A 56,557-nucleotide genomic window follows, 5' to 3' on the forward strand; every position below is an offset into this window, starting at 1 on the left:
ATAACTGGGATGGGGAGGCAAAGGCCACCGGAGATTCCTGCTTGCGCCCCAAGTATAGAGAGCTGGGTCGATCAAAAGAGACCCCCCTTATCTCAGAAACCACCACCTCCCCCGATCAAAGTAAGCCCTCTGTCCTCTGCTCACGACAGATGCAGACGTCATCTCTTTGTCAATGTCTTTCAACCTTCGTGTTGTGTTTACACGGAACGAGGGCCAGGCTGGCTGGCTCTGCAGCCGTGTGCAAGGCAGTGAATGCTGCCTGGCATATATAAAAGGTGCGGCAGCAGGGCATCTACAGGAGCCAACCACGAGGAGACCAGTGCCCAGCATACAGGTAGGAGGACACAGGGGGAACAATCCCACCATCTGAGAGCAGCTGAGCAAAATACCTGAAGGAATAAGGTAAGGCAAAAGTGGTTACAATCTGGCACGTGAACTTTGGGTTCTAAGCAGACAAAGCACACCTTTCTCTTCAACCAATTCCTGTTTTTAAATTGAAATGAGGGATAATCATGCAGGTGGACTTACAGCCTGGAAGGAGCATCATCCATACTCAGCCAAGTCTGACAGCGGAGATCCTTGCTTGCTGCGGCTGCACAGCTAACATGTCCCTTTAATGCCTTGTTGCAGAATCCTCGCTTCATCATGTGCATCAAAGCTGTCCTCCTAGCACTGCTGCTGGCCACCTTTTCAGGTTAGGCTCCTAATAATAATAATAATAATAATAATAATAATAATAATAATACAGGTGCATTTAGAGAGTGGGGAGGTTCTGGGTTGTGTTAGGGACAGCTCAGTGACCTCTGAGCATGTGTTTGTGGGCTACAGACTTAACACAGTGCTTGCAATGCTCTGCTTCTAGTCCTAAGTCCCAATCAGAGCTGCCAGCAGGGTGACAAATCGATTCAGCTTCTGGACACCTGGGCACAGAGGGTCCCCCCCCCCTGCAGACCCCTTTAGCAGCGACATTAAAGAGCAGGAACGACCCTGAGCTGCAGAGGTGACCTCCCTGGTTGCCTGCACTGTTGTGCAACATTCTCAGTATGAGAATCCACCAATGTGAGAGAACTCTGTTGGTTGGAAGTGAGTTGGCTTTCCATAGACTTTCTTCTTTTTGTCCTTTTTGCTTCATCTGCACAGCTTCTCCAGCCAGTCTTCAGCGGAGCCACATCTGGGATTACTTCAGCCAACTGACTCACGACAAGGGCAGCACGGAGCAAGCCCAGCACCTGAAAGAAGGGCAAGGGGTCAAGTGAGTCTGATTCACTCTAAACTTATCAGTACGATTATGTACTTTTTCATTTCAGACATTTATCGTCCACCTTTTCCTCTAAGTAGGTTCTCCCTTTTCCTATTTTTTTTTATCCTCACAACAACCCTGTGAGTGGGGATTTGAACCCTGGTTTCCCAGGTCCTAGAGGCTGACACTCTAACCATTACACCACACTGGCTCTCACAGAACAAAGGACACAACTGGTGGGTTTTCCTATCCACCCCTCCATTCCCTGATTTTATGGGGAAGGGGTGGGAACCATTATGGGGAGAGATCATCTGATGCATTGGCAGAAGAAAGCAAGTGCAGTCAACAGGATTAGCCCCTGATCAGGCCTAAGGAAACTGTGCTGGGGACATTGCTTGAAATGGGGTCCTGCTTGTGGGTTTTCCAATGGGGCCTCTTGCCTGTCACTGTGAGAGCAGGATTCTAGACTAGATAGGCTTCCATTGGCCTGACCCAGCAGCCAGGATCTTCTAAAGTTTTTATTTTGAAAGATTATATCTTGCCTTTCCATCGTAACATCCTTTCAAGTGACAGAAGGAACTGCGCATCTGCAGCCCACAGCTAGAAATGGTTCTGGGGTAAGAGGGAGGTGAGAGGGTTCACCAGCCCTTAATATTAACTAGCAAGGGGAAGGAGTCTTCCCTATTGACCACCGGTAGAGGCTTCCACTGTTGTTTGGGCCCCCAGTGCATCAACATACAGGGCATGACGATGATGATTGATTGATTAAAGATAAAGGTAAAGGGACCCCTGACCATTAGGTCCAGTCGTGGCCGACTCTGGGGTTGCGGTGCACATCTCGCTTTATTGGCCAAGGAAGCCGGCGTACAGCTTCCGGGTCATGTGGCCAGCATGACTAAGCCGCTTCTGGCGAACCAGAGCAGCGCACGGAAACGCAGTTTACCTTCCTGCCGGAGTGGTACCTATTTATCTACTTGCACTTTGACGTGCTTTCAAATTGCTAGGTTGGCAGGAGCAGGGACCGAGGAACGGGAGCTCACCCCGTCACGGGGATTCGAACTGCCGACCTTCTGATCGGCAAGTCCTAGGCTCTGTGGTTTAACCCACAGTACCACCTGTGTCCCGATTGATTGATTAATCGCCTTCTAAACCACCATCTCAAGATAATTAAAAACAGCTTAAAACACAAAAACAACAAATACGTTTAAAACAAGACGAAAACCTGCTTGCTAATACATAGCAACGTATTTATTTAATCATTAATTTGACTGCTTGCCTGGATTCCGAGCAGCATAGAAGTAAAGGAGAGTCCACCATCCCTTCATTCCATCCTTTCTCAGTGAAGTTGAAGCTGCCTATCATATAACGGCTAGGAAGGATGCAGGAATAGGTAATGGGTACTAGGAGTCCTGGGTGTGGGAAGGTATCCTGCAGCCTCAATACGTGGAGATGCTGGAGACAGCATCATTGCTGATGTGGTTGGCCTAGGAGCCAACTCCTAGGGACTGTGGGGGCTTTGCCCCCCACAATAAAATATTTAAGGGGGCTGGGTCACCACAAAGTTGATGGGTATTTCCATTCAATTGTGCAGGGCGGGGCTTACCTGGACCCCCAAAATATTTTATTCACATTGGCACCCCTGGTGCATCTGCAAAGGAGGACATATTTGGAACAGAGGCGGCTAGACAGTGACTTGGCGAGAGGGGATTTAAATGCAGTGTGGGTGGGTGGGGTTATTGTTTTTTTATGTATTTTGTCTTTTAATCCTGTATTTTTATGTTTTGAACTGCCCTGGCATCTGTGGGTGAAGGGTGGTATACAAATTTAATAAATAAATGAAATGAAATAATCAGTGTTGTGTGGAACATATACAGTGGTACCTCGGTTCTCGAACGTCTCCATTGATGAACGTTTTGGAACTCAAACGCCGAAAACCCAGAAGTAAATGCTTCCATTTTCAAATGCACCTTGGAAGTTGAACGGCTTCCACTGTGTGTTTCTCAATTTCCTCAATGAAATTTGCAGACCACCTTTTTAGAACATTTTGGAACCTGAACAGTCTTCTGGAACAGATTACTTTCGAGAACCGAGGTACCACTGTACTTGCATTCCTGTTTGTCTGTTTAATGAGATACAATAATTGGGACTGGTACGATCCCAATACAGTGGTACCTCGGGTTAAGAACCTAATTTGTTCTGGAGGTCCGTTCCTAACCTGAAACTATTCTTAACCTGAGGTACCACTTTAGCTAATGGGGCCTCCCATTGCTGCTGTGTGATTTCTGTTCTCATCCTGAAGCAGAGTTCTTAACCCAAGGTACTATTTCTGGGCTAGCGGAGTCTGTAACCTGAAGTGTCTGTAACCCGAGGTACCACTGTAATGGGCTCTCAGACTCAAGACTGTGTTTTCAGGTCTGTGTCCCCTCTGCAAATGTGTGCATTCTCTCTTTTGTTCAGAAACATGAAGGAAAGTCTCCAAGATGGCACCAACTACGTGGGACACGTCCTTGAGAAGTTGTCCCCAGTACACAGGGGATTCCAACCCCAGTTCTACCAAGATGCAGATGGACTTCGGCAGATCATCCAGAGGGAGGTTGAAAGCCTCCGGAGGAAACTTTCTCCTTATATGGATGAGGCACACCAAAAAATCAGCCAGAACTTAGAAGGTCTCCGTCTCCGCCTGACTCCCCTCACAGAGCAGCTGATGGAACAGGTCTCACAATGTGCAAGAGAATTGCACCAGCATTTCAGGCCCAACCTAAGCGCAGGGGCTCCATTGGTGGAAACTCCAGGTGCGGTCCAGAAGTTTACAGCCTCTTATACTGAAAAGGCAGCTACCTTTATTGACCAGGTGAAGGAGATTTTCCTCCCATATGCTGACAGGTTGGCAACTGAGATCCACCATACCATGGAAGAACTCCACAAAAGCACAACACCTCACACTGCGGTTATGAGCCAGCGACTCGAATCAAGTTTAAGATATTAACTGATGCGAAAGAAAGAGGGGGCTTTGCCCTGCCAGACTTAAGGTTGTACTACGAAGCCGCAGCTTTCTGCTGGCTAAAAGACTGGCTACTTCTAGAGGACACTGATGTGTTAGATTTAGAAGGTTTTAACAATGCATTTGGCTGGCATGCATACTTATGGTATGACAAAGTTAAGATCAATAAGGCCTTTAAGAACCATATTGTCAGGAAAGCAGTGTTTAATGTCTGGACAAAATACAAAGACCTATTGGAAAATAAAACTCCAAGATGGCTATCACCTCTGGAGGCTAAGGCCCGAAAAAGACCCAATATGGAGGCCAAATGGCCGAAATATTGGGAAATAATAGAGAAAGAGGGCAACAATTGGAAATTGCAGAGTTTGGAAAAAATGAAAGACAAAGTGCGAGACTGGTTACATTACGCTCAGATTCAAGAAATTTTTAAAAAGGATAAAAAGTTAGGATTCCAGGTGGAGAAATCGAAGTTGGAAACAGAATTGTTAGAACCTAAGACTAAAGTACTCTCAAGAATGTATAACTTGCTGTTGAAATGGAATACACAAGATGAAATGGTTAAGTCGGCCATGATAAAGTGGGCACAGGATATTGGGCATAATATTATGTTTGAGGATTGGGAAAGGTTGTGGACCACGGGGATGAACTTCACGGCATGTAATGCTCTGAAGGAAAATGTAATGAAAATGATATATAGGTGGTACATGACCCCAGTTAAACTAGCCAAAATATGCCATGTGCCAGACAACAAATGTTGGAAATGTAAGGAAAATGAAGGAACATTCTTTCACCTCTGGTGGACTTGTCCCAGGGTGAAGGTCTTCTGGGAAATGATATATAATGAGCTGAAAAAGGTATTTAAGTATACCTTCCTTAAGAAACCAGAGGCCTTCCTCCTGGGCATTGTCGGCCAGATGGTGCCAAAGAAGGACCGAACATTCTTTTTGTACGCAACAGCAGCAGCAAGGATACTGATCGCCAAGAAGTGGAAAACTCAAGATCTACCCACTCTGGAAGAATGGCAGATGCAGCTGATGGACTATATGCAACTGGCTGAGATGACTGGCAGAATTCGAGACCTGGGAGAAGAGAGGGTTGAAGAAGATTGGAGGAAATTTAAGACTTATTTACAAAAATATTGTGATTTGGTGGAAAGTTAAGTAGGATGTTTGATCATAAATAATTGGCCACCACAAAATCGGATTGAAATGGGATGTAAAGTGAGATTAAGAGAAATTAATTTACAGAGGATTATATTTAAATAAGTGGTTATAAAATTTGCAAATTAGATGATAAATTGCTGGGAAAAATTTATGATGATGAAAATGGCAGCGGGAGATGTGAGGAAGTCCAAAGAAGTCATGAAACTCTGTTGAGATAAAAGAAAGGTTGTTTATCTTTGTACTTTATTTTGCAAAAACCCCTAATAAAAATTTATTAAAAAAAAATATGAGCCAGCGACTCAGTCAGTATCTACAAGAATTCTCCGGCAAGCTCACCCGCAACGTGAAGGTTCTCCATCTCCAAATTGAAAGGAACCTAGAGCAACTCAAGGTGCAGCTGAGCTTTCACCCCAACACCTGGGTTGCACATCCTTCCCACAGAAGCCAAGAAAACCACCAGCTGTCTGTGGACCTGGAAAATATGGCTCAGGAGGTTCAGGAGAGAATTGAGGAGTTCAGGAGGGGTACAATCCTTCAGATAGACAACTTCACAAGGACCATGGACAGGGAGATGGAAGAAATGAAGTCCAAGCTGTCTCCCACACCCTCATACTTGGAAGAGTTCCAGGAAAACTCCACGCCACTGGAAGACTTGCATGCCAGGCTAGAGTCCCTGTGGAAGGATATTTTCCAGAGTCTCAATGAGCCGAGCAGCAGCTTATACTAAAGTTTTGTGCCCAGGCAAATTAGGCAGTGGAGGCCTCTTTGAAATAACCTACCGTATTTTTCGCTCTATAAGACGCACCAGACCACAAGACGCACCTAGTTTTTGGAGGAGGAAAACAAGAAAAAAATATTCTGAATCTCAGAAGCCAGAACAGCAAGAGGGATCACTGCACAGTGAAAGCAGCAATCCCTCTTGCTGTTCTGGCTTCGGGGATAGCTGCACAGCCTACATTCGCTCCATAAGACGCACACACATTTCCCCTTACTTTTTAGGAGGGAAAAAGTGAGTCTTATAGAGCAAAAAATACGGTACTTTTGGGGTGGGGGAGATCAAAGCCTTCTGAGCAGTAGTGGTTTCCCTAGACTGCAACATCAGACTTTTGGGCACGTCGCTCCTCCTGTGGCTCTTTTATTCTCCTTTTCAAAATTACAGGACCTTAGAATTATTGGATACAGCTAAGCTCAATACATCATCTCTTGCGGCAAACAGTATTTTCTCCCCTCTCCTTTTCTCTATTATTTGGTAGGGAGTAAACATTTAAATAGGAGGCTACAGCCCTGAGAGCAGTGGTGTGGAACCTTCACCTTGCAGGCATAATCACACACATCCCAATTAGGTCCATGGTGTTTTTGTGTCCAAACCATGTCCACCTGTCTATCACCTGACAGCTTATGATGCCAGCAGCAGTTCTGTCTTTCCAGACGCTGGTTGCAATTCAGTACTTTTTTTCACCTTGGTACTTTGCGGTGACAAAATAAAAAGGACAATTGTGCCGAATTGCAACTTGAAAAGGAATCATTGGATGCCAGGGGGCTGAGGGTGGGGCTTACTCACCTGTTGAGTTTGCTGAAGGTTATGCTAGGACAGGGTGGTCCAAAGTGTGGACCTTGGTAACATTTGACACCCACCCAGCCTTCCCAAAGCCAGGTAAGCAAGGTGCTGGGCTTTGGGAAGGAGATGTGAGGGTTCTGCCAGGGTCTTAAAGCCCTCCTTCCTCCTTCCCAAAGCCTAGTGAATGCTTCCCCAGCTTTGGGAAGGTGAGAGGGCTCTAGGACCCTGCCAGAGCCCTTGTGACTCCTTACCAAAGTCCCAAAGTGCATCTCTTAGCCAGCTTTGGGAAGGCAGCATGGGGGGGGCAAGGGGGGGATATAAAATTTTGGCCTTCCTCTCTCCTGTGTGGCAAGACAGTGTGTGACCCATGGGTTGTGTTTCAAAGCACACACGTGCCCCACTTGGTATGAAAAATTGGACCGCCCTCTGTTAGAATGACTAAGACCTGCCTCCCATCCTAATTTTACTCATGTTTTAAGAGTGTTAAGAGGCTGCTTCTGATATGGAGTACCTCCTTGGATCTCCTCTTAGTGGAACATTTTATCCCCCCCCCCCCGCCAATGTTGATAATTAAAAATCCTGCCACTGTTTTCTATTTGATGTAGTGTACTTTTATTCTAGGTATATATATACTGTAGTAATGCTGTAAATATATATTTTGTAATAATATGCATTCATGTTGTTCACCTCTTTCGGGGCCTCTGGCTAAAAAAAAAAGTGGTACAGTGTGCACCCTACCATCCCATGTTTTATTCATGAGAGGCCAGACTCTTGTGTTCACTGTGCCTCCTCAGTGTAAATTTTACTCACTTCTGCATTCACTCTAAATGGGTAGAGAAATTGCCACATCAAGAGAAGCACTGAAAACTGAAACCTCCAAAGGCTTATGTTCATCGTGTGAGCACATGGTGGTGACTTTGCCCAAACACTTTAGCCATGTTTAAAACAAGGTCCAACCAGCTCCCGTGACACCCAACTTTTAGCTACTGTGCTCAGTAGGAGACAGAAAGACTGAAAGAGAACAATGAATGAAACTGCTACCATTTGCCACTTCTGGTGCTCCATTTATGTAAATACATAATTTCTCCTGCACTGTTCCTTCTCTTAGATGTTAGCAGAATCACTATGCCTATGGAATAGGTAATACAGAAATGGCTGTGGAATCCTCAGCTCCAGTTTGTAGATCCAATTTATGACTGTGGTCTAATGCAAAATTTCAGTGACCAAGTTGCATATTTTAGCATATAACGCCAAACTTGGCCCAAGTGCACTGGCTCCAATCAGTTTCTGTCCAATGTGAAGTGCTGGTTTTGACATATAAAACCTTAAGTGGCTCAGGACCGCAATACATCCAGGACCACCTCTTCTCATATGCACACTGCATCCATCATCTGAAGCCCTTCTTCATATGTCCCCTCCATGAGAGGTCCACAGAGCAGCAACACGAGAATGGGCCTTTTCTGTGGTGGCTCCCTATTTGTGGAATGTTCTCTCTATGGAGGCTCGCCTGGTGCCTTCATTATATATCTTTAATAATAACAATAATACATTACCGCAGTAATAAGAAGATGATCTGAATCCCCCTTTGGATCTTGAAGTATGGGTTCCCCCAACAAAATTTAAAAATTTGGCTTTGTAATTTGGAATTTATGCAATGTGATTTAATTTGATGTGATTGGCCAGTTAATAAAAATTATTTTAAAAAATAACAATAATAATAATAATTTATTTGTATCCCACCCTCCCCAGCTGGGATCAGTGTGGCTAACATAATAAAAACAACACAATATGCATAAAAACAGCAACAATTTATTAAAATACATCTTAAAATTAATTCAGACAAATTAAAATCTGGGCAGGTGGCAATTATCAGGTTGGAATTGAGAGTGCCAGGACAACTGTTTCCACTGATCATACAAGGACCTGTGAGCGGGTTGAGGGCCTCCTTTGGGCTTGTTTTATACAAAGGAAAGTAAGTCAAACTGCATGTTGCCCAAAGGCCTGGCAAAAACATTCCTTTTCTCCAAGGCGTTTGGCTAATTAAATAATCTGGCCTTTTAAATAGCGTAGGGGGAGTGTTATTGTTTCTTGTTTCCTTATTATATGCATTTTTGTGATCCTTGGATGAAAGGTGGTATAGAAATTTATTTTTTTTTAAATGAAAACATGGACTAAAATTGCAAAACAACTGAACTTCTAGGTTTCAATTGCCTTCCAATAGTTGCAAAACTAAGCACAAAATATTTACCAAGCTCTGCTTTGGTTGCGACAAAGTAGTTTTGCACCACTTATTTACCAATCTCCCTCCACCCCCACTGACTGTGTATAAATGTGTGTGTGTCTGATCGGTATGAATCTGTGAACAAAGCATTGCCGATACATTTTCTGCATCAAACTTGGCTTCCTTGTCCTGCATTGTAAATGGCTTTTTGACTGTCTGTAATAAAGTAACATTTCCACTGGTCCTGCCTCTTGTTTTGTCTGAATCTGCAGTGGTCTACCACAGTGCAAAGGGAGGGCTGAAAACTCTGGTCCAGGCATTAAACTTTAAGCAGAGACCGACCCCATCCATGTGCACACACACACACCTCCAACTGGAAGAGCTTGGTTCCAGGATCAGGCCAAGGTGGACCTGTCTAGCCAAGCACTCAGGTTCCCACCCACACTGGACATGAACAACCCTTTAGGATGCCTGCAAGCAGCTCCTCCTCAGCAACTGGTATCCAGAGATAGACTTCTCCTGGCTCTGGAGGTTCTATTGAGGCTTCTCATTTCCCAGGGGCTTGCAGCCTGGCCAGGCTGACCTTGGCAAGGACCTGTCTCCCCACCCGGCCAAGTGGTTCTTTTGCCACTGGATTGGGAGGGGAACGCTTCCCTTTCTGAGGTCTAACTGCCAGCAACAGGATCTAGCAGCCTGGCTTTCCAGTATGTCCACATGGACAGAAATTCCATCCCAGGGTTTCTCCCCCTGTTGAACTTCTGCCCGCCTGCTGGCCCCCTTATTTCTCCCCCTGTTGAACTTCTGCCTCCCCACTGGCCCTCTTATTTCTCCCCCTGTTGAACTTCTGCCTCCCCGCTGGCCCTCTTATTTCTCCCCCTGTTGAACTTCTGCCTCCCCGCTGGCCCTCTTATTTCTCCCCCTGTTGAACTTCTGCCTCTCCGCTGGCCCTCTTATTTCTCCCCCTGTTGAACTTCTGCCTCCCCGCTGGCCCTCTTATTTCTCCCCCTGTTGAACTTCTGCCTCTCCGCTGGCCCTCTTATTTCTCCCCGTTGAACTTCTGCCTCTCCGCTGGCCCTCTTATTTCTCCCCCTGTTGAACTTCTGCCTCCCCGCTGGCCCTCTTATTTCTCCCCCTGTTGAACTTCTGCCTCCCCGCTGGCCCTCTTATTTCTCCCCCTGTTGAACTTCTGCCTCCCCGCTGGCCCTCTTATTTCTCCCCTGTTGAACTTCTGCCTGCCCGCTGGCCCTCTTATTGAGTCCGCCGAGGCCTAGGAAGAGCCAGCGAGACCCGCGTGGGAGTACCGCGCACTGATTCGGTCACACGACGCCTGTGACGTCACCCGAAGCCGGTGCCCTCTTTTCGGGCGGTGTGGGTGAGAATGCGCATGCGTTGAGTGGAAGTTCCGGGTTGCCGGAAGCGTGCGTGGGTCTCGCTGCTGCTGCTGCTAAGGGAAACATGTCGGCCATCGGGACCCTGGACCCTGTCCGGGGCGGCGGGGAAGCGACCCCGGCGCTGTTCCGCCCGTTTAGCGCCGAGGACGAGGAGCAGCTGCCGACCGAGATCGAGTCCCTCTGCATGGCCTGTCACTCCAACGTGAGCCTCCCCAAGATGCTAGTCCTCACTCTGCTGGTCTCTCTCTTCTCTCTCTCTCCGCCCCCGACTGTGGGCCCTCACCGTCCTCCGGGGGTGGCGGGACACGTCCTCCCCACCGGGCAGCTTCTCAAGAGGGGGACGAGAGGGTTCTCGCGGGGGGTTGCTAAGACGCAGGTTTTCCTTCTAAATGGCAGCAGCCTCCGCCGCCTCCATCGCTTCCTTTCCTATTTTTCCTCTTCTAGGACTTGCCCCTGGAGAGAAACCCCTTTCTTGTGCTGGGCGACCCCTCTCAGGCCTTGCTCTCTTGCTTTTTCCTCTCTCCCTCCCTCCCTGCCCCCGATTGGCTGCCCTCTGAGTAAGGACGTCCTCCCCCCCGACCCCCTCCCATGGTGCCATATAGTTTCTAAACATCATTATTAAATTTAGGGTGGGGAGGGGGTGATAGGTGATTGTTCTTTGTTCGGTTTGGAGTAAGCCCATTGGAAATAGTGCCCCTAAGTGAGTCATGCCCATTGACTTCAGTGGGTCTACTCTGAGTCGGACTATCGTATACAACTCTCATTCATCGTTGGGGTTATAGGAGCAGGTACTGTTTGTTTGGGATAAGGCCTGTCTGTTACAGAGCTTTGGTGCAGAGGGGGAAGTTGTGCTGTCTTTGTGTAAAGGGGAAAGGTGCAAAGGGTGACTGTGCAGCAGCCCAGATGTTTGGGATGCTGAGCCCTTGCAGTTTGCCTTTATTCTTCCTTTTCCTTACCTAGGGGGTGACTCGGTTGTTGCTGACTAGGATTCCCTTCTTCAAAGAGATCATTGTCAGTTCCTTCGCCTGCAATAGATGCGGCTCGACCAACTCAGAGATCCAGTCGGCTGGCCGGATCCAGGATCAAGGTGTATGCTATACGCTCACTGTGCGGAGCAAGCAGGTGAGTGGGTTTGTCTGCTTCCCATTCCCCTGTGGTAGCTTAAGGACCTTGATTTTGCTTTAGAAGCAAATTTGGCAGCTTTGAAGATTGGTTTTGGCACAATCCCTGCCCGTTTGGATCCACTGCGTCACAGAACTGATTCGCTGTAAAGCTGATTTGGTTTGAGAAACCACAATTGGCAGAGAAGTAAACTTTCAATCAATTAAGCTTACTTTCTTACGATACAAAGGCAGCACAGTGTGTGGCTGTAGGTGGGCTGGGCTGCTGATGTCACGTTGCAGAAATCAGACTAAAGAAATCCAGATTTGAGGTCCCTCGGTGTGATCTTATGTTATATAAAAATTTAATAGCCACTTTTCCAAGACTCAAGGCAGTGTAGAAACCGTAACCCAGATTACATATAGAAAACCACTCAATCAGTGCTATAAACTTACTCTACCATTCCAAAAGAGATGCCTTTTACACCCCTCCTCCAGTGCAGAGTTCAAAAACGCCTGTGACCCCCCAGGTTGCATAAAAACATAACATAGGCATCTAGCAGGGTTTGGGAGTTGGATCCAGCCAGCAGCCAGATCCTTACACACTCCCCACCCCCACCCCCATGGGCCAATTTTGTCACCAGAAGTCATTGTGTCAGGTGACCTGTTTTCCTTTGCCCACACAGTTTTCAGTCAAACCATGCGTGCAAAGTAAATGGGTGTGTGTGCTCTGGATCGGAACTTGGGTCCAGTTTGTCCTTTAGAATTAACTGGTACCTGGATGGGGGGCAACCTTTGAATGTGTGACATCCACGGCGGGGTTTCATACAAACATGTAGGGCCAGTGGTCGGTCTCTAAACGTTCTTCCAAAGTGGAATCCTGAAACTGGAAGGGAAAATAGCTTCCTTGCTCTTTGGAAGAGATGCTTTGCTGACATCTGTTTGCAAATAGCTGAAAGAGGCATTTGGGTTTTCATGCCATTTCCTGTGAGGTAACTAACTGCCACCTGTCTCCGTTGCACATTTAAAGATTGGCTTTGGTCACCCTTTTATCTCTGGTTACCAGGAATAAATGGTAACATGGGCACAAGCTTCTAGGAAGAGGCAGAAGGAATGGGGTGGGCTGGAGCCGACTCTTCCCCCACCCCTGCTCTGGTTTGGGTTAGTTGGGGAGGTGTTATCACTCAGCTTGTGTTTCCCTTTAGTTCATGTGTGCTTTGGGCATGTCCTTGTCCTCACCCAACCAGGTGGGCTGCCGGGTTTCTAGACTGGTATAACCTCTCCTGTAAATCATTCTCCCCAGGATATGAATAGGGAAGTGGTGAAGACTGACTGTGCCACAGCTAGAGTACCCGAGCTAGACTTTGAAATCCCTGCTTTTTCTCAGAAGGGAGGTGGGTATATGGTCGTTTCACTATGTCTTGGGGCAGCTGGTCTTTGGGATGCAAGGAGCTACTAGCACATTCCTGACGACCTGTTCCGGAGGAGGAGCTGCTGTTTGAGGGCGTGAAAAGGAACATTTTCCATTGTGGGGCTTTTAAAGGATGTGTGGAAGAGGCATTTGTTGTACTGGCTTGAACAAGAGGGCTAGAAAGCCCCTTGGTCAAGCTGCCTGCCCAGTCAGCCTATAGAATCCAGATCTCCACTAAGTAGCTTCTTGCTTTCTGAGAGTCTGCTCTCGTGTTCCTCCTGATCTGATTAACATGAGAATTAACTGTTGGGCTGCTGGATCAGGCCAGACACCCTGTTTTCAGAGCAGCCAAACTGATGTCTCTGGGAAGCCCATAAGCAGGACTTGAGTGCAACGGCAACTGGCATGCAGAGGCTTGCTGCCTCTGAGAGCGGAGAGAGCACATAGCCACCACGGCAGGTAGCCACGGAGAGTCCTCCGTTAATTTGTCTACCCCTCTTCTAAAGCCATCCCATTTGGTGGCTGCTGACTGCTTTCCAAAGTAGTGGTGCTCCTTGGTTAAATCATGGAGATGCCAGCTCACCCTGTGTTCTGTGCACCTGCAGTGGTTGCCAGTGTGCCAGTTCCATCTGCTCTATTTTCTAAGGGCAGCTGGTGGGGGGAGGGCAGTGGAATTGATGGGGGTACAAGGCAGAGAAGGAATTGTGTTGCCAGGCTGCCTTTTGAAAAGCAGAAGTTGGGGCCTCTCTTCCCTGTTCTACCCAGTCTTTGGCTCACTGCAGAGGGGCTGCTGCTGGCAGGGTGGACTGATATCAGTCCACGAGAGCCAGCAAAGGAGCCAACCTCGTTATTTCTAGTAATAACAGTCACTTTTGCGTGCCAGTGTGGAAGAATATAACTGGTGGGGTCTGAACTGCTGGGTAATGATGTGTCTGCCCTTTCTCTCTACCTCCCTCTCACTAGCTCTTACCACCATTGAAGGGTTAATTGAGAGAGCCATAGAAGGATTGAAGCAGGACCAGTCATTCCGTAGGGTAAGCTGCTTGCAAGGGCTCCGCAGGGGGTGGGGGAGCATTTCTTGTCTGTATGGGCTGAGCTGTCATTTCATGGGGCTTTTCGGTCAGCTGGCAGGGGGAAAGATGCACGTGTTGGGGACATCAGCTGCTGAATGATTTCTTGCTTATTGAACAAGATACCTGGCATTGGCAGGTGCTATGGCAGTGCTCATCGCATGGCCAGTATATTAAATGAATTTTGGGCTTCTTTAGGTTTAGAAGTCACCTTTCGGGAAGCAGAACTTGAGAACTGCCTAGAAGCACTGAACGCCCTTTTGGTTTGGACAGCTCTATCGCAGTCCTGTGAGCTAGTAAAGCTGGTCCTCAATATTTCTAGCAGTGTTGTTAAAGGCCCCAGAAGTCCAGAATATGGGTGGCTAACACCTTACCTGGCCCCCCTTTTGGTAAACAAAGACTCACTTGTTAAATATGTCTGGCAATAACATGCAGCAAGTGATGCTGGACAAATAACAGAGAGCTTGGTCCTAAAGCAGAGGATATAAGGCAGCTTTCTCTGTGCTTGTTTGTTTGATATTCTTTGCTGTAAAGCAGGGAAGGGGAACGTTTGGTTCTCCGGTTGTTGTTGGACTTCAACTCTCATCCTCCCTGATCATTGGCTCTGCTGACTGCAAGGGGTGATGGGAGTTGTGGCCTGTGGTGTTGGATTTTAAGTCTGTGGTGTTGGACTCCCAAGTTCTTTTTCCAAGCTGGTCTGGATAATAGAGGCTATAAGCAACTGCTTCTGCTTTCTGGACTCAGGAAACCCACCCAGACGTTGCAGAGAAGATCGAGGAATTCATCTGTAAGCTGAAGCGCTTGAAAGATGTGGATTCAGCCTTCACTTTTGTAAGTACCACCAGGTCAGGGCTGTCTTTAGTTGTGGTGGGGAACTCTGGCCTATCCTGGCAAGCACCCAACTGTTCCCTGCAGAAGCAAGCAGGCTATTAATGGTTCTTCCCTTCCACTTCCTTTCTCTCTTGCCAGATCCTAGATGACCCCTCTGGCAACAGCTTTGTGGAAAACCCTCATGCCCCACAGAGGGACGAAGCCCTGGTGGTGACCCACTACAGGAGAACCGCTCAGCAGGCTGCTCTGCTTGGAATTGAGGTAGCATGAGTTAGAGGGTGTCTGGCCTTAGTGGATTCATGAAGGCTCCGTAACTTAGTATTTAGGCAATGGCGTTCTAGTTCATGTGCCACTGTTGTCGATCACTTGACCTTTGAGCCGTGCTGCAGGTCCTAAGAGTGTGCAACAGACAAATTCTAACATCTCTCTTCTTTCTTAGGCTGAGGAATCCAAGGAGGACTTGACTGACTCTGTGGATGACCTACGGAATGAAGTGAGTAAACTGCCCTTGAGGTTTAAGCAGAGTCTTCTGGAACACTCAGTGGCCTGCTTAGGCCTGGCTTGCGCCCTCTGGAGGGTTCCTGTTCTCAGCAGGGGTCACTCTACAGAAAGGGACTTAGAATCATATGACTGTAGAGTTGGAAAGGACCACAAGGGTCACCTCGTCCAACCCCTTGCAATGCAGGAATCTGAGATCAAGAGTCTCATGCTCTACTGACTGAGCTAACCACTGTGCCCCTCTCCTGTATTCCAGGTGCTGCAGTTTGGCACCAACTGCCCTGAATGTAATGCTCCGGCCAGTACAAACATGAAGCTGGTGCGTATCCTTTTGAGTCTGTGAACGAGGAACATGTCACATTCCAGTCCGGTCATGTGGGGCCAATAAAGTGTGTGCGTGCAGATGCATCGGTCTTGGCCAAAGAGTGCGGTTCAACCAAACATACCTTAATTCCTTTTTTTAGTGGTGGAGGAACTGTGTCAAGGGTGGTTTGGAGTGCTGTTCTAGGGCTGGGATTCTGACAATGAGGAGATCTGACAAAGCAAAGAAGTGGGTCTTGTATCTGTATCAGTAAAACAGGAATGTGAGTTTTGCTGTTTGTTGGTTTCCTTGACTTCTCCTTCTCCAGAGATCCCTCATTTCAAAGAAGTCATTATCATGGCTACGAACTGTGATGCTTGTGGGCACAGAACAAATGAGGTGAGAGGCTTTTAGTCTGGCAGGGTTGATGTTTCCTCGGATGAACTCTGTCCAGTTTACAGTTTTCCTACTTGTCCACAGGTTAAATCTGGAGGAGCCATAGAGCCTTTGGGGACCAAGATAACCCTTCATGTGACTGACCCATCAGACATGACGAGGGACATCCTCAAGGTGTGGTGCTGTTTTCTCCGTCATTGTTCATTTCTTGCAAATTTCTGCCCCCAGAAACTAAGTGAAATGTCCTCCTTCTTCCGCAGTCCGAAACCTGCAGAGTGGAGATTCCAGAGCTTGAATTTGAGCTAGGAATGGGAGCCCTGGGTGGGAAATTCACGACTCTGGAAGGATTGCTAAAGGATATCCAGACTCTGGTGAGTTTTGTAATAAAATAAATGTATATCCCACCTTTGAAGGTAAAGCCGTCACAAAATGACTTGCACTTAATGAAAAAAGATATTGGAAGGAAACTGTTAAATTAAGGGGGGGGGGGACACCTTAAACCAATAGGAACTCAAAACAAATTTGAGTTGGCTTGTTGGCTACACTTCAGCTGGAGAAATGACCTTCCTCTAGATAGGTGTGGATCTTGCCAGCAGGTGCCAACAGGTATTGGTCTCTGGAGGGACAGGAGACAGGAATAATGTTACAGAATGGGAAGACTGAATCTGCTGGATGTGAGCAGAGTCATTGGCTGGCTTAGGGAGGGGGACCTGCTTTTGAATAGGGACTAAATTCTGAGTTGTGTCTTACAGGTGGCGAAGAACCCATTCACTCTGGGGGACAGCTCAACATCAGACAGAGCAGAAAAACTCTGTGCATTTGGCAGGAAGCTACAACAGGTTTGGTGCCTCTTTATGCTTTTAACTCAGCAATCTATCGTATTCTGGTTTTTTGTACATTTTTTTTTACAGTAGTTCGTAAATTTAAATTTTGCTGGATTTTATGGTGTTATTGATATATGCCTACTGATTTTTAGTAAAAGGGATGTGGGTGGTGCTGTAGTCTAAACCACTGAGCCTCTTGAGCTTGCCAATCAGAAGGTTGGTGGTTCAAATCACTGTGGCGGGGTGAGCTCCTGTTTCTCTGTCCCAGCTCCTGCCAACCTAGCAGTTTGAAAGCACGCCAGTGCAAGTAGGTATATAGGTTTCCGTCAGTGTCCTGTGCGCCAGAAGCAGTTTAGTCATGCTGGCTACATGACCCAGAAAGCTGTCTGTGGACAAACACCGGCTCCCTCAGCCTAAAAGCAAGATGAGCACCACAACCCAATAGTTGCCTTTGACTGAACTTATCCGTCCAGGGGTCCTTTACCTTTTTTACCTACTAAAAACCATATTTGTGAGCTGTTTACTGTGTGAGTTATATTCTTTAGTTTCATTGGATGTCCAGAAGTTCTGTCGTTACGAGAGAAGGATTTTTTTTCTCTGTCCACTGTCTTCATTCCATGAGTAATTTTATACATTTCTATAATGTCTGCTCTTATTCACCTTAAATTCTGTAACCTTTCCCCATAGGGGAGTTTCTCCACCTCTTTTTGATGATTTTGGTTGCCCTTTTTTTTACTCTTTTCCAACTCTACAATACAGTCGTATCTTGCTTCTCGAACTCCTTGATACTTGTACGTTTTGAGTCCCGAATGCCAAAAACCTGGAAGTAAGTGTTGCGGTTTGTGAACGTTTTTCGGAAGCTGAACGTCCGAAGCTCCTGCAGCCAATCGGAAACCGTGCCTTGGTTTTTGAATGGTTTCCGGAGTCAAATGGACTTCCAGAACCGATTACGTTCGAGAAGCAAAGTACGACTGTTGTCTTTTTTTGAGGTGGAGAACTGTGCACAGTATTCCAAATGTGATCGCGCCATAAATTTGTATAATGGCAGTTTTATTTTCAGTTCCTTTCCTAATGATTCCAAGCATGGAATTTGCCCCTTTCACAGCTACTGCATACTGGGTTGACACCTTCATTGAGCTACCCACTATATTCTCTGAGGTCTCTCTCTGAGACTGCTAATATCGAGTGGTATATAAGCTAAATAAATGATGAGAAGGACATTTGGGCTCTTTGGCTTGATGCTCCTCCTGTACTTGGGCTAATTTTCTGGCTGCGACGAGAGGCTGTGAAGCCTTCTCTGATGGGAATGCCTTTTCTGTTTCTCTCCAGGTAGTGGATGGGCAGTTGAGGATACATTTTGTCCTGGATGACCCTGCAGGGAACAGTTACCTCCAGGTACAGTGGACTTGGGACAGAAGAAACAAGGGATTGTTTAGCAGATATTTCTGTAGCAAGTTCTGTCCACGTTGGTTCCTGAGAACAGGAAAGTTCTGAGAATGGCCCATTTGAAAAAGACAGGCTGTGGTGTATGCATGTGCCTGGCTGCTGAGTTTCAAAGGGCTTGGGGAGAAAGAGCACAAAATGATGGTGACGACGAGAGGCCTAAGATATTGACACTGCTGAGAACAGACTAAGATGGCACCAACCCAGGTGTTATGTGACCCAGCTCAGCACCCGGGACAGCAAGGGAAGAAAGGGCAGAGTCATTTGACAGAGCTGGAGACCTCCGGACAGTGGAGGATGGTAATGCCGGAGGAGTGGAGGTTACAACAGGGATGTTTATAGGACCACAGGGGAGTCTGTACCTTCCTTACCCATGTCAGGAACAGAACGCAGGATGAGGAACAGAGCAAGTGCCTAAATTTGGGGCTTGAGGGGCCTCGGTAGTGCATTGGGGGCTTGATGCTGGAGAATCCTTTGCTAACACACTCAGTGTTGACAATGGCTTGAGCCAGGTTGTAATCTTTTTGGCTTAGCATCTTGGATTTTGAGGATAAGTGGGGAGTTTTGAGATTGGGAAAAACATCGGATATCCAGGTGCCTCCAAACATATTGCCGAAGAATCCAAGTATGCTTGTGCTCAAGCCCAGCTTTGCATGCCTTGAAAAGTATGAGAGAGAGAGAGAGAGAGAGAGAGAGAGAGAGAGAGAGAGAGAGAGAGATGTATACAAGTCAGGGATGGGGCACCTGGTGTTCTCCAGAAGAATGTTGCACTCAATTCTCAACATCCCAGACCACCTGCTGCGCTGGCTGATAGCTCTCATCCATATGCATGTTCCATGTCACTGATCTCAATGTACACCTGCTCTAGATTTTGCCCTTGCGCAAGCCATGTGATCCATTTCCTAAAATGAGCTAAACAGGGAGCAGGCCGTGGTGCCCTTCTACCCCTTGTGGGCTGTGCAGGAAGGGTTTCTGTGTCGTATACCTGCATAACACAACCGCCTCTTGCTGCCCGCAGAATGTTTATGCTCCTGAGGAAGACCCGGAGATGCGAGTGGAGCACTACGAGCGGCAGTTTGAGCAGAACGAAGAGCTGGGCCTCAACGACATGAAAACAGAGGGCTACGAAGCAGACGGCTCTTCCCAGCGGTAGCAGCGCCACACAGAGGCCAGGACAGTGTTGTGCAGAAAAAGACGAACAGTTCCGCCTGCCTGGCGAAGGAAGGGTCGGCTTGTGACTCTCTGGATTGAATTTGACCCACAGAAAGCTTGTTAGCAGGGCTTCTCATAAAAAGCAAAAGCATTGCTTCTGGTTTGAGGCTCATTTTGTTATGGCCTGGGATTCTGTTGGTGCAAACGGCACAGGCCATCCTCTGCTTGATTTACTCCCGCAACTGGCTCATCAAAGTTAGATGCCCAGGTATATCATTGCCCAGGATCTTCAGCACTTGGTTCTGTATTGAGTGCTGCCTCCTGCATGAATAGTGTCTGGCATTTTCAGTAAGGGAGGCAACATTGTCAGTCTTCTCTTCTCCCTTGTTCCCTTGTGGATGTTTGGTTTTTTTGCATTTGTTTTTCTCCAGAGCAATAAAAGTGAGGTGTGTGAAAAGACAACTCCTGCTCGCCCTCTGCTAGGGCCACTCTGCTCTTAGGAGAAAAATGAGGGATATTCAAGTCCTGAAGAACAGTAGGGATGTAATCGATCTTAGCTTCCTCTTACACTAAAAGCTGGTACCTGACCTTGAAAGAATCATATTTTAACACAAGCAGCACTGATTATCTCTGCTTTGCAAGGGTAGGGGGATTTTAAGTATAGCCTGCCTTCCTCTTCATGTGTTAGCTAAGGCTGGGCAATTTTGTCTAAAAACTTGTCAAGGCTGACACCTGTCAGCTGCACACTTGTAATAGGGTTTGTAGAAGGTAGTCCTCTCCACCTGGGTGTCTTGGCGTAAATTGGCCTTTGCCAGGCTGAAGGTCTCCAGCTGTTTTGGATGATCATCCTGGTGGGGGGAAAGGGCAGCTGATGGGAGTGACTGATAAAAACATCTTGAGGGTACCAGGTGGACAAAGGCTCCTGTAAATTACAGGGCTTCTGAAGATCTGTGTCTGTGGTTATATTTTCTACCTGACCAAAGGTGTACATAGAATTGTTCTTGGCTCTCTGGCCTGTGCTGCAGTGGATAAGGTAAAGGTAAAGGGACCCCTGACCATTAGGTCCAGTCGTGGTCGACTCTGGGGTTGCGGCGCTCATCTCGCTTTATTGGCCGAGGGAGCCAGCGTACAGCTTCCGGGTCATGTGGCCAGTATGACTAAGCCACTTCTGGCGAACCAGAGCAGCGCACTGAAACGCCGTTTACCTTCCCGCCGGAGTGGTACCTATTTATCTACTTGCACTTTGACGTGCTTTCGAACTGCTAGGTTGGCAGGAGCTGGGACTGAGCAACGGGAGCTCACCCCGTTGCGGGGATTTGAACCGCTGACCTTCTGATCAGCAAGTCCTAGGCTCTGTGGCTTAACCCACAGTGCCACCCGTGTCCCAGTGAATAGAGAATACCAAACAGATTCCTGGATTCTGTTGGATCAGACCATACATATCCTGCTGTCCTGTTTCCCACACTAATGGTGCTCTGCCCACCCCAGTACCTCTGGGAAATTCACAGTTGGGAGGAGGTGAGGGCAGCAGCAGGCGATCGCTCATATTGCTCTGTACCGGAAATGTGGAAGCCTCTCAGCCTGGCAATAGTATTGAGAGGCTTGAGAGGCGAGGGTCAGGGGGCTACAGGGGTGCCAACTTCAATAAAATATTGGGAGGCCAGGTAAGCTCTGTCCCACATTACAAGACGTGTCACACGCACATCGTTTGAGTAGCAATGCCCATCAACTTTGGGGCCCCCTGGCCCCCTCAGATATAGTAGTTGGCGCCTATGCCTCCCTATGAGGGATCCTAAGATAGGTGGTAGGTCTCCATCTGCCCCTTCTCTCTCCACTCCTCTCTCTTTACTGCGTTACTACTGCAATCTCTTGGGACTATCCCAAAGCAGTGGATTAAAATAGAAGGGAGATTCCAACTAAACATTAGGAAGAACTTTCAGGCACTAAGGGCTGTTTGATAGCGCAACAGGCTCCCTCAGAAAGTGGCACATTTTTTTATTGGAGGTTTCTAAGCAGAAGCTGGGTGGCCATCTGTCAGGGATGCTTCAGGTGTGATTCCTGCTTGCAGGGGGTCAGACTGAATGACCCCTGGGGTCCCCCAACTTTACAATTCTGTCATTCTCCCCACCCCACTCACTTGGCTGTGAAAGTCACCTTGGGCCAGTTCCTGTATCCTCCACCTAGCCCACCTCACAGGGTTGTGGTGGGGAGGAAGAAGAGAACCAGGCGATTCACCTTTAAAAATAAAATAATTTATTTGGTTTTACAAATTACAGCTTTACAATCACATATGCAACACACAACAGAAAGACAAGATTGCGTAGAATCTCCTGGACTTCCCTTCTCCCCTTCATGAGTCCAATTGTTAGTCATTTCCTTCTGCATCTTTTATAATAATTCATTTTTTTTACATCTTCATTATGTCCAAAATTCACCATTAAACTACAAGTGTTGTCAGGCCATTCACCTTGAGCACCCTGAAGGAAAAGGTGGGGATAGGCTTGCAATAATAAACAAGGGTCGCTGCTCTTTGCCCCCCCCCCGCCCCCGCTTGCCCGGTCGCCTCGTGGCCATGGGATTACAGTACAGTGGTACCTTGGTTTAATTTGTTCTGGAGGTCTGTTCTTAACCTGAAGTACCACTTTAGCTAATGGGGCCTCCTGCTGCCGCTGCAGGATTTCTGTTCTCATCTTGAAGCAAAGTTCTTAACCCGAAGTAATATTTCTGGGTTAGCGGAGTCTGTAACCTGAAGCGTATGTAATCCGAGGTACCACTGTATTGCATTCCATCCCTCGCGCAGAGATGTTGCCGCTAGAGGGCGCCCCAGGCTCCCGCGCTCTTCACGGCCCCAGCCGCTCCAACCATAGAGAAAGGAGGAAAAAAGAGCCTCGTTCTCTATGGTTCTGACTCCGTCGCCGACCTGGCTTCCGCTTCCTCCCGCCTGAGGAAGATGGCGGCGGCCTCGGCTTCAGCCTCGGGCCTGTCCAAGGCCGAATACTTGCGGCGGCGCTACCTGGAGGCCGACGGGCCAGAGGCGGACTCGGAGGCCAAGAAGCGGCGCAAGAAGAAGAAGGCGGCGAAGGAGCTGCCGCCGGGAAGGTGGGAGACGGAAGGAAGGGAGGGAGGGAACAGGAATGGGGGGATGGAGGGCCGGGGGTGGTTGTTGGCTCTGTCGCCGCGGCCGCCTCCTCCTCTTTCTCCTCCTTCATGACGAGGAGACCCTCCTCCCTTTCCCCGCTCTGCTTTCCCCCTCCTTTTGAGGAGTGTGAACGCATAGAAATATCAGCTCTTCAGATCCCCTCACACAGCTTCTCAGCCTCGCCTGCCTCGCAAGGTTGTTGTGGGTGGGGGTGTTAAGTGAGAACCATGTGTGCCACCCTTGAGCTTCTTGGGGGCAAAAAGAAAGGGATATAAATGAATAAATGACTGTGGAATGCCAAAGTTCAACGCAGGGCAGCCTTGGTTGGTCAGACTGCCCTACTTCTCAACCCACAACGCCCATTTGTGTTTTTAATAGCCTTGCAAATATGCCCAAATATACTGGTCTGCAGCATTTTTTACTTGCTTGTTGAAACGCGGCAGAGGAGGGATGGAGCATTGCACGGCTGGGTGGAGTGAAGGAGGCTCTTCGTTCTCTAGCAGCCTGCTTGCATTTCATGCTGGGTTTATGTCGTACCTTTGAAATTCCTCCTTCTATACGACCAAGGTGAACAAGTCCAATTATCTTTTTCCCACCGGACCACCCGACAGAGCGTTCCAGGCAGCCCACTTGCTCACATCACCTGTGTGGCATTTCATGACCTTGTCTGTGCAATTTCTGGTTTCCTATTCCTACCAGATTAGTGTTGGAATGTGAATCTTTTTAAATGCCTCCACCAATCTTCCATTTCCCCTCTTTCTCTCCAGCTGTGTAACCAAGCCTCAGAATCATTCAGTAGCATTGGCTGACATTCATTCTCTCCCCCCCCCCCCCGTCTTTTCTAGGAGTTTACTATAGCTTTCAGATTGTAAGGTCCTAGAAGGCAGCAGTTTGTGGTCTTTGTATGAGAATCCTACAAAATGGCAAGTACGTTGATGGTGCTGCCCATAGAAGCCTTTAGCATGCCACTCAGCTCTTAAAGCAGTGGACCTCACATAATAAGAAAAATGAGGGTGCAGCCCACTTTTGCATTCTGAGTTTCTAACAGACTAGTCAGAATGTTGGGCTTGGATGTGGGAAACCAAATAACTAGGTAAAGGGACCCCCGACCATTAGGTTCAGTCGTGGACGACTCTGGGGTTGCAGCGCTCATCTCAATTTACTGGCTGAGGGAGCCAGCGAACAGCTTCTGGGTCATGTGGCCAGCATGACTAAGCTGCTTCTGGCAAACCAGAGCAGCTCATGGAAACGCCGTTCCCGCTGGAGGTATTTATCTGCTTGCACTTTGATGTGTTTTCGAACTGCTAGGTTGGCAGGAGCAGGGACCGAGCAACGGGAGCTCACTGCAGGGATTTGAACCACCGACCTTCTGATCAGCAAGCCCTAGGCTCTGTGGTTTAGACCACAGTGTCACCCACGTCCCTCAATAACTAGGTAGATTTATGCAATTGTTCTCCTCTTATGGTACCTTGGAGTCTTTTCCTGTTCAGACCCACATTTGGGGGAGGGGTTAATGTGTCTGGGGCATGGCATCTTTCCCTCTCTACCACCTACATGAAATTAGGCAGAGTGCAGCATTTGCCCACCCTTGCTCTAAGGCAGAGCTTTCCAAACTGTCGCAATATGTTAGTGTGTTGGCTGCAGTGTGTAGGTGTGTCGCACAAACATTTCCTGGGGTTTGAAAGGGGTTTGTTTAACCTCCAGTTTGCTGGTAAAACAATTACTTTGTCACAAAATGATGCATGTCTAAAAAGTGTGTCACCAACATGAAAAATTTGGAAAGCTCTGCTCTAGGGGCTAAGGTTGCCCCATTGAATACATGCATGAAATTGGGTTGTAACAGGCTCATTATGGCAGCAAGATGATAAGCAAAACTACATTCTAACAGTCTAACAGTCTAGCAGTCATCTAGAAGATTTATTCACGAGTATGATGGCTTAATAAATTGAAGTGTTTGTAAGATGCTACACTGTGATACTAATGCGATTTCTTATTCTAGAGAGCTACTCTTTTTTTCAGATAATACATTTAAACAATATGCTGATCTTTGATCATGTTGTTCTATCTGTTTGACATCCAGAATTCGCATAGTGGATGATGATGACACGAGCTGGAAAAATATCCCTATTGAGCAGGAAAAAGAGGATGAGGAGGGGGATGATGGAGACTTGCCTGTGGTGAGTATTCGGAGGCAGTTGGAAACAGAGTGCTTAGCTGTACCATCACTTATTTAAAACTGTTTAACTCTCTTAGTACATCATCTTTTCTTCTCAGTCGTGTGTAGTGAAGGTCAATATAATTTCCATTTTACTCCTTGGAATTGGAGGGTTCAGACAAGCACAGATGCATTCAGTACACACTGTAACAAGGGTTGCTCAGTTGGCGAGATTTTGGCTTTGCAGTGCGACATGCCTCTTGGGATTGCCCAGATCTCCTGTCTTTCCTTCCAGGTGGCTGAGTTTATTGATGAGAGGCCAGATGAAGTTAAATGGATGGAAGAATTCCGAACCAGTAACAAGTGGAAGCTGTTGGGAGGTTAGTGTTCTGTAGTTCTTCTAATGGGATGATTATTTTGTGCTCTGTGAGATACTTGCATCAGGTTAGCGCTGCATGTAGGCACACAGCCAAGATGGGCACAATTTTTTTGGGGGGGGGAGTGAGGGGGTTCTTTTGTGTAATTTTGTCTCTCTTTCTGTAGGTGTGGCAGAAGAGTGAGGTTAGGTGAACAGAGAAGTAGCTTAGTAAATGTTATGGAAGCGTAACCAAGAGATAGCGGTTACTGTGCAAAAAAGAATGAAGATGAAAAATAAATACACTTTACTTATTAGCGTTTAGGCAATGTAGAGGTTTGTTGGGGTCTTAACAAAATAAGACATTACGAGTCATAAGAATGCAAACCGTGTCAGTAATGGCATCTCATGTAGAATTCAGCTAGTGTGAACATTTTTGCTATGACGTATCGAGTGTAATCTGTTTTTCATGACTATGCTACGGAAGTTGGTCAACAGTGACCCTTCAGTGACATCCCAACTCACATCATCCCCCAGCCAGCATAGCTAATGCTCAGGGATGGTGGGAGTTGTAGTCCAGCAGTATTTGCAGGGCAGGGTGAAACAGTTTGTGGGAAGTGGAGTTTGAAAAAGAAGTTTGTGGGTTGCCAAAAAAGCCTGTTGGGGGTTTACTTTAGCTCAGGGAGGGGGCGAGCATAGGAATGCAGGGAGTTGCCTTATGCCAAGTCAGACTTTGATCCATCCAGCTCAGTGTTATAGATACTGACTAGCAGGAGTCTCTTCTCCCACCTTGAGACACCAGGTATTATCCCTGGGATCTTTTGCATGGAAAAATATGTGCTCTCTTCCTGGACAGTGATGTGAATTTTCCAGGGGGGAAAAATTGAATTGGGATAATTTGCATTGGAAAACTTTCTGATGCTCTAGAAGGTGATCTAATTTAGTGTGTTTATTTTACTTATATTTAGTAAACAACACTTAGAAAGGTTGACTCTTTCTGACTTGCCTAACACTGTATTTTTGATTGGTGTTCATTGTTACTAATTACCATATGAGATGGAATGCATTCTGCAGAAAGACAAAGCACTGGAACATGTTCCGCTCCAGATCACCGCTCCTGGGTTAGTTTTCTAGACATTGCTGTCCTTTGCATGACCATTTCAAAAGCCACAAAACTTGCATCTTCTCATAATGTTATGGAGACAATTCAGAGGTCTACATAAACATGGCTTGAATTGCGTTCTTTTTTCAGATCAGAAGAAAGAGTCACAAGAATCTGATCATTCTGTGACTGCAAAGTCAACAAAGAGGTAAGGAGGGTATTTAGTTGAGCATTTAACAGCTCATGTTTTCCTGACTAGGACACATCTGTGGTATAGGAGGAACAGATGGAAAGCTCTTTAACTTGAGTAGGCTGAAAGCAAAGAGTAAGGTTACCATAACTTCTGTCATAGAGCTTCAGTATGCTGATGTCAATGTAGTGTGTGCACACTCAGATGATTTCCAAACCATCCTACATATCTTTGCAGAAGCTTACGAAAAGCTTGACCTATCGCTCAACATCCCAAAAACCAAAATGCTGCACCAACAAGCAAGAAACAACTTCTCTGCCACAAATCCAACTGAATGTTAAGACAGTGTTGTTTACTCACTGTTAAGACAGTGTTCATGAAAGACAATCTTACTTGTCTACGAGGGATCACCAAAGGAGGAGGAGGAGGAGGAGGAGGAGGAGGAGGAGGAGGAAGAAAAGCTCCTTCAGGATGATTTTAACAGCTGCTGTGACAGTAGCTTTAACCTTCTGCATTGGAGTAGCTATTTAATATAGTTTGTGAGTGGAAGGAATGACTAGCATTTCATGTTTGTAGCACACCAGCTCTATGAAATCTTTGAAGCTAAGGCACAAAGCTTGTTGCAGGCTCATTGAAAACCAACTGTGTAGGCTCTGCACAGTTGAAAAGACCACAGTAAGCCTCCCAACATCTTTATGACCATAGTTAGAACTGGGCTGGCCGTAGTGCGGCATAAGAGGGGTGTCAAGATAAATAATTAATTGTCACACGATTCCAAAGAAAGAGCACACATGGTGGACGGTTGGCATTCTGACTGTGGTGGTATTGGCAAAGAAACTGGCAGTGGCAGAGTTTCAAGTGCCAACACCAGGAGGCTGAGTCAGCCCACTGGGTGTTCCCTGGTCAGGATTGCTACTCCCCGCTTGCTGCCAGCCTGCTGTGTCAAAACCATATAAGGCAGCAAAATTTTACTGAAAGTGACTTGCCTGTTTGAAGCTTTGACTAATGTGCATTTTGGTTTTCCTTCCAGTTCAGACGCCACAAAACAGAAAAGAGCAAGGCATTCGCCAGACCAGTCACCGCTGAGGAGACGTCATGACTCTCTGGACCAATCACCGCCCAGGAGGGTCCTCCGTGACTCGCCGGACCAGTCACCGCCCAGGAGGACCCGTTGTGACTCACCAGATCAATCCCCACCCAGGAGGGGCCGTCGTGACTCACCAGATCTGTCCCCGCCCAGGAGGGGCCGCCGTGGCTCACCAGATCCATCACCTAAAAGGAATCATTCTGACACAGGCAAAAATAATACCAGAAGCTCGCATGGAGGCCGACAGGAACACTACGCTGACAAGTCCTCAGCCCATCAAGGGTGGCAAGCTACCTCTGACCTGTCAGCACCCCAAAAGAAGACGCGTGATTCTGATGTCGGCTCGTTGCTGTCTCAGAAACGGCAGTTGCCCACTGGGGGTCTAGGAAAACAAAGCAACGCCAGAGGTGAGTAGATTTGTGGAAGCCTTTCTCCAGAGAGGAGTATGTTTTGGGAGTGTGAGTTACTGGAAGTCCTGGTAAACATCCAGTCACATTTGGTAATTTGTTTTGATGCTTGTATGCCACTTTACAGACTCTGAAACCAATAAACGGTCCCATTCATCTGCACCTTCACCGAGGAAGCGCCAGAGACATGATTCTGAATCCGACTCCGATTCTCCCCCACCCAGGAGGAGTGCCAAAACCTCCTCAGATTCGGACCTTTCCCCACCACGGGCCTCTCGCAGTACACACTCACAGCGCCCGAGCTCTCCTTCCGACCTCTCTCCCCCCAGAAGATCACGGGGCAAGTCTTCAGACTCTGATTTGTCCCCTCCCCGAAGAGGTCAAGAAGGCAGGAGGAAGGCCCACAGATCCAAGAGCCCCCCTGACCTCTCACCACCTCGACGGGCCAAGGACACCAAAGGGAAGGATGGCATCCAAAAGGTGAGGACTTCGTTATTCAGCAGTAAATGTGCTGATTCTGTTTTGTAAGTGTGACAACCATGATAAGAACTGCTTAAGAATTGGTGCCAGACTTTGCTTTTTCTTCTTCTCTCTCTGCCCCTTTTCTCTTTTTGTGTTGTGTTTTTTATATATATATATAGATGGTAAAATCTGTAGGCAGGGATGTCTTGTTTTAATTGATTATATCTAAACTACTCTGGGAGCCTTTTAGGCTGAAGAACAGAGTACAAATGCTCTAAATAAATAAGTAAGGAGCTGTGAAACCCTGTAATTATTTCCTGTATGCTTTCCCCAAGTGCTATGGGGAATGACTTCCCTCAGAGGCAGCTACACTGGAATTGTATGGGGTTTAGTACTTTTGTGGAACTGGCACAAGGGTAGCATTTTTATTTTTGACACAGCTGTTGTGCTGCTTTTGGCTTGCAGGGCCCTCAGATGCTTTCGGGGGGCAAAGCTGGCTTAGTGTCAGCTGAGCTACTAAGGAAGGAGCAGCATGAGCTCAGGAAACATCAAAGCAGCAGCAAACATTTGGAAGGTGAGCTGTGGGGTGGGAGGCAGAGGTAGAGAATGTGACTTTCTCAGGGTCACACAGTGACTTCATGGCACAAGTGAATCCAGCCCTCACCCCCTGGGTTGTATGGGCACCTCTGTTTAAAACCCATCAGGACATGTCATCCCTGCCAAGACTGGGTTACCATAGCAGGAATGAAAGCGGCTTTCAGAAGGAAGTGTTCGGCTGTGACCCTTCATAGTGGAGCCAGAGTTTTGGGCATGTCCTCCTGCAAATGCAGTGGTGATGAGCTGGGACTGCTGGTTGCAGGAATGGGTAGTTGCAGCTGCTTCATTCTCTAAAGCGAACCACTGTCCTTTCATATGGATGTGAGGGGCTATGATTGAAAAATGTGCAAGCCTACAGATATTTGATGCGGGTGGCGCTGTGGGTTAAACCACAGAGCCTAGGACTTGCCGATCAGAAGGTCGGCGATTCGAATCCCTGTGACGGGGAGAGCTCCCGTTGCTCGGTCCCTGCTCCTGCCAACCTAGCAGTTCAAAAGTATGTCGAAGTGCAAGTAGATAAATAGGTACCGCTCTGGTGGGAAGGTAAACGGTGTTTCCTTGTGCTGCTCTGGTTCGCCAGAAGTGGCTTAGTCATGCTGGCCACATGACCTGGAAGCTGTATGCTGGCTCCCTCGGCCAATAAAGTGAGATGAGCGCCGCAACCCCAGAGTCGGTCACGACTGGACCTAATGGTCAGGGGTCCCTTTGCCTTTTACAGATATTTGGAGTCTAATTGTTCACACCCAATGAAGTTAGCACCCAGCAGATTGAAAGGAAATGTAGATAGACCTTTCACCTGTGAAACTCAAGAGCTGCTAGCAGTAGTGGTGGTGAGTCATACGATTTGTCTCATCCTTGGCTCATTGTAAGTCTAAAAGCAAAGTTCTGCAGTCCAGAGACCCGCATTTCCTGCAAGCAGAAAAATACCAGTTCAACTTATCATTTACAGCTTTGCTTTTCTACAGAAATAATCAAATGTTTACTGGGTGTGCTGAGTTCACCAAACAGATAGATTCGACGGTGCAACATTTTTCAGCCCCCTGTTGTGGCTAGCTTGAATGCCTGACTCCTTCTCCCCTTCTTCCCTCCCCCAGCTGAATCGCGACATGCTGAAACGGTTTTCCGGGACAAGTCGGGCCGCAAAAGGGACCTGAAGCAGGAGCTGCTGGAACAGCGCAAGAAAGCAGAGGAGAAATCCGAGCGAGATGAGCAGTATGCCAAATGGGGAAAGGGGTAAGCTGGATGGTTCCTGTGTTCAGGGCAGAATCCCAATTCCCTATCAGACCACTGAAAAATGGGGATGGGAAAACTCACTTAACAGTGAGAAAGGAAGGTGTCCTAACACCAGCTCAGAAGATTGAACCTGACACCTCCTGCCTGCAAAGCAGGGGCTCTAGCATTGAGCCACAATCATCCCCCTAAGAGAAGAGCCGCTGTGTCAAGCCTTCCTTGGTGTGTTGCTGACTTGGGCAACAGCAGGTGACCCTTCTCTCTTTCCAAACCTCCTGTAGTGTCTTGTGCAAAAAAGGCAAGAAAAAAAGTTGTCCAGCCGCTTATGCCCTGCTTTGGTTTGTGCCTCTCCCTGCAGCCTCACACAGAGCCGGCAGCAGCAGCAGAATGTGGAAGATGCAGCGAAAGAAATGCAGAAGCCACTGGCCCGGTACATTGATGACCAGGACTTGGACAAGATGCTGCGGGAGCAGGAGCGTGAAGGGGACCCCATGGCCGATTTCCTTAAGAAGAAGAAGGCCAAGGAGAAGAAAGATACCAAAGGTCAGCACTTGCGGTCTCCAGGTGTTACTGGTTTGTGGTGGTGGGGAGGGTGGCTGTGGTTGACGGGAAGAAGCACTGTGCTAATTCTCGGGCTTCCCAAAGGTCAATTTTGATCTCTTACAGCTAAGAGGTGGAATGTTCAGCTTGGAAATAACTTTGATCCTAAGAGATGCACCTAAATGGAATTTTCAGCAATGCCTTTTGAAAAGGATGGGGTGTCAGGAGTCAGAGGAGTGACTAAAGCTTTGTGGTGAAGAGAACTGGGCAAGAAACTCCCCCATTGTCCTTCTCTGTTACACCTAGTCCTCACATTCTACTTCTAAGCTCCCCTCAACAAAAATTGCTTTCTGGGGTAGGGTGGGGGGAGATGTTGTTCAGGGCTGCTTCCTCTAGGAAGGCATTTTGTGATGGATGGCATATCAGGCATTCTGCTTTCTTGCCTTGCCTCTGTCTCTGTCTTCCTGTGAACCCTGTGCCTTGCACCATGTCTTCCCTGTAAATCACACGGTCTTTGAGGACCACTGTTGACTTCCTCTATGTGTTTTGGGTCAGTGCTAGCACAACTCCCTGGCTTCACTGGAAAAATATAATTGTTGAAACTGTTTGCTTATTTTCCTTCCCCTTCTTCAGAAAAGCCAAGATACAATGGACCAGCACCCCCACTTAATAGATTCAACATCTGGCCTGGGTATCGCTGGGATGGAGTGGATAGGTAAGTCTGTCTTTCTGCTAGTAATGGTAATAGATTGTCTCCAGTTACAAAGAACCATGTGCTGTACCCATGTGGCATTTCCTACATGCAATATTGACTTATTGCTGAAAAAACTTCTGGTTTCACATCCATCCTCTGTCCCTGATCATGACACTTAAGCAGCATCCCTAGTGAGGTTTCTTTGTGAAGTTTGTGGGTGGGTGGGATCTCTCCATTCAGCTGCTGTTGGCAACTTTCTCATGACCAAGATTTGGAGCTGGGAAATTTGAAGGACTTGGTTGCACCGTGAAGACCACCCAGCTCCCCCGAGAAATCTGCCTGCCCCAGTTTTTGGTTGGGTCACCTTATTGACATTGTTTCTGTTCCTGTAGGTCCAACGGCTTTGAGCAGAAGCGTTTTGCCAGGATCTCAAGTAAGAAGGCAGTTCAGGAGCTGGCATACAAGTGGAGTGTTGAGGACATGTGATTTTCCATCCTGAGATGTGATGGAACCTCCTCACAGTGCTGGAGATGGAAGGATCTCCTCTGCAACAGGATTAAGACTGTTCCAGGTGGTTTTGGAAGGGCTTGGAGGCAGCTTGCCGTTTCCAGGCAGAAGGCGAGACTGATGGAATTCCTGAAGTATATATAGACTGGGCAAGGAGGAGTGAGAGAGCGCGACCTGTGGTGCAGAAGCCCCAAGTCCTTTTCAGATGGAAACCTCTGGAAATCCACTGCTGGAAGAAACTGGTCTCTTCCATATTAACCTCATGGAGCAGTTGAGGTTGCTGCAGCTGTATTTGAAATCTCAGGTGCTTTTTCTGGGTAAGGAGCAGCAAGAGACAAGGTTAAGGAGGACTCCCTTCATTGAATAACGTTCCTTCTGCTTCTTTGAAGGGTTTGACTGTGTTTTCTTGTAGCTGCTGGCCATGGTTGAAACCACTGGCTGGTTTGTGACTCTGAACATCCTGGTGTACATAAGCACAACATCTTCCTGCGTTTTCTGTCTTGCACTGTTGAGTGCACACACTTCTGGACTGTGCAGTTTTTGCCTGGGCAGGGAGAATGCTTTCCCATAACCTTTTCCTAAAAGGACCAGCTGTTGTATTTGAGAATAAACTCACCTCCAGCAGCAGCTCAATGAGCTAGATGGGAAGTCAACGTGCAGATTTTGAAACCCTTTTGCATTTCCCCTGAAGCATCTGCTGGTGTCACCGAAGGAGTCTCTTCGGTTCCTGCAAAACATAGGGAAGCTAAATGCAAAGACTTTGTCACAGGAAATGGGATTCTCTGCAGCTAAATTTTTTACAACCCTTTGTATTTTTGATGTACAGTTTGTAAATAACAACTTCCTTTTCTGATTTGGTTGTATGCATTTTGTAAAGTTCTGTTACCACCATGTTTGTACCAGGGAACAAGAAAGATTTGGGCTTGAGCTGTTTCGCGTTTATATTACTCCTTTTTATTGAACATAAGTATGGTTTTTGCTATGGCAAAAGTCAAACATGAACAGAACTTGAGAGTACAATTTTATAATTTATGAAGGAGCATAGATTCCAGCCCCCTTTAAAATCCACGATGTTCAGCCATTAGTCCCTGAGGTCTGATTCTTCTGGCACAGTCACACTTTAGTCGTCTGCTTCTTTCCTAGACTTCTGTTGCTGGGATAGGTACATTTGCAGTCGACAGACAGGGAGTGGAATATGCCTGCAAAAGAGAATGCAGAGCTTGCTTAAGCTGCTGTTGTTCCAATCTCTACCCTGCAACAGCCCAGCCAAACTTTTGGATGCCTCCCTGGGGCTTTTCTTGGCCACTATTTGGCTGGATACCTGTAAGCCTCTCGGTGGATGGTGGCAAAATCTTGCCCTCCCTCAGTCTGGGTGGGTTTCAGTTCTGGCTTGTAGCTCTTGGCCTTCTCCGCTCTCTTCAGCAGATAAGTGCTGCATGTTGTGGTTTGGCTTCCAAAATGGCCCTTTTGAAACAAAACAGAAACAAGCAGCAGATGCTTTCAGTGTCCGTTGGCAGAGATGGGATACAGTATTAAAATGTCCTTTGTCTGACAACTTAAGCCACAGCCATGAGAGGAGCCGACAAAGGGCTTCCTGTGAGAGAGCAGCCCAATCCACCACGTTCACATCCGCTTCATATATACTTGCAGAAGAGGTAGTTTAACTAGAAGTGGGAAGGACTGAGAGTGGAGTAGATCGTTGAGGATATTTGAAAATGATGCTAGGCAGTGAGCGTGCATCTTGTTCACTCTTCCTAATGAAGAGCTGATCCAGTTTCAACTCCTACTTCCTTGGGCTTGAACAACAGGTGCATTTCCCTTGGGAAATCTGCAGTGCCCTGAGAGATTGGGAACAGCATTTTTGGCTCGGGGTGGGGAGCTGCTTTTTTCACCTTGATTCAGCTACTGAGCAAGATTGGGGTTTGCTATTGATGCCTTTAGGCTCTTGCCTGCAACACGTCCCTTTTTGGTGATTCTACTTCACAGAAGCTATACATTAGGGGCAAGTTTTTCTTCCCTGACCCATGAAGAGGACAGCCTTCCCACCCCTCTTTCTAACGTCCTTGCTGCAAATCAAGCCACTTCTCTCTCTAGCCTCTGTATTGTCTGCTGTGACTGACAGGGCTGAGGCAGGGTGCATCTCTCATCACCTTTAGACCGGAAATGTCAGAGACTGGACCTGGAGCCTTATAAGTATTCGAGGATGTGACTAGGCAGGATTCCAGGGTGCAGTGATGGCTTTGCCCCCGAGCTACGGCTCTGCCCCAAAGCACACTCTGGTCAATGGGTCCCTTACCAAGGAGTGGGTGCAGCTTCCTTCCTGAGGGTCTCCATATCGAATACGAGGCTGAGCTCCCCAGTCCCTGAAGAAGAACCTGTGTGCTGTGGAGTTGTCAAACTGGGCAGCCAGAGATTTCAGAGCTGTGCCTGGATGTTTAATGGGCTCCGCATGGTTGAGGAGGACAGGAAGGTGATAAGGAAGCTGCAAGAGGAGAGGATTGCAAAAAGGATACAGGTAAAGGTAAAGGGTAAGGTAAAGGACCTCTGGATGGTTAAGTCCAGTCAAAGGTGACTATGGGGTGCAGTGCTCATCTCGCTTCAGGCTGAGGGAGCAGGTGTTTGTCCACAGACAGCTTTCCGGGTCATGTGGCCAGCATGACTAAACTGCTTCTGGCACAATGAAACACCGTGACAGAAACCAGAGTGCACAGAAACACAGTTTACCTTCCTGCCACAGCAGTACCTATTTATCTACTTGCACTGGCATGCTTTTGAACTGCTAGGTAGGCAGGAGCTGGACAGAGCAACGAGAGCTCACCACCATCGCAGGGACTGGAACTGTCGACCTGATCGGCAAGCCCAAGAGGCTTAGTGGTTTAGACCACAGCGCCACCTGCAACCCTTCAGAAAGTATCTGCAGAAGTAGGTGAAGGAGGCAGGGAAGGGAATTATCTGCTTGCCCAGCTAGCTGACCCACGTTAGAGGTGGAACACTGGGTTGGGATGTGACTAGGCTTCATTCCAGTAGAGCCAAGGGAGCAATGAGGACTTGAAGCTACCCTATAAGTGAAGCCTGAAGGTCTTGGACATGATGCCAATAGGAAGTGGGACCCTCATATTTTGAAATTCAATGGGCTCCACTGTTTCCCTCCCTAAGCCTTCGGGGCGAGGGGAGATAAATTTCAAGCAGAAAAGTACTACCCTAATTTTCTTACTTCCTTTGCTGCTGGGATGAACCCTTACCTTGGTAACATCGTCTTCTTCAGATTTCCCACCTTCCTTTGCCCCCCGGTTCTTTTTCAGTGTGATGAGCTTGGCACGAGAGTATGCAGAGGCGTTCCAGCTACGGTAGCTCTCTCTGTGGACCGTCTGGAAGTTGGTTCTGTGCAGAAGTGATGGCGTGTGAGAATCTGCAGTGAATAGTCCCACTGTTAAGTCTCGTGTTACTGAAAGGCCTTTAAGCCAGTTGCACCATGCAGCAGTATTTGTTCTCTCATTGTGAAGGAATAGTGATTCATTCTATCCTCTTGGAACTGCTTTTAGAGTCAAAAGAGCCTGGTCTTACCTCGCTGACCTTTTCATGGTTGGCCAATGAAAACTGCCCTGGGTACACCTGTGCTAATGTAACATTACCCAAGAAGAAGATGCTGCACTTTCTCATGGGCAGAGGGGTCCTGGGAGAGGATGAAAGGGAACCTTTCTTGGGACTTTAAACCGCTTGCCAAAGAAAAGTCAGTCCTGCGGCACCTTAAAGGTTCATTGATTTATGGCATAACTTTCCATGGAGCAAAACACATGTCATCAGATGCATGAAGTGATATCTCAGTTGACGGGTGTAGATGCAGGTGGAGAAAAATGCAAGGTGGGAGTTGAACAGTCATGAGATGCAAAAAGTACCATCAGTGATCATTCAATTAGAGTTTAGAGGGTATGTTAAACAGGCACAGGAGCTCTTGACACAGCAAATTGGTGATGATTTACTCAGCACTGCAAAGATAATTATGTTAACACCTATAGTTGGGCAGGGAACCATGGTCTCTATTCAGACTCAGATGAATGTTATTGAACTTACTGATGAGTCGCAATCCAGCGGATTCACACTGAAGTTCCTTTCTCTGAGGATGGCCCCCTGCCTCCCCAAGATCAACAGCAAAGTGGTCTGGTAGGTCGAAATGTTCTCCTTTCTGAAATCCTATTTCTGTGCATTTATTCTTTCCCATTGGTGCTGGCGCATTTGTCCAATGTAGAAAATCTTACGCCATAATCAATGGCTTTGTCTTTAAGGTGCCGTTGGCCTCTTTGTGGTTTTGTTTTGTTGGTATCAGACTGACATGTGAAGTCCCTGCTCCTGTCTCTCCTCAATCCCAAACCTCTCCAGAATCGTTCCCCAGCACCTGAGATGCTCACCTGAAAGCTGGGTTAATTGCCAGGTTGTCCAGAGGAGGCAGGGCAGGTGCAGCCTGGCCAAGAAAGGCCCTTTGTTCTGGGAAATCGCTTTGGTACTTGGTCACATATTCAGCTGCTGCCGGTTCTGAGGATTTTGTGATGGCCCTCTTCTCTCGAAGGAATGCCGCCTTCTCCAAGGGCAAGGGGTGGCTGGGGGTGGTGATGACATTTACTCCTGCAGAGCAGAAAATGGTGAACGATACCTTTTATTTTGGTGTGAAGAGTTCAGATCCTCAGCCTTGCAACTCCCCCTGTATGGAAGGCTGCTTTTAATCCTAGGAAAAACTCAACTGGACTGTGTTCAGGTGGGGGCAGATACAGGAAGAGAGGAAACATTTCAGTTGCTTGTTTTAGCTCAAACACCTGACGCAGCCTCCAACTTAGAAGTGCAACTAGGCTTCCCATTCCTGCCCCAGCGTAGCTCTGATTTGGTAGAACCAATACTGTATTTGAGGTTAGTTGAATGTCCCCTTATCAAGCTTAGTTTTCGTGCTGCTGCTTTCTTCATTTTTAGCTTTACCTGGCTGGTCTGGAAGCTCCCTCTTGAATCCCTTGCTTCTGGAGCTGTTCTTGGCTGCAGGGCTGCAGGGCTGGAGCTTGCTTGGAGGTTGCGAGAGGGCGGATGCTCGTGGTGGGAAGGGGAGGCGGCAGAGAGCTTGGCTCTGGAAGGGTCCCTGTGGGTGCTGGCCTCCCCTCTCCTGCAAAACAGATGGCCCCACAACTCGCTCAGTAAATCTCACCTGCATGACTCTAACTTTTCACCTGTGTGTTCATAAAGCTGTGAAGTGCTGTGATGACGTTATGTTTAGGAGCAGGGTGCTTTATCAAATGTACAAGCAACCCTGAACCAATGCAGGGAACTGCATAGAGATGCGGGGGAGAAAACTTTGTTTCTTCCCGCTTTCCTTAACAGAAATAATTCCAGCCAAAAGCTCCCCTTTCTTCCCTTCAATGTATTTGAAGCTGTTTCCCCCTGAGATGTGCTAAAAGCAAGAGGGCAAATTAAGCAGGTATTTGCATGCAGAACTGGGAGCTCCTCCTCACCCCAGGTGACAGGAGATCTCCTCCCCTTGTCTTTACCTTCGTAGGATGCTCGGTTCTCTTGCCTGGATCCCAGACGACAAACTCTGCCCTCTGGGTGGTCTGGAGGTCCATGGGAGGAGGATTTGGGTGTGGAGGGGTGCAGGGGGGCCTCTTGCTGCTGCGTGGGTGCACAGCTGTTTGGAGCAGGGGGGAAAGAACAGCAGTTAAGTACTGGGATATGGTTGAGATCAGGGAAACGAAGGGACTGACCCAGCCCTTTCCCAGGCCAGCTGGGCCCCTCCTTCCCCTCTTACCAGGTGGGCAAGTGTAAGTTGCCTTGTAGTGAGAGAGCCAGCCCTTCCCACTCTTCGGCTGTGCCAGCAGCACCCGTTGCTTTCGGCAGTTCCTGTGGCGCTTGTGGCGGCTGCATGGGATGCAAGGAAGCATCTGAGAACTAGGTGGCATGAAAAGGACTTGTCTCTCTGGCACCAGCTCTGTGTGCCAAGGAGAAAAGGGATACTTTTTTTTGTTATTTGTACATATACTGCGGGATGTGGGTAGCAGCACTGTGGGTTACACCACAGAGCCTAGGGCTTGCCGATCAGAAGGTCGGCGGTTTGAATCCCCGCAACGGGGTGAGCTCCCGTTTCTCGGTCCCTGCTCCTGCCAACCTAGCAGTTCAAAAGCACGTCAAAGTGCAAGTAGATCAATAGGTACCGCTCCGGTAGGAAGGTAAACAGTGTTTCAGTGCGCTGCTCTGGTTCGCCAGAAGAGGCTTAGTCATGCTGGCCACATGATCTGGAAGCTGTACATCGGCCCCCTTGGCCAATAAAGCGAGATGAGCGCCGCAACCCCAGAGTAGGCCACGACTGGACCTAATGGTCAGGGGTCCCTTTACCTTTTCCTTTACATATACTGCTTTATAGGCTGCTCTGTAATGGACATTCTCTGCCTGCCTTGATAGATAAAGGCCTGGTTCGGAAAATGGAAGGTGCAGTGGGCAGAATGCGCCAGGCTTTGTACCACTGTGAGGGTTCTGGGATCGGAGCATTCCTTAAAAATCCAAGCCCATCCTCTCTGCAATGTGCTGCAATGCAGCTAGGCTTGCTTGCTGCCTGTTTCCCCCCCTCTTCTGTATGTAGATGGGCTCGCTTGCTTAAGCCAAACCAGATCTATTTCCAGCTATGGAAGCTCTGAGTCAGAGGTGGAGAAGCTGTGCCCCTCCCAAGTGCTGGTGGACCACAACTTGCACAATTCCCGACAATTGGCCACACTGGCTGTCAGAACAGATAGGAGGCAGAGTCCAACAACACTTTTCACAGCTCCAGGTTCACCACACTTGGTCCAAATGGTTTGGGTTGAGTGGACCCGCCCCCTGGAAGTGAGGAAGGGGGGATGCAGGGCCTGGGTAAAGGTCTAAGCATCTCCAGCTGCTCCTTGTCACTGGCTACCATTTTACCTGCAAAACCTAGAGCAGGGGTCAGCAACCTTTTTCATCAGGGGGGCTGGTCCACTGCCCCTCAGACCTTGTGGGGGGGGGTGGACTATATTTTGAAAAAAATAATAATAATGAATGAATTCCCATGCCCCACAAATAACCCAGAGATGCATTTTAAATAAAAGCACACATTCTACTCATGTAAAAACACACTGATTCCTGGACCGTCCACAGGCCGGATTGAGAAGGCGATTGGGCCAGATCCGGCCCCGGGTCTTAGTTTGCCTACCCATGAGCTAGAGGAACTGCACTTACCCACAGTCGCAGAGTTCGCAGAGGCACTCTTTAAAGGGAGGGCTCTCCATGTTGTGTGTGAGAGATCTTCACCGTTGCAGAGTCTGTGGCTGAGCACTGTAGAGAGAGCTGAAGCTGCTCGTATTCCTGTACAGAGAGCTTGTCCTTTGCTTTTGGCCAGAACTCAACTCAAGGGGTTTGTGCTGGTTGCTAAGGCCCACAAATCCCTCCTTTTGTTCTCCCCCCTCCTCTTTGCCAAGGGTGATTTGAATATGAAAGCTGCTCCCCAAGAGGCCTTCTGTATTTGCCAGCGGAGGTGTGGAATTTCTCAGAGCCCCAGTGCCTGGCACAGCTGGGGCACAAAGCAGGCAGGGCCTGTGTGGTTCTTGGAAGCTGGTCTGCAACTGGTTCTCTTGCTGCTCCATGCTCTGCCTTCCTTAAGTTTTGACACACCATGTTTGCATTTCCTCCGATACAGTATGTCCAGTATGTCGTACTGAGATCCACCTCCAAAGGCCTTCTGTCAGGTCCCTCACTGCAAGAAGTGACGTTACAGGGAACCAGGCAGAGGGCCTTCTTGGCAGTGGCACCCTCCCTGTGGAACGCCCTCTTTTCAGGCATTAAGGGGATAAAGAACTACACAACTTTTAGAAGACGTCTGAAGGTAGCTCTGTACAGTAGTACCTCAGGTTACATACGCTTCAGGTTACAGACTCTGCTAACCCAGAAATAGTACCTCGGGTTAAGAACTTTGCTTCAGGATGAGAACAGAAATTGTGCTCCGGTGGCGCGGCAGCAGCAGGAGGCCCCTTTAGCTAAAGTGGTGCTTCAATTCAAGAACAGTTTCAGGTTAAGAACGGACCTCCGGAACGAATTAAGTACTTAACCTGAGATTCCACTGTATTGGGAAGTTTTTAATGTTTGATGTTTTCTTATGTCTTTATATCTTGCTGGAAGCCACCCAGAATCGCTGGGGAAACCCAGCCAGATGGGCAGGATAAAATAATAAAAATAAAAATATATAAAGTCCTGATTGCTACACCCCAGTCCCTGTACCAAGGATCGCTTCCTGACAGCCCCCTTCCGCTAATCACACATTGTGGAAGGCACCTGCTCCTCCTGCAGAGGGCCGGCCCTGCTATGCAGCATGGGGTGAAGTGGCCTCCTTCAGGCGTTGTGAACTGGGGGAGCGGTGCCATTTGAGGTCTACATTGGGCAGTAGTATGTCTTCGGTTGACACTTGGCATTGCCCTCCTAGAGTCCATATGTTTGTGAACCCAACTGTCCTACGAATCTGTTATCAACAGTGTTAAAATTTGCCTGCTGCGTGTAAAAGAGCAGGTGGTGAACTGCATCATACCTCCATGTTCGTAGGCATGCATGCATATCTGTGGCATATGCTCTGGAAACCAAAATGCATTTTTGCCAGGAAGAAACTGCTAGAGACCCTTGGGAACAACGGTTGTAGCATGCTTACAGGTGTCAAATGTTAAACGTGTGTGGATTTACCAGGGTTACATCCCCCCAAATAGGGACATCTGGGAGCATATGTTTTCAGGGAGTATTCAGAGACCTTTTCCTCCCTCTGTCAGCCCCCTAAATACTTGGCGGATGAAGAAATGTGTTTTTCTTTTCCTTTCCATCAGCTCACCTTGGAATTGCTCTCTTCACCCTTGTGTTTCTCTTCTGAGTTTGCTCTGTATGCTTTGTATGTGGGAGGGAGTTGGCGGCTGGCAGCCTCGGTTGAACTAAGTGCAATCATAATCATTATTGCTATTGCTTAATTTGTTAATTTTTTATTTTTAACAACTTACTGCTTTGCTTTCACCAAGTAAGTGATGGGAGGCAGAGGGAAAGGGGCATGGTCGCAGGTTTGCATGGTGTCATGAAGAATGATGATGCCACAGGCTTCCCCCTAACTTTGGGGCTGCACTTCCGCACCCTCCAGTTTCAGTTTCATGGGCGGACCTCTTGATGGCTGAACACATGGAACAGTCTCCCCTCTCTCTGTTAGGGCTCAGTAATCAGGGGATTAGGAAGTAAAGCTGCAGGAGTGGGTTGCCACCACTGCCCCAAGATCTACCACCTGAGGCGATTGCCCCACTGCCCAATGGCAGGGCTGGATCTTCATCTGGAATGCATTTTTGGCTGGATCTTTTCTTGCCTCCAGGGCAAGAACTCCAGGGACTTTAACATACCTGCTACTGATGCACATTTAAAGGTAAAGGGACGCCAGACCATTAGGTCCAGTTGTGGCTGACTCTGGGGTTGTGGCGCTCATATCGCTTTATTGGCCAAGGGAGCCGGCGTACAGCTTCTGGGTCATGTGGCCAGCATGACTAAGCCACTTCTGGCGAACCAGAGCAGCGCATGGAAATGCCGTTTACCTTCCCGCCGGAGCAGTACCTATTTATCTACTTGCACTTTCTGCTTTCGAACTGTTAGGTTGGCAGGAGCAGGGACCGAGCAACGGGAGCTCATCCCGTCATGGGGATTTGAACCGCCGACCTTCTGATCGGCAAGTCCTAGGCTCTGTGGTTTAACCCACAGCGATGGACACTTACCTGGTGCTAAATACTGTATGGGTCGAAAAAGGCCCTTGTGTTTAAAATACCTTTTGTTAAAAAACCAGAAGCTTTCTTATTAGGAATTACAGGTGCTGACATTCCAAAGGACGAGAAAAGACTTTCTATGTACAGAACAACAGCCGCCTGGATGCTACTAGCCCGGACAAGGTCCCTCCTACCAGAGAGGAATGGCAAACCAAGCTGATGGACTATGCTGAAATGGCAAAGCTGGGAAACTCAGGAACCAGGAGGACAAAAGCTTTACAAAAGAATGGGAAAAAATTATAAGTTATCTAAGAGGCCACTGTAAGCCGAGGGAAACATTGGCAAGATTTTGATTTTACTTGTAGTGTAACAATGACCATGGACAATATGGATTGAAATAAAAGTTAAGAGTTTGGAAGAAGATGCAGTTTTGATTGTTTAAAATGGGACTCGATGGAGGGGGTGGGGTGGGGGAAGTCCTGAGATTCGGAGAAATATCTGTACAGTCATACCTCGGGTTGAAGTTGCTTCAAGTTGAGCGCTTTTGGGTTATGCTCTGCAGCGACCCGGAAGTAATGGAACACGTTACTTCCAGGTTTCTCCGCTCGCACATGCACAGACGGTCAAAATGATGTCACGTGCATGCACAGAAGCGGTGAATCGCGACCCACGCATGGGCAGACATGCAGACACAGGTTGCATTCGCTTCTGGATGTGAATGGGGCTCCAGAATGGATCCCGTTCGTATCCAGAGGTACCACTGTATATGGATATATATTTGGATTTTTATAACTTTGTATTGGTAAAATCAAATAAAAATGATTTCAAAGATGAAAGAAAGAAAGAAAGAGGCCCTTGGTTCTGTAGCATGACTTTTGACAGCTTGCTCTGTGCCTTGCGGTCCCCTGTTCTCCCTGGAAAAAAATTCCTGTGCAGAGAGGCTGGCCCAGCGGCAGAGGAAGCTGCTTGGGCATCTGGGGCGGTGCGCCCAGGGGCGGGGTTAGCCTCCCATAGGGGCGAGCTGCATCGCGGGGCCTCCGGAGTCTGCCTGCCTCCTCCCACTCAGCCGCCCTGATGCTGGGGGGGGGGGGGGAGGCAGTGGGCGGACCGTTTGGGCAGTGAAGTTTGTGCGTGGCCAAGCCACCACATCTATCCCAGGAGAGATGCTTAGCTCGAGCGCACTGCAGGCCCCACGGTGAGTGCCACCCAGCATTTTGTCACCCCCCTCAGTGGTGACACCCGGGGTGATCCGCACCCCCACACCCTTCCTCCGCCCCTGGGCTGGCCGCAGAGATGTTGCCAGTCCTTGGCTCTGGGGTGGCATTGCGCTTTCCGTGCGCCAGCCGGCAGCCCAGTTGCCACCCATGTCCCTTTGAGTGTTATTTTTGGAAAGGCAGCTGCTGCCTTCAAAACCGGCATCGCCGGTCGACTTTGATTAGCCTTAGCCATAGGAAGGAGAGTGGGGGGAAGGATATTAAAATCTTAATTTAATTTAAAATGCTGTCATTCACAGTCATAGCAAACACTGAGCAGGCTAATCATTATGCAAATGAGGCAGATAGAAAAATGATTAATAATTGTACAAATTAAAAATTATTGTAAACATCCTGCGAGTGGTGATAAGTCTGCACGGCACTGGCACACGGGTGGGGACGCGGTGCAGCCGGCGCTGGCATCCTGATTGTCTCATTAGCACGCTTTAATTAGGGAGTGATGAGCAGGAGCCAAGCAGCGTGAGAGGGATGGTGGGCACAGCGGCAGGGTTGGCGAGGGTGGCGGGTCAAGGAGGGGTGTCTGCGACTGAGCTGATGGGAGAGAGAGGGTGTGGCAAGCTTGAGGGATTTGAAGGTTTAAGGTGGCAGAGCCATCACGTGACGGTTCTTAATTTTGCGCTCGATGCTGGACTCAACATGGAGACAACGCAGCCTCTGTCCACTGAGCCTACAATCTATGTATAATAATGTCCACATTTGCAAATTGTAAGATTTGCAAATTGTAAGATTTCCGGGCCTGGACGGAAGAGGTTATCACCACCAGAGAAGAATGGCTGATGAAGTTAATGGACTACGCTGAAATGGCTAAAACGACTAGAAGAGTTAGAAATCAGGAAGACCAAAAGTTTAAAAAGGAATGGAGAAGATTTATAACTTACCTTAAAGACCATTGTAAACAGTTAAAACTGTTACAGTGGCACCTGTACGCTTCAGGTTACAGACTCCGCTAACCCAGAAATATTATCTCGGGTTAAGCACTTTGCTTCAGAATGAGAACAGAAATTGTGCAGCGCATAGCTGTCAACTTTTCCCTTTTTTAAAGGGGAATTCCCTTATTCGCAAGAAAAGGGAAAAGTTAACAGCTATGGAAGCGGCGGTGCAGGAGCTAAAATGATGCTTCAGGTTAAGAACAGTTTCAGGTTAAGACCTCCAAAACAAATTAAGTTCTTAACCTGATGTACCACTGTAATAAGATTGGAATATCACTTGTAGTTTAAGGTTGAATTCTGGACATAATGGAAGAGGTAAAGGATTAGGTTGATCATAAAAGATGCGGGAGGAAAGGATGAATAATAGGACCCACAAAGGGGAGGATGGAAGTCTAGGAGATTCTTTGGAATCTGGTTTTTATGATTTATGCTTGATATATTTTTGTAAAACTTTAATTTGAAAAACCAAATAAATTTTATAAAAACAAAGGGAAGAGGTTATCTCAGGAAGTGCTGAAGGAGAGGAAGCCAAGGGTCAACTTTCCACCCAACTTGATCCCCCACCTCAAAACAACCACCCTCTCGGCTAGAAGAGGCACCCAGTGGCGTAGCGTGGGGGGTGCAGGGGGGCCCGGCCGCATTGGGCGCAACATCTGGGGGTTAGGGGGCGCAAATCCATGGGTTAGGGGGTGCAAATCCACGGGTTAGGGGGTGCAAATTACTTGCCTTGCCCCGGGTGCTGACAACCCACGCTACGCCACTGGAGGCACCCCACCAAAGATGGTCTTGTTTCTCCATTGTGACATCAGTTCCCCAAACTCCTCCCTCTTCCCAAGCCCCCTTGCTCTGTCCCGTTATCAAGACCTGTCTGCAAACTTGATGGGACTGAAAATCAGCCAACAGCTCATTAAGGTGCATGCCCCATCTCACATGTTGTGGATTAGGTGCCCCTCAATACACCTTGCCTACACTTCTGTACACTTGAGAACCGGGTAATCCGATCAGGAAGGGAGTTATGCATGTTTGTCGGTAGATTCTACTCTGCCTTAGTACAGAACTTAGGAGATGGTATGTCATCCTGGATTTATCACTCTGCTGCACTTGAGGGGTGTGAGAGCTTAAGTGCACCTCCTTGGCCGCTCTGTATTTTTGGGGGTTGTGTGTGTGTGGTAAATGACAGAGGCTCTAGGGTATTCCTGTTCCTCATTTTGTCTGATGCACCTGAGGGGATGCCAGGCGCTATTGAGAATTGAGATCTCTTGTATGACGGCTTGGCTGCTAATTGTGCGGCATTATTCCCCGCCCCCGCCCCCCAATGTTTAACTGTTTTACTTTTATACTTTTGACAGGAAGCCGGATGATAATAATAATAGGCTTACACTGGGTAATAAGCTTATGTGGTACATTATGCATGTCAAGGACAAGCAATTAAGCTTGGCCTCACACATAATAATTAGATTTTTGTTGATGAGCTCATCAGTAATGTGTTTAGTTAAGATTAAGGGCTTAGTCCTCAGTGCACAACATCGCCCAGAGTTCCTCCCCCCCCATCACCATCTTCCTTCTCCAAACCACCTCCATAGAAACATGCAGGAGGCAGGACACAGTGGGGAAGGCCACTTGCCAGCTAGCTCAGGGCTGTGGGACAGAAGAGGTCCTCCAAGATACTGTTGAACTAGAACTCCCATCATGTCTGGATCTTGAGTCAGGTCGGCTGTTGGGAGTTGTAGAGCCCAGAACCACCTGGAAGACAACAGATGTTCCTTGTGCCTCAGCTAGGAGAAGACACTTGGGGGATGAGACCCCCAGCCCAGATGTGCAGCTTAGCTGTGACAGCTGGGCCTACATCTTTCCTAGGTCTCAACTAGGGCTGGGCAATGTCTGGTTTTCATCATCACGGCAGATCACCAGCTAAACACCACAATATACTGATATACCACAATGTCTGAAATAAGGATGGAGCTATGTAGAGGCATTGACTTGCTTCATGGTTTTCCCCACATTGTGAATTTTGCATCACACACACACACACACACACACACACACACACACACACACACACCATGATTACTGCTGGGTTGTGAAACCAATATCACGATATGGACTTGAAACTGGTTTTGGATTATATAATGCCCAGCCCCAACAAACAGCATGTTTCGCAATATATTGCCAGGTCAAAAACTATGAAACCGATATCGCAATATGGACTTCAGACCAGTTTTGAATGATACATATCTCCCACCCTTAGTCTCAACCAGGCCTTCCAACTGGAATTGTCTGGGGCGACTCCCAGTTTCAATGTTTCAATTGCAAATGAACCTCTAAACTGTATTGGGAACTCTATATGGCAACATGGGAGAACGGTCTTTGATTTGGAATTGCCTTGGGAGATGGCGTAGCTGCTGTTTCTGCTATATTGTCTATGATGTTGTCACCCAGAGTTCTGGTCTTGCCCTGGTGGTCCCCCTGGAAAGGGGATCATGTGTCGGCAGAGTTCGGCAGAGATGGATTAGCTTTGGTGTGGTGGTTGCTTTTGGCTGCCTTGCCCCTCCTGCCTCTAGCTGATTAATATTTTTATTTATTTTATTTTATTTTTTTTAAATATACATATATTTATTTGGTGTAATTGCCTCCGAGACCATTCCCATACTAGTCCTTCTACTCTGAATCCCAGAGGAAAGTTAAGAGAAGATTACAGAACCCCCAAGTTTCTAAGATTACACGCATCCCTTGCTCACCGGAGGATCATGCAGGAGGAAAGAGAAGGGGTTGTCCAAGCTTACCAGGACATAAAGAAATGCAAGCAGCAGCAAATGGTCGAAAGTCAGCTTGCTACTGACAAACCAAAGAAGCCCAACTGAGATGTCGGAATGCTTCTACTGTGCCAGAAAACAGGAAGAAACATTTTAATACAAGGACAGAGAAGCAGCCAAGATGGCAGAGTATTTAAACGGTCCTCTTTTTGGATGACCGCATCAAGCCATCTGGACCAGTGGTCATCTGCTACTTCCAGAAGCAGAGTGAAGTGTATACAGTGGAATTTTTCTAGACTCAACCTCCGATTAATATTTTTAAAGGTATTTCCATCGGCTTAATAGCCAGGCATGAAATAAGCACAGGGAAGCCTTGGCCAAGGCTCAGTGGCCTGTTAGCCATCCTTTTTCAGTAAAGGTAAAGGTAAAGGGACCCCTGACCATTAGGTCCAGTCATGGCCGACTCTGGGGTTGTGGCGCTCATCTCGCTTTATTAGCCAAGGGAGCCAGCGTACAGCTTCCGGGTCACGTGGCCAGCATGACAAAGCCGCTTCTGGCGAACCAGAGCAGCACACAGAAACGCTGTTTACCTTCCCGCTGGAGCGGTACCTATTTATCTACTTGCACTTTGATGTGCTTTTGAACTGCTAGGTTGGCAGGAGCAGGGACCGAGCAATGGGAGCTCACCCCGTCGCAGGGATTTGAACCGCCGACCTTCTGATTGGCAAGTCCTAGGCTCTGTGGTTTAACCCACAGCGCCACCCATGTCCCTCCTTTTTCAGTGGCAGGGGTTTATACATTAATTCACCTTGGAGAGTTCTGGGGCCCCGGTGCACTTCCTTTCATGCTGGAGTTGGAAAACAGCAACTCTGGATAGGCTACCCCTTTGCCTTTGGCTCTCAGTTGCTGCTGCCGCTGCCACCCTCTCTAATAGCTCTTGCTGATGTCAGAGTCGGTGGCTCATCAGTCACTGTTGGGAGCAGATGCTCTACAATTACAGCCATGTTAGGGGGGTGGAATGCTCCAGGTTGTCATCAACATATCAAATGAGCCTGTGAAGAAGTAAGGGATGCTCCAGGAGGAAGATGGATGTTGTTTGTGGGAAGGCCTCCCAGATCTTTTAGGGGGTGCAGGACCTCTTTGGAAAGTTGATGCAGGTCTGGAAGAGAGGTGAGGAACTGGAAGAGGCAGTGGTACCAAATGTGGCTGCTCAGACCTCTCCAACTGGCCCCTCAGGGGTCTCCACGGGCCACACCTCCTCAGCCACATCCCCTCACATTAGCCTGACGGACAGGAGTGAGCCAGCAGTAAATCACACCAGGCAAGTTATTAGCAAAAAACAGGCTCTGCACAGGAGTGTCAGTCCTAATGAGCACAGCAACTCCAGTTGGTCCTGCCTCTTTGCAGTCCCTACCTCTCCAGGGTTTTCCTCAAGCAATCTGAGACTGCACCTGTGTGAAGCCACCTTCTCCTCTGCCCTTTTCATGCGTCTCCTGGTTCTGGGAGACCAGGGGGAAGGGGAGCTTGTCACAGCAGCAAGTGGAATGACATGTGGCTTTTCCCCAGCTTGACCCGTCTGTGCTTCTTGGCCGTCATCCTCACCTCTGCTTCTGGACTTCTATCTGCTTCAGATGGGAGTCCCTCCTAGTCCTACCTGGAGATAACATGGATTGAATTTGGGACTTTCTGTATATGAACTATGTGCTCTATTTCTGACCCATGGCCCTTCCTAAGGGAAGTTTTAACTCTTTTTCTTTCTGTCACAGTCATCATAAAAGCAGCCCCTCTGAAGCTGTTATTTGCAAATGGGAGCTGCCCTTGGATGAAAATAGCAGATATTATTATTATTATTATTATTATTATTATTATTTCAATTTATATACCTTTCTTTATCAAAAGATCCCAGGGTGGTGTATAGCATTAAGAACACATTTTATGGAACACCATTAATAAAAACATAATAAAAAGAATTATTAAAAGAACAGGCAGTATAGTAAAAAATAAGTGTAATATCAGTCACCCTGCCCCAACTTTAACAGACCATAAGTTATTTAATGCCTAAGAAGAGAAATGTTTTTGCCTGGCGCCTAAAGACATGTAATGATGGTGATTGGTGCTTTTATGACTGATGATTAAAGAAGAAGAGTTTTGGAATAAATGGGCAGTTCTCCAAATGGAGGACGGAAAGAAATGCGGTCTCCTAAGGATGCGGGTGGTGCTGTGGTCTAAACCACAGAGCCTAGGGCTTGCTGATCAGAAGGTCAGTGGTTCGAATCCCTGCGACGGGGTGAGCTCCCGTTGCTTGGTCCCTGCTCCTGCCAAAGCACATCAAAGTGCAAGTAGATAAATAGGTACCGCTCTGGTGGGAGGGTAAACGGTGCTTCTGTGCGCTGCTCTGGTTCGCCAGAAGCAGCTTAGTCATACTGGCCACATGACCTGGAAGCTCATGTGCTCCTTCAGCCAATAAAGTGAGATGAGTGCCGCAACCCCAGAATCGGTCACGACTGGACCTAACGGTCAGGGGTCCCTTTACCTAAGGATCAGGGCCTGTGCTTTTTAACTTGTTAACCCCCCCAAAACCCACTAGACTTAAGGGTGAAGTAGCCAAGTTTGATAATGATACCAAATCATTCAGTGTGCTTAAAATGGAAAAGGATTGTGAGGAGCTCTAAAAGAATGGTATGGGTGGAAAAAGGGCAAATGCCATTCAATGTTGGCAAGCGTAAAGTGATGTGTATGGAGGGAAATCCATCATAATTTCACATATAAACCCATGGGGTCTGAACTGGCAGTGACTGAGCAGGAATGAGAACTTGGAGGAGTTGTGGCGGATGAAGATGTTCGCCCCGCGTGAAAAGGCAAATTCCACCTCTGAGATTAAAACCGTTATATAAGTCTGTGGTAAGGGGCACACTTGGGCTATGGCATACAGTTTTTGGTTAACCCACCTCAGAAAGGATATTGCAAAACAGGAAAAGGCAGCTAAGTTGCTCCTAGGGGTGGATCAACTCCGCTATGAGGAATAGTTACAACCTTTTGTGCTCTTTAGAAAAAGGGCAAAAACCCCAACATCCAATATAGCTGAATGGTGGACCATTCAGGAGAAACAAAAGGAAGGACTCCTTCTTCCAGCGCGTAAGCAAACGATGGGATTTGCTACCTCAAGACGTAACGGACATCAAAATAGATGGCATTAAAAGGGGCTTAGACAAATTCATGGAGGATAAAGTTATCACTGGCTATGACTATCCTACCTTCCCTAGAGGAGGAGGCAGGGTGCCTCTGAATACCTATGGGAGGGAATTGCAAGTGGGGAGAGTTGCTATGGTGTGCAGGTGCTGTTTTGGGGGGGCTGGGGCTTCACATCAGTGGTGTAGGGTGCTGGCAGGGGGGTACTGGGGGCTGTTGCCCCGGGCACACATTCAGAAGGGTGCAAGTGGCCTGCAGCAGTCCCAAAGGTGTCACGTTGGCTAGGAGACTACTGTTGGCTGCCTTTTCTAGCCTTGGGACAGCTCGCCGCATGCTTCTTTCACCCTGGCTGGCGCCGCTGCCATGTGCGCTGGGTCGCTGCTGCATTGGGCGGCCCCCTCCACTCCCTTCTGCCAAAGGGCTGCTGCAGAACCCCCCTTGCCAAGGCCCCGTGTGTGATCAGGCAGCCCTAGGTATAGTGGGTTGTCGCCGGAGTGCCTGGCATGGATGAAGAGGTGGCCATGTGAGCCTTGACTGGCAGTCCTGGGCCAGACTGGTGGAGTTTCCCGTGGTGCCCCACCCCTTTTGCAGTTTGCCCTGTACCTTGGTGACGAACACTATGCAACTGCTTCCCACTGCAGCTCTGCTGCACTGGGCACCAGGCCTAGGGGACATCACAGGGCACCACAACTATGATGTAGTAAACTGAGCAGAAGAATTTCAGAACGTCTCTTTCCCACCCCACCCCGTGAGTTTATAGTATTTGAGATGTACTGAAATGAGTATTTACAGCCAGATGTTTGTTTTTTTAAAAAACAGATGGAGTATATTCCCATTGCTTTTTAAAGTTTTTATAGATTAAAACAGTCCTGATTATGGTTAAAAAAAAAAAAAAAAGAAGAATTGCGGGGTGTGTGTTGAGTTTTGGCCGCACTCAGGACGCCACTGAAATTAGAAAGGCCCAAAGTCCACCCCTGCTGGTTGGCCACTGAGAACAGGGGTGGGCTCCCTTTGGCCTGATCCAGTTGCAAAAACCCTTGCTATGTTCTTACTTTGTTAGATTCAGAAGACTTGTAGCAGGTGACGAGGAGATCACTGGGATAAAAACTGGGAAAAGTGAGTTTAAATTGAAAGCATATGCTGATGATCTAGTGATTACAGTGGAAGATCCCAAAAACCTCTCTCCCTAGAGTTATAGAAAAGATTCAAAAATTTGGGGAAGTGGCAGGATTTAAATTAAACAGAAATAAAACTAAGTTATTAGTTAAAAATTTAAAGGCAGAAGACTTGTAGCACGGAGAGAAAGAGTTAAACCAGGCATAGGTAAACTTGGCGCTCCAGATGTTTTGGGACTACATTTCCCACCATTCCTGACCACTGGTGCTGTTAGCTAGGGATCACGGGAGTTGTAGTCCCAAAACATCTGGAGGGCCGAGTTTGCCTATGCCTGAGTTCAACTCTACTCCACCTCCCTCCACCCCCGCGGGAGGCTGCTCCGGCTTTGCTTGGGGCTGCTATTTGCATAACGAAAAGCTGCAGGGAGTTGCGTGGGTGCAACCTGAGCCTTTGGGACGAACCGCTGCCTCTTGCAAGCCGGCTCTGCGCCCCTGCAACCTGCCGCGCAGCCAGCAGATGGCAGCAAACGCCAATCCAGGTGCGGGAGCCCACCTGCCTGGGCGCCTTTGCCTGGTTCATGCGTGGCCGGAGCTGCAGTGCGCCAGATGCGCGGTTGATGCAAAGCGAAGGAGGTTGGATGGATGCTGCAGCTGCGGGGATGTTTTTTGAGGGTGTGTGTGGGGGGGCGGGCAGGGGTGCCTGAAGAGGTAGGAGGTGCCTTGGTGGATAGGGGCAGGAAGGCTGCGTTTTAGCTGGATTTAGCTTCAAAGGAAGAGCGTTTCAGGATCCCTCCCCCCCCCTCGGGTTTCCCCCAGCAAAGGCGAAGGGCAAAAGCCTTTGGATTCCTGCAGCTGGGAAGCCAAACGGCAGCGTCCCGCCCCGTCCCTCCCTGTCCCAGGAAGGCCACCCCCCCCATGGACGTAGCCAGGATTTATGTTGGGGGGGACGACACCCGCTTGTCTGTCAGATTGAAATGTCTTAACATCAGTTATTTTAAATTACTTCCTTTTGACCCCAAGTGCTCAGAACAATCGGTCAAAATCAACAGCTTCTGCTTTTAGTTAAGTATTTTTATTTATTTACTGGAATAACCCCGCCCCCTTTCCTGTTCCCCACCGGCTACGTCCTCGCCTCCCCCTTCCAGGGGCCCTCGCTCTTGCAAAGTTTCCCTACCTGGGGGTACGTTTCCTCCAGGCAAATCTCAGTCCCTGAAACCTCCCTCCCCCCACCTACCTTCATATGGAAGGCTGCGGCAGCATCTTAATTTCGCCCTCTCCATCTGTCCCCCAGGAACAAGCGGCTGGACGTGCCTGTTTCTGCTTGGGATTATATGCATGGAGATGTTCACAGGGAAAATTTACAAAAATATTTACTCTGAATCCCCCTCCCCCGGCTAATTAACACCCCCTCCCGCTTTCTGTGAGCTATGGTGGTACTTAGCAGATCCTCCTTAATGAATATTTGTAAACGCGAGAGCCTCCCACGCATTGGAATATCCAGAGGGGAAGCGCAACCCTCCCTTGCGCTCTCTTTGTAATTCTTTTTTCTTTCTTTCTTTCTTTTTGCAGGATGTTTTAATATTTATAGTTTCATATCCCTGTGAATAATATTTTTCAAAAAAATAAGAAAAAGAGAAACCTACAGATTTAGCCCCAAGGAGTTTAGAGAGTCTGGGGATAGTGATGGAGTGCCGCCTGTTCCCTTTTCAATTACAGACACCTCACATAATTAAGTGCTAATAACCTTGTTAATCCGAAATGGATGTTCTTTCTCCTGGCCATCTCTTAATAGAATTAGAAAAAAACACACACCCAGATAATAAGCAAAGTTGGGCAAGATTGGTGCAGTCACAGATGAGATCAGAAAGGGGTGCTGCTGGGTTGCCTGCCCCCCCCAACTTTTGTGTTGGTGCTTTTGAAAAATTATGTATACCATTTCAACAGAATGCATGGTGCCGAATAATACCTGTTCCGCAGTTGTTAAGCATCAATATTTTAGTGTGGCAGCATCTTCACTGGAACTCCCTGCCTATTGACACCAGGCAGGTGACTTCGCTGTACTCTTTTTAGTGCCTGCTAAAAACATTTTAGTAGGGACTAAATGGGACGCAGGTGGCGCTGTGGGTTAAACCACAGAGCCTAGGACTTGCCGATCAGAAGGTCAGCAGTTCAAATCCCCGCGATGGGGTGAGCTCCCATTGCTCGGTCCCTGCTCCTGCCAACCTAGCAGTTCGAAAGCACGTCAAAGTGCAAGTAGATAAATAGATACCGCTCCAGCAGGAAGGTAAATGGTGTTTCCGTGCGCTGCTCTGGTTTGCCAGAAGCAGCTTAGTCATGCTGACCACATGACCCAGAAGCTGTACACCGGCTCCCTCGGCCAATAAAGCGAGATGTGCACCACAGCCCCAGAGTTGGCCACGACTGGACCTAATGGTCAAGGGTCCCTTTACCTTTACCTAAAAACATTTTGCGTACCCAGACATGTAGAACGTTGATGTGTATTTTAATCTGTTTTAAGCTTATTGCTGATTTTCTTTTCTGAACGTTTCAAATAGTTGTTTTTACTGTTGCTGATAATTGTATTGTTTTCATCTCTTTGCAAGCTGCTTTGACGTATTTATTTACAAGCAAGCAGTGTATAAATTCTATGAAATAAATAAATAGATGATATCATGTTATAAAAGAAACCAGAGAGGCAGATCATTGCCCCAAGAAAACTCTCATGTCAAGCTGACAGCAGGGAGTGAACTGAGAGAGGAGAAAGCTAGGAGAGGAGGCTGTTGTTGTTGTTTAGTCGTTTAGTCGTGTCCAACTCTTTGTGACCCCATGGACCAGAGCACGCCAGGCACTTCTGTCTTCCACTGCCTCCCGCAGTTTGGTCAAACTCATGCTGGTAGCTTCGAGAACACTAGCCAACCACCTCGTCCTCTGTCGACCCCTTCTCTTTGTGCCCTCCATCTTTCCCAACATCAGGGTCTTTTCCAGGAAGTCTTCTCTTCTCATGAGGTGGCCAAAGTATTGGAGCCTCAGCTTCACGATCTGTCCTTCCAGTGAGCACTCAGGGCTGATTTCCTTAAGAATGGAGAGGTTTGATCTTCTTGCAGTCCATGGGACCCATAATTCAAAAGCATCAATTCTTTGGCGATCAGCCTTCTTTATGGTCCAGCTCTCACTTCCATACATCACTACTGGGAAAACCATAGCTTTAACTATACGGAAGGTTGGCAGTTCAAATCCCCGTGATTGAGTGAGCTCCCGTTGCTCTGTCCCAGTTCCTGCCAACCTAGAAGTTCAAAAGCATGCCAGTGCAAGTAGATAAATAGATCTACTGTGGCGGGAAGGTAAACAGCATTTCCATGTGCTCTGGCTTCTGTCACGGAGTTCCGTTGCTCCAGAAGTGGTTTAGTCATGCTGGCCACATGACCTGGGAAGCTGTCTGTGGACAAACGCCGGCTCCTTTGGCCTGAAAATGAGATGAGCACCGCAACCCCATAGTTGCGTTTGACTGAACTTAACCGTCCAGGGCTCCTTTACATTTACCTTTGATGCTGGGCCACTATCTGAAGCTGATGGAAGACACTCCAAATCTACTTGACTGCTGTTTCAAAGGGAGTGTGACCCCATCAAGTGTAGGCACCCACCCATCATCCATCAGGTCTAGGGAACCACCTGCTAGCAGTGTCCTATCAGGATTGGGCTTCAGATTGTTGGCTCTTGTTACTGAGGCAAGACAGCGGTCCAGCACATCTACACTTGCAGATGTAAAGGAGAAGCAGAGCTGTGTGTCTTCTGTCAGGAGCTCATCCTACACTCGAGTAGGACTCTGGCAGAGACACATGCCCAGCTGGCATGTTCTCCCCCTCCTGGTTGGTCATTCGGGAGCTTCAAAAGCTTTCTTCTGCCTGAACATCACAGTGACCGATGCCAACAGACATCGGCACACTTAGGGATCTGCAGAGTTTGCGCAGCTGTGTGACAGACCTCAGCAACTCAGCATTTTGGCTAATCTACTTTATTTACATATAAACACGCACAGAGCACTGCAACATGGCTCCCCCTCTCTCTCTAGCATCAGACAGCAAAGAGAAAAAGAACAAAGGACAATAGTCCCACTTCACGGAACACAGTAACACAAACATCCTGTCTCCATCACTTCCCACTTTGTGGAGTGAAAACATACACCGTCATGTGATAGGCAAAAATCCCATGACTGCAATCATGGAGCAGGAATTCTAACATCTTCAGCATATTGCTAACACAACGTACTCCAAACCTCTGGATAACACCCCTCACTGGTTTCACATAGATATAAAACAGTGTGGGGAATAAAATCATACCCTGACGAACCCCACAGGAGCAAATAACACTCCCCAAGCATCACCCTCTGCAAACGAACTTCCAAACAGGACCAGATGTACTTTAAAGTGGTGCCAACCACTCCTAACTCAGACAGCCACTCCAGAAGGATATCCGTACTTGGTGCTATCGAAAGCCACTGAGAGGTCGAGGAGAATTAACAGGGACACCTTTCCCCTGTCTCTCTTCTGACAGAGGTCATCATCATGCAGGGTGACCAAAACAGTTTCTATGCCAAAACCAGACCGAAACCCTGATTGAAATGGCTCTAGATAATCAGTTTCCTCCAAGAGTGCCTGGATCTGGTTTCAGTCTCTTTGATTTAAAGGATTTTTAGAAAAGGTGGTGTCAGGGGCTCAGGAGCAGAGGCACAGGAGAGGGAGGAAATGGAGAGCGAGGGGGAGGAATCCGAGGGGAGCGTAGGCGGCGACAGTGGTCAGAGGGATTCCATGAGCCTCTCCAGCGAATTGGAAGATTCACAGAAGGGAGCGCCGATGGCCAGGGCAAGGGGGGTGCCAAGGGGGAAACCCCAGAAGGAAGGGGCCAGCGGGGACTCCCAGAGCAGCAGTTGGAAATCAGGACCAGCTTCCCCACCAGAGCGCAGTGGGGGGGGGAGGAGTCCCAGGCATCGGGACCAGTGTTCTCACCACCAGCGAGAGGAGATGAGTCAGGATTGACCACGCCTCCATCGGAGAGCGGGGAAACGGTCAAGAGGAAAGTTACCGGCTGGGTGCGCGCGCCAAGTTCAAATGTACAGGCGAGCGGCACAGCAGGTAGCCCGGATAGGGAGCCAGGTCCTAAAGCCCGCCGGAAGGAGGGGCAAGACTCAGGGGGGTCAGCGTCAGAAGAGTCCAGAAAGGAGGAAACCCCAGGGGGCAGAAGGACCCAGAGGAGGAAAGAACAACGGAAGAGGTGGAGTAAGGCTAGAGTCTTAAACTGGTGTCTAGGAGGCGGAGACTCAGATGGAGCTTCGCCGGTCTAGGTTCTAAGACGTAGAGTTGCACGCTGCGGTTTGGAAATGGAAACTAATCTTCAATAAAGACTTTTATACGTTATTACTGACTAGCGTTGGTCCTCTGTGAGCTGGGACCTAGAGGCAACTCTGACAGGTGGGATATAAATAA

At 48.1% G+C, this 56,557-nt stretch overlaps 4 protein-coding genes across 5 annotated transcripts; 3 read left to right on the forward strand and 1 right to left on the reverse strand.

Moving 5' to 3' along the window:
- Positions 1 to 215: 215 nt before the first annotated feature.
- Positions 216 to 6,180, forward strand: APOA5 (apolipoprotein A5). The gene is made up of 5 exons (XM_083714185.1): positions 216 to 402; positions 631 to 694; positions 1,141 to 1,252; positions 3,698 to 4,207; positions 5,708 to 6,180. The coding sequence occupies exons 2-5, from the start codon at positions 646 to 648 to the stop codon at positions 6,129 to 6,131; spliced, it is 1,095 nt and encodes a 364-aa protein (XP_083570311.1). The 5' UTR covers positions 216 to 402; positions 631 to 645; the 3' UTR covers positions 6,132 to 6,180.
- A 4,358-nt stretch (positions 6,181 to 10,538) lies between these two features.
- On the forward strand, positions 10,539 to 19,754 carry ZPR1 (ZPR1 zinc finger). Its single transcript, XM_083714078.1, has 14 exons — positions 10,539 to 10,776; positions 11,535 to 11,696; positions 12,978 to 13,068; positions 14,049 to 14,119; positions 14,900 to 14,986; positions 15,125 to 15,247; positions 15,426 to 15,479; positions 15,741 to 15,807; positions 16,114 to 16,184; positions 16,266 to 16,355; positions 16,442 to 16,552; positions 16,934 to 17,020; positions 18,335 to 18,400; positions 19,467 to 19,754. The coding sequence occupies exons 1-14, from the start codon at positions 10,639 to 10,641 to the stop codon at positions 19,599 to 19,601; spliced, it is 1,353 nt and encodes a 450-aa protein (XP_083570204.1). The 5' UTR covers positions 10,539 to 10,638; the 3' UTR covers positions 19,602 to 19,754.
- A 2,757-nt stretch (positions 19,755 to 22,511) lies between these two features.
- On the forward strand, positions 22,512 to 32,992 carry BUD13 (BUD13 homolog). 2 transcript variants are annotated; one of them, XM_083714027.1, is made up of 11 exons: positions 22,512 to 22,699; positions 24,820 to 24,916; positions 25,190 to 25,274; positions 26,502 to 26,559; positions 27,572 to 28,035; positions 28,163 to 28,515; positions 28,963 to 29,071; positions 30,189 to 30,327; positions 30,683 to 30,867; positions 31,498 to 31,579; positions 31,951 to 32,992. In XM_083714027.1, the coding sequence occupies exons 1-11, from the start codon at positions 22,551 to 22,553 to the stop codon at positions 32,042 to 32,044; spliced, it is 1,815 nt and encodes a 604-aa protein (XP_083570153.1). In that variant the 5' UTR covers positions 22,512 to 22,550; the 3' UTR covers positions 32,045 to 32,992. The 2 variants fall into 2 exon arrangements, with proteins under 2 accessions (XP_083570153.1, XP_083570154.1); XM_083714028.1 differs by lacking the exon at positions 22,512 to 22,699 and adding an exon at positions 22,999 to 23,666.
- A 2-nt stretch (positions 32,993 to 32,994) lies between these two features.
- Positions 32,995 to 39,593, reverse strand: LOC310832353 (uncharacterized protein). The gene is made up of 9 exons (XM_083714094.1): positions 39,287 to 39,593; positions 37,848 to 37,957; positions 37,591 to 37,727; positions 37,031 to 37,208; positions 36,472 to 36,685; positions 35,308 to 35,446; positions 34,362 to 34,547; positions 33,387 to 33,529; positions 32,995 to 33,264 (listed from the first exon to the last, which is right to left on the reverse strand). The coding sequence occupies exons 1-9, from the start codon at positions 39,334 to 39,336 to the stop codon at positions 33,186 to 33,188; spliced, it is 1,236 nt and encodes a 411-aa protein (XP_083570220.1). The 5' UTR covers positions 39,337 to 39,593; the 3' UTR covers positions 32,995 to 33,185.
- Between the last annotated feature and the right edge of the window lie 16,964 nt (positions 39,594 to 56,557).

This window comes from Podarcis gaigeae (genome assembly GCF_964106915.1).
Source record: "Podarcis gaigeae genome assembly, chromosome: 15".
NCBI classification, from domain to species: domain Eukaryota; kingdom Metazoa; phylum Chordata; class Lepidosauria; order Squamata; family Lacertidae; genus Podarcis; species Podarcis gaigeae.

Excerpts from the sequence above, each read along its gene's own strand:
- APOA5 (XM_083714185.1), top strand. The coding sequence starts at position 646 with ATGTGCATCAAAGCTGTCCTCCTAGCACTGCTGCTGGCCACCTTTTCA. Across the intron at positions 695-1,140 it reads GCTGCTGGCCACCTTTTCAG|CTTCTCCAGCCAGTCTTCAG; the intron begins GTTAGGCTCCTA and ends TCATCTGCACAG. Across the intron at positions 1,253-3,697 it reads AAAGAAGGGCAAGGGGTCAA|AAACATGAAGGAAAGTCTCC; the intron begins GTGAGTCTGATT and ends TCTTTTGTTCAG.
- ZPR1 (XM_083714078.1), top strand. The coding sequence starts at position 10,639 with ATGTCGGCCATCGGGACCCTGGACCCTGTCCGGGGCGGCGGGGAAGCG. Across the intron at positions 14,987-15,124 it reads TGGATTCAGCCTTCACTTTT|ATCCTAGATGACCCCTCTGG; the intron begins GTAAGTACCACC and ends CTCTCTTGCCAG. Across the intron at positions 16,356-16,441 it reads TGACGAGGGACATCCTCAAG|TCCGAAACCTGCAGAGTGGA; the intron begins GTGTGGTGCTGT and ends CTTCTTCCGCAG.
- BUD13 (XM_083714027.1), top strand. The coding sequence starts at position 22,551 with ATGGCGGCGGCCTCGGCTTCAGCCTCGGGCCTGTCCAAGGCCGAATAC. Across the intron at positions 25,275-26,501 it reads CAAGTGGAAGCTGTTGGGAG|ATCAGAAGAAAGAGTCACAA; the intron begins GTTAGTGTTCTG and ends TTCTTTTTTCAG. Across the intron at positions 29,072-30,188 it reads CAGCAGCAAACATTTGGAAG|CTGAATCGCGACATGCTGAA; the intron begins GTGAGCTGTGGG and ends TCCCTCCCCCAG.
- LOC310832353 (XM_083714094.1), bottom strand. The coding sequence starts at position 39,336 with ATGGAGAGCCCTCCCTTTAAAGAGTGCCTCTGCGAACTCTGCGACTGT. Across the intron at positions 37,958-39,286 it reads TGCGAACTCTGCGACTGTGG|CCGCCACAAGCGCCACAGGA; the intron begins GTAAGTGCAGTT and ends CATCCCATGCAG. Across the intron at positions 35,447-36,471 it reads GCAATTAACCCAGCTTTCAG|AACCAACTTCCAGACGGTCC; the intron begins GTGAGCATCTCA and ends ACTTCTGCACAG.